We start from the raw sequence: 59,946 nt of genomic DNA on the forward strand, positions 1-59,946 counted from the left end.
ATTGTACAATGGCCATCACTGCATGCATGTGTGAGTGTGTGTGTGTGTGTGTGTGTGTGTGTGTGTGGCATATGTCCTTCACAACCTCCACCATTGACCACACAAAGACTGAAAGAAACGGGTGAGTCTTCCCCCTCCCCCTCCCAAACAACTGCCCCTGCCAATCCCCTTCAAGCTATAAACTCACTTATCAATAGTTCTCTGCCCTCGTGCCCCCTGACTCATATAAAGACAGGAGGACACCCTGCACCTTCCCCCTCCATACACCGTCTAAAGTCTACACACACAGCAGTGTCACCAGCTACCATCATGCCTGTAGACTTCAGTGGAAAATGGATACTGGAAACCAGTGACAACTTTGAGGAGTATTTAAAAGTGTTGGGTAAGAAACTTTTAATTTAGGTGGGTTTCATTTTGCTTGAGATGTTATGTGTTAAAGTAGTCTTTCAGGGTGATGTAACAGGTTGGACTAGCTGCACAAGTAACAAAACCATTAAGTTTCATGTTCTTTTAATCTTCAAAAGAGTGTTTGCGTCTTTATTATATTATTTAATTTAATCTGGAGCTAATGCAAAAATGTTTTTTCTGAGGCAGTTATTTCACCCCTGAATATTGGGTACACAACACCTACTAAAATTATTAAAATTTAAATACCGACCCTTATCAACTGCATCACTTTTCATGGACATGATGTCTTGTTTTTTGGCATCACAAACAGAAATAAAGACTTACTTTTCCAAAAAGTAATGAAGTATACTCTAAGATTAAACACAGGATTGAGTAAAACTTTCCACATTACCACATAATTTGCTGTGAAATATAATTTATGTACAATAATCTGGCTCTTGTATAAGCAAGTCTCTTTATTTTGGTTCTAGATATTGACTTTGCCACAAGGAAAATTGCCATCTCCCTGTCTCAGACCAAAGTGGTCACCCAACATGGAGACAAGTTTGAATTCAAAACGCTGAGCACCTTCAGGAATTATGAGCTCGCCTTCACTGTAGGGGTCGAGTTTGATGAGTACACCAAAGGACTAGACAACAGAAACATCAAGGTGGGTTGATGGCTCATATGGAGTCTTTGAAGGGATAAGAGTCTGTTTATCTACTGAGTCAATATTTCCCATTTCTTTGTTGCTTTTGTGATAAAGAGGGCACGTTATCTACATGTCTACGTGGTAAAGATTGGTCTGTGGTCAGTTTGTGTAACATCAGGGCTGCAGACGAAACCTACAGTAGTGTGTTGAATTGCCAGTGACAAGCAGAGATGAATTGTAACATTGAATTCCATGAGAGGGCACGCTTTCTGGGGCCCAGCTGCTACAGGGGGCCCATGGAAGCCAGCAATAATCATGTTCTCACTTTCACTTTTGTCGCTTTGGTAAAATGTAGCCTGTTTCATTATGAAAACTTCCTCTCCTGATTTTTTTTGTTAATGCAACAATTGCAAAAAAAAGAAAAACTGCAGGCGGTCAGCCACGAGATCTGATAAATGTACTGATCTAAACTAGGAGAGAAAGAGCATGTGCATGCTTTATTTATGAAAATAAAGTTGTTGTTGTGAGAGGCATGTGCACAATATCATACTGTGTTCATATTGTATCACAATTTGTGCAGTTTTTTCTCCATTAACCCTCAAACAAGGGAAACCTGACCCAGTTATTCTCTATACTTACATCTTAAGAAAACTTGTTTAATGTCTTTAGAGATTGTATGAAAAACCATAAATCACCAGAACACACCAGGAAAAAAAAAACAGACCAAAACAAACACAAACAAAAAAATAAGGCAAGGCATTTCTGTAGACTGGTCTGCCTTTAATTTTCTTACAAAATTCTACTTATCCTTAAATGAAATAATCTCTTAAAACCCCCTTTGGACCACCTGGAAAACAATTCAATCTCAAAGCTGGAAACACAGTTGTTTTTTCAACACCATAAAGTTGACTTTTTATGATTCTCACAGGAAAGCCACATGACCGACATATGCTGATCTTATAGAATATGATGCAGTTCTATAGATTAACCCTTTAAGAACCTTAATTCATATCAGTTGTTGATGCCTTTAATAACCATGTTAACCTCGGGGACCTGCGAAAATGTGTTTAATTTCTTCGAAAACATAGGAAAGATGCAATGAATAACTTGGCAAGAAATGTTCAGCAGATTGCAAGAAATTAGTGAAAGGTGACAAGAAACTGACTTGAAAATTTGCTGGGAGGTGATTATTAATTTTATTTATTAAAAATAGGGGAAAAGTGGGAAAATTACATTCATAATTCGAATGATTCTAAACTTAAAATTATGCCACAGACAAAAATATTTTATTTTATTTTATTTTTGGCACAATTTTCAGATATTTTTCTTGAAGCATTTTATTAATTTCCTGCTCATTTTTGGCCCATTTCTTGTTGCTCATTGCTCATTGCTGTTTCTCATTGTCATTCTGGTATTTTGGGAAGAAATAAACTCACATTTCAAAGGGTTTAGTAAGATTTTTGAATTCAGGCCTTCTACTTGTAATGTTATAATGCTGTATGTGTACTTTTACTTAAGTAAAGAATCTGAATACTTCTACCTCTGGTGGCAGGCTCATCTGAAGAGGAAATTCTTTGCTGCAGTGTTAGGTCAAAAATGTTTTAAATATGCATTAAAGAATGAAAAACGTTCATTGTTAATGTGTGCACTGTATGTTATCTTGTAGTGTCTGGTGACCTGGGAGGGGGACAAGCTGGTGTGTACTCAGAAAGGAGAGAAGGCCAACCGAGGCTGGAAACACTGGATCGAAGGAGGCAAACTGTGCCTGGTGGGTTGGCAATATCTGTCATGATAATTAGATTTTTGTTGAAATATTTGGACTCCGCTGATGTATGAAAGAGGAATGTGTTGGATTAGTTGTAAGTATTGCGCAGCAAAATGTGATTGTTGCGTATGATAAGAGTAGTTTCATCACAGTTATTGCTCTCTTTTATTCTCTAATTTTTGCTCTTTCCTCCCACAGGAGCTGACATGTGAAGGTATAGTCTGTGTTCAGGTGTTCAAGAGGAAAGAATAGAAGGCAAATATCTGTTTTAGTTTTCTTGGTAACATGGTATTTGTTTGCTCCTCACTAAACTGTTTTCCCAAATGTATGAATAAAGTAAATAAAAGTGATTTTCAGACTAAATGTCATGTTGTGTTTTAAAAGAGTCAGTTCATCCCAAAATCAAAAATGCATGTTTTTCTCCTTACCTGCAGTGTTATTTGTTTAATTTATCAGTCTAGGTGGTTCTGGTGTTAGTTAGCAAGTGTTTGTGATATAAATATCTATTAGGGGTATAAATGACAATAAAATAAAATAAAAATAGATAAAATAAAATAAAAGGCATTACAATAAAATCTTTGGATGTAGAGGTTACAACTTTGATCTGTGCTCACATTAGTTACATGAGAATAGAGGAGCGTGTATATTTCTGTGTCTGGAAAAGCTGATGCGACTGATGATAGGCCACTAGGCTACTATCAATGCTCTGACTGATAAACAAACCCAATAAACAAACTGTGATTAAGAGCAACACATTTAAGAATTGTATTTATTCTATAGTAAATCCATACCATGTGCATATTCCATGTTTAAAGTGCTTGTTTGTTCTCATTACATTTCTTGGTTAACTGGAAAAATTAGTTGGTAGATGATTTAGTGCTTTATTTGAATAATTCCCAACTCTCTTCACTTACTGGCATCAGTTTAACAGTTCTCTCGAGGGTGTGCATACACCTAGATGTTTAATAAAGGAATGAATAAAAGCTATTTGTAATCATAATGTGATGCTACACACTTATAAACCACACAGTTTGTAATATAATTGGTGCTTGTGAATACTGTTTTTTAAAAATGTATTCAACATATTCTTGTTACGACATAGCCTTCTTATAAGAATTACATTTCACTCAAGATTGACAAACCAATTATGCTAACAAGAAAGCTAAGATATGCTCATGCATACATTGCTATATTGAGAAAAAAAAAACCATCTTGCACAAATTTAAGGCCATGCCTCTGTTCTCTGTCACCTCTATTGTGTCAGGAATTAATAATACAAATAACTATAGAATTTTTTTTGCAAGATGAGACAATTACAAAAATAAGACAATAAAATATTTAAAAAGCAAAGAAAGCAACAAAGAAGATAATTTAAAGTCAATATAATCTAAATAAAATAAAGAAATAAAATAATAAAAAATAAGCAGCAGGAATAAAATTAAATTTAAAAAATTAAGACTTAAAAATAAGACTGTGATATTACTCTAAGTAATATTAGACTCAAATATCATGTATACTTATATGTAATTTATTTATTAAATATTCAACTCAGTAATGATGAATTATGAGATCATGTCATAGTAATGGGCCTCTCTGTGATGGTTAACTGCGAAATAGAGTAAATAGTAATATGAGGATTAATTGTTGTAATGGCATCTCAATTAAAACTACCGAAAACGATAAACAGTACAGTGTTTTGTTTCTGTCATCGTGTCACACATCACGGCCTGCAGCGGACCTTCATGTCACGTCACCACTTCCAGAGCAACTCACGCGAGACTGAGTTTCAGGAAGTTCCACGTCAGTATCAGTGTTCTGTTCACTGAAGTCGCAGAATTTGGACCCCGATTACAGCTGTTCGCTACTCATTTATCCGGCCTTATTGCGACAACACGGGGATAAAACATGGTAAGAGACATTTTAAACAGTCCACATGATGTGTTGTTTCCGCAGAGGTCATCCGAGTCTCCAAGATTATTTTAAAGGACAGTGAAACTGGCAAATAATAATGCATTATGGTGAATAGCTTAGCGGCTAACTAGCTTCAGCTAGCATGAAAGCCTATCGCTAACGGCTATTAACATTCATAAACACGGCTGTGTGAGAGCTTTATGTGTGCTTACAAATGATCTGAGTAAGTTTTAGAATCGATTATTATATGATGTATATCTATAGGACTGTTGGAACCACAGAAATATGCTAGGAGCAATTTTAGCATGCTAACGGTTTTCTCTTTACTACCTTGTCCTGTTATTCCGGGTCATGACGTTGACGCTGCCGAGTTTTTACCAAATCATTAAATCCCCACGTGAAGCCACTCAAATTGAGAGTTTGAATAGCACAGAAAAAATGACTCTATGTCCTCTGTCTTTTCAGCCTCTGAGGCTGGACATCAAGCGGAGGCTGACAGCTAGGTCAGACCGGGTGAAGAGTGTGGACCTTCACCCAACGGAGCCATGGATGCTGGCCAGCCTGTACAACGGCAGTGTCTGTGTGTGGAACCACGAAACACAGGTGTGATCACTAATCAATGGGCCATCTACGCACATCACACAATATAGAAACATAGATGACTAAACACCCTCACTTGAATATGTTATTTAATGATTCAAAAAGACTGACTTGACAGTCAAATATAAGCAGTGATGATGCTGAGGGCCAAAATGAATCAACATTGTTTTTCTTTTCCAGACTCTCGTCAAGACTTTTGAAGTCTGTGACCTTCCTGTCAGAGCCTCAAAGTTTGTGGCAAGGAAGAACTGGGTCATCACAGGAGCGGTGAGTAAAATCTGTTGTTTGTGTTGAGATCACAATGCTGACAGTTGTCATCCATAAAACCAGCAGTTTAATAAACTCTTAGTATAAAGAGAGTATGAGCTTATATCTGTTGGTGTCATGAGTTATGCAGGCTGTGGTGTTACATCAAAGTGTAAGCATTTCAGCTTTACCTCTGATTATCTTGTTATACATTTTTCTCATTGTGTCAACTCAACTCAACTTTATTTATACAGCACCTTTCATAAAAAGATGCAGCCCAAAGTGATTCACATAGTGACAAAATTTAAATATCAGACACAATTGAAAGGATAATACAGACAACTATACATAATGTTTTACAAGACCAGAAAATTACAACAATAACACATTTAAATATTAAAAAGCAAGCAAAACAAAATAGACAAAGAAACGAAAGATAAGCGAAAGTCACTATAATAAAAATAAAATAATTAAATAAAAGAGAATAAAAATAAGCAGCAGGGATAATATAAAGTAAAAAAAACAATGATTACAACTTAAAACTAAGACTGATATTACTCCACATAATATTAGACTCAAATAGCACGTACTAAGTTCTTATTTTGTAATGTGTTTGCTGTTTTATCTATTTTTTGTTATACCTCAACGTGCTGTGTATTGAGCTGATAATCACACATTTTTTCTACCTGCACAGGATGACATGCAGATCCGTGTGTTCAACTACAACACCTTGGAGCGTGTCCACATGTTTGAGGCCCACTCTGACTACATCCGTTGTATCGCTGTCCATCCGACTCAGCCCTATATCCTCACCAGCAGTGGTATGCTAGGAAACTTATGATGCCTTGATTGGTAACATATTGATTAACAGACTCAGAGGTTTCTTTATACCAGTGTCCTCAATTGCATGCACGCATGCATTAACATATTTTTATTTCTGCGCAGATGACATGTTGATCAAGCTGTGGGACTGGGAGAAGAAGTGGTCGTGCAGCCAGGTGTTTGAGGGTCACACTCACTATGTCATGCAGATTGTCATCAACCCCAAGGATAACAACCAGTTTGCCAGTGCCTCACTGGACAGGACGATTAAGGTAGGGACTGCTTGCTGTTGTCACCTTTACTGCTGCTAATTTTATCTTATTGTTGGGTGAGTCCCTGGGACACACATCTGTCTGCATTACGGCAGTATCTTTAAAGACTATAGATTAAACACATGCATGTGCATTCAGTGATTCTCTGCCATGTCCTCTGGGTTCTTTCAGGTTTGGCAGCTTGGCTCTTCGTCTCCCAATTTCACTTTAGAGGGTCACGAGAAAGGAGTCAATTGTATCGACTACTACAGTGGAGGTGACAAGCCTTACCTCATTTCAGGGGCCGATGACCGCCAAGTAAAGATCTGGGACTACCAGGTGAGAAAACTTTTCATTCACTATACATTCACAATACTGATCATGGAACTAATACTTATGAGGAGCACAGGCTCATTTTCTACTTTTGTTGCACAATGTTTAAAATGTCAATAATAATAAAGTACTTAAAGAGTTGATGGTTCTAAAAATAATGTATGTTTTACTCATTGATCTGCTACTTCCCTTCTGTGAGCATCCGTTAGCATCGTGTCTGTATAGTATAAATATTTAACTGTTTCTCTGTGTGTTGCAGAACAAGACCTGCGTTCAGACTCTGGAAGGCCACGCCCAGAATGTCTCTTGTGTCAGCTTCCATCCCGAGCTGCCCATCATCATCACTGGATCAGAGGACGGTGAGCAGGAATCCCAGTCATCCTCACCCCTGTGCCCAGAGTTAATCTCACCTCATGGTGTCACTGATCATTGCTTTATGCAACGTTGCCTCCTCTGTCCACAGGTACGGTGCGCATCTGGCATTCAAGCACTTACCGCCTGGAGAGCACTCTGAACTATGGCATGGAGAGAGTGTGGTGTGTGTGCGGCCTCAGGGGCTCCAACAATGTGGCGCTGGGCTACGATGAAGGCAGCATCATAATCAAGGTGAGCAGAAGAGAGAATGATACTTGAAAATGTATTTAACTCTTACCACATGCATTTCCATCCTGTTAAATATAGAGGTAAAATGAGTTATGCTGAAAAAATGGAATTTATCTATTAAAGACATTAAGATGAAATATATTATTGTTCTAATTAAATATCCAAAACAAATATCTCTCCGCTGTGTCTGCCTCTGCTGTGCAGGTGGGTCGAGAGGAGCCAGCAATGTCTATGGACACAAATGGAAAAATCATCTGGGCGAAACACAGTGAAATACAGCAAGCAAACCTGAAGGCCATGGGTGACGCTGAGATCAAGGATGGAGAGAGGCTGCCATTGGCTGTCAAAGACATGGGCAGCTGTGAGATTTACCCCCAAACCATCCAGCACAACCCTAATGGAAGGTATGCATTCAGGCCCTTTTACTGGTTACGAGTATTTCAAAAACAGGCAGACATGAGCACCTCATATGTTTTTGTTTGTTAGCCAGATTAGAGGTGACACTGGAAAATGTCCTCTGTCACTCATTTATGCCTTTTTGTGTGCACCAGGTTTGTTGTGGTGTGCGGAGATGGGGAATATATCATCTATACCGCCATGGCTTTGAGGAACAAGAGCTTTGGCTCAGCACAGGAGTTTGCATGGGCACATGACTCATCAGAGTAAGTATGCTGTTTATAAGAGGTGTGATAGTTCCCTGCCATATACCCCCTTTATCTGAAAGATAACTGCAACTCTTTTTTAACAACAGATATGCCATCAGAGAGAGCAACAGTATCGTCAAAATCTTCAAAAATTTTAAAGAAAAGAAATCTTTTAAGCCCGACTTTGGAGCTGAAGGTAATGTGAACATTGCTGTGTAGAAGACTCATGTTTTTTTTTTTAAGTAGATTGTTCCAACTGTCTTTCCTCATTGAATGTGTTCCCATTCTTCCCTGCAGGAATCTATGGAGGTTTCTTGCTTGGAGTGAGGTCAGTGAACGGTCTGGCATTTTATGACTGGGAGAACACAGAGCTGATCCGGCGCATCGAGATCCAGCCCAAACATGTAAGACTGACTTTTCATTTACCAAGGTGTCTGCAGGTCCTTATAATATCTTAAATTCAATGTTTTAAAAATATCTGACAGTAAAATTTGTTATTAAATTGTCTAATTTGATTAAATATAATTTAACTTATCCATCTTTTTTGGGCAGGGGTCAAAATTTGTTGAGCTCTTCTGCCTGAAAGTCGACATTTCTGATGTTACAAATCTTTGAACCAACCACTGAGCCTAATGTTGCCCTTTCATTTTACACATGCACTTACTTTCTGGCAAAATGTAGATTTAGTCTAATATTAAACTCACTCTAATAACAATATTCCTACATAAAAAACCTGCCTCTGTACTTACCGTTATATTTACCTGTAATGCTTGAATAAGAAAAAGATAATTTGTCCAATTGTCAGTCTTAAATTGGTTAAAAGTTATCTTGAAAAGGTCTTAAAAAACATTCAATTTAAGTGTCTGATACCTGTAGACACACTTTTTCCATTATTGTTTGAGGCCCTGGTCTTGTTTTGATAAAAATGTACTATGAAGCAGTTTTATGCTTCTATATCTCGATCTTTAACAGCAGTGTGTATATAGTATATTGACTGCTTAGAGAGGCTGTTGTCGAGTAATTTTAGTCACTCCCTGATTCTTGCTCATTTTCTTGTTCAACCTTTTTTCCTCTTTTTCCTAATTTGTCCAGATCTTCTGGTCAGACTCTGGTGAACTGGTCTGCATCGCTACAGAGGAGTCCTTCTTCATTCTGCGTTATATGTCAGATAAAGTAGCTGCTTCTCAAGAGAACAATGAAGGAGTGACTGAGGATGGTATTGAAGATGCCTTTGAGGTAAGCGCTTTCGTCTTTCTGTGCTTAAAGATACTTTTATTTATGTTTCAATGAATCTTGTTTTTACCCACAGAGTACAATTAAAGCTTCAACTCAAAACTTTTTGTGCTTATTTGATATGTGCAGGTCCAGGGAGAGATCCAGGAGATTGTGAAGACTGGACTCTGGGTAGGAGACTGCTTCATCTACACCAGCTCCGTGAACAGACTCAACTACTATGTAGGAGGCGAGATTGTCACTATTGCTCACCTGGACAGGTACAAATTTAGTATGTCGTTTAGCTTGAAAATAAGTGGGTATGAGGTTTGCTGAATAAAATGTAATACCTACCTCTTTAAAACCTGTGCACTGTGTATATTTCTCAAGAAAACTCCTATTTTTATGCTAAATAACACTGTGTACTCTATTAACAGTAAGTAAACAAATCTCAGAGTTTATTTGCTTTCTGTTAAGGATGCTGCATCTGTAACGCTTAATGTCGTCTCTTCCTGCAGGACCATGTACCTGCTGGGTTACATTCCAAAAGATGACCGTCTGTATTTGGGAGACAAGGAGCTCAACATTGTTAGCTACTCTCTGCTGGTCTCCGTCCTGGAGTACCAGACTGCCGTGATGAGGAGGGACTTTGGAATGGCTGACAAGGTTCTTCCCACAATTCCTAAAGAGCAGCGCACCAGGGTGGCCCATTTCCTGGAGAAACAGGTAAGGAAATACAGTACTTCTTTTTTTGTTATTAAATTGCAGTAATACCAGACGATATTCTAATTGATACCTATGTGATTTTTTAGAATTAATTTAGACGGGTTATGTTAATATTTAATTCAGACAGGGTGCTTGCAGAATGCTGATGGGTTATGTTTCTTTGTCTCCTCAGGGCTTCAAGCAGCAGGCGCTGGCTGTGTCCACAGACCCAGAGCACAGGTTTGAGCTGGCGTTGCAGCTGGGAGAGTTGAAGATCGCCTACCAGCTGGCTGTGGAGGCAGAGGTAAGCGCATACTAGTTGGCCTATCACATCTTCTAGCTTTGTAAAAACATTGTCAGACAATTCACAGTGGCTTACAAGAGTCCATTGTTTTCATTTCATCACTATTCAGGCTCCCGGCAGGTACATTTCTAATATATGTTATTCTGAACCCTACAGTCGGAGCAGAAGTGGAAGCAGTTAGCAGAGCTTGCTATCAGCAAGTGTCAATTCGGCCTGGCTCAGGAGTGCCTGCACCATGCGCAGGATTACGGCGGCCTGCTCCTCCTTGCCACAGCCTCCGGTAATGCCACTATGGTGGGAAAACTGGCTGAGGGGGCTGAAAGGGACGGCAAGAACAATGTGGCCTTCATGACCTACTTCCTGCAGGGGAAGTGAGTACCAGATGATTGTGACACTGGCGGGCAAATAAAGGGAACAGATTTATTCACAGAGTTATCACGTATAATATGTGAAAGCTAAATAGCATTTTTTCTTCAGTCTGGATCAGTGTTTGGAGCTTCTGATCAGAACAAACCGACTGCCTGAAGCTGCCTTCCTGGCTCGCACCTACTTGCCCAGTCAGGTGTCCCGTGTGGTCAAATTGTGGAGGGAGAACCTGGCCAAGGTCAACCAAAAGGTCAGTTCTTTTCATGATTATTGTTTAATTTAATTAAATATTGATAAAGCAAAGAAGTTTAAACTAAGATAAAGAAAACAACCATCACTAATCTAACTAGATCTTGGATTCTTAAAGGAATACTTCACCCATCATTTGGTTATCAACTACTTAGTGTTATGTTGAATTTGTGAAGAAAACTCTTGCATGTCAACATTGAACCAGTGAAGAATCCAAAAACTGAGAACATTTTTAATGAAGTCGTAGGAGTCCAAGTTTAACAACAGAAAAACTATATCTAAACATCTGTTTGCAAACTCAAACCTAACTCAAGCAGTATAATCCAAGTTTCATTTATCCAGTGTTATGCTCAGTACTTCCCAAACAGACAACCCTTAACAATGGAGATTTTAACTAAAAGTGAAATTTACCTATGCCCTCTACAAAGCCAGACTCCATTGTCAGACACCGTAATTTTACCTCTCTGAACACAGGAGCTGCCGGACTACCGGTGCCTCGATCAGTTGGTTATTTTGTGTTATTGTGTGACTTTGGTGAATCTGAACTAACCCTTTAAAACACTAAAGTCACACAGTAACACGAACAAATGAACTGACCAGCAGCTCTTGTCTTCAGTGAGGTAAAACTGCTGCTGGAGTCCAGCTTTGAAGAGAGCAGCTTTTGATAAGTTTCACTTGTCTGTTTGGGAAGTAGTGCCCATACAACTGGATAAATGAGACTTGGATTAAACTGCACAAGTTGTGTGAGAGGTTGTAAACGGAGGTTTTGATGATGTTTTGCTGTAGTTAAATGCAGACGTCTATGACTTTGACAAAAACTTTACTTTGTGGTCTTTGTTCACTGGGAGAAAATATGACGTCAGGATTTTTCTTCTTGACCATGACACACTGTATCAATCTCGGGGCCCCACAATCTACCTTACAGGCAGCTGAGTCTTTAGCAGACCCCACAGAGTATGAGAATCTGTTCCCTGGGCTGAAGGAAGCCTTTGCAGCTGAGCATTACCTCCGAGAGACCTGCGTCGGCACCTCTAGGCCCGCCAAAGATTATCCTCTTGTAACGGTGAGTTTAACAAATGAGGTAGTTGTGTTGCATGACAGTATTTCTGAAGTTGCATCTCGTTCTGCTCTTCTGTATTTTAATAAAGTCCAACATTTTTCAGCTCAACGAAGACAGGAATATTCTTGAGGAGGCTCAGGGATATGAGCCCAAAGGAACCTTCATTCCTGCTGGCTCCAAGGTTTGTCCGCAGTATCCAACATTTTCTTTGTAACCACCTTTTATGTAATCGTAACCTGATTGATATTACAGGAGGCTCAATAAAAAAATAGAGAAATTATTGCTCTGTTATCAGTCAAAGTTTATTTGAATGACTTTTTCCTGCAGACACAGGATAGTGAGGAGGCAGTGGCAGCAGCTCCCGTTGTCGCTGCAGCAGTTGCAGCTGTGGCGTCTTCTCAACCTGAACCTGCTGCTCCTACAGCAGTGGACACAAAAGAGGAAGAAGAGGAGGAGGAGGAGGAGGAGGAGTTCTCCAAGTCACAAAAAGAGGTTGGATTTCTTTTATTTCTGTTTAATTTTTGATTATAGGGTCTGTTTCCTAACATGAAAAAAATACACAAAGATTCTTATTGATCACACAAAGGTTGCTTTTACTCAGTCTCAATAAATTAAAAGTACCAACTGGTTCTCAGAAAATCTAAAGAAAAACATTTGGATCTAAAGCATACATAAATAAATTAAAAATTTAAAATGAGAATAATTCTTTTAAAAAAAACCCAAAAACTTCTCCTTTGTGCGTGTCTCTGTGCAGACTCTGGACGAGCTGGAAGTGGACCTGGACAACATGGAGCTGGATGACATCGACACCACAGATGTTAACCTCGATGATGACTTTCTAGATGACTGAAACCCGACCCCACTTTGCTCTCCAGCACTCTTCAGAGCTAATTTAAAAACAAAAAAAGAAGAAAGAGACCAAACCCCCTTTGCCCTTTTTTTGTATTTGTACGTAAAAATATTATATTGTCATGCCCTCCTACTGCAGTGGCAGGATTTTAGTAGATTATGGGGATGATGATGTTGGTGATGATGATATCAGTAATGTTTTATTCTCAGAAGAACAGTAGACATCTATTTCAGACTTATTTTGTACACCATTTATTGATTATTTGAGAAACTTTCACTAACTGTCCATTGAGCGATAAGGTATATTTACTCTTTGCTTTTTGTTGTCTGTAATGATAAACAAACTTCATTCAGTCCAATAAACTCCGGTTGCTGTACATATTCACATTTGACTTGAGAGTGTCTGGTACAAAATGCTAAAATAGTTTAATATCTTCAATATATATCCTGAACAGAGAAGCCTTTGATTGAAGAGGAGTGAACGTTGCATCTTCCATTACACAAGATGTTAACATGTTACTAGTTGTGTCATGCGATCCACATTTCAAAAATATGTAAATAAGATACGGCATATCGATGTGGGTACAACTCAAACAAGCTTGATGCTATATATACACAAAAACTTTTTAAATCAATCAGCACAGTTGTTTTAATTTACTAAGGCTGATTATACCTCTGCTTAGGTCGGCGGAGCTATAATGTGAATTATGAGAAATCACGCAATCCATATACTAAAGATGCAAAGGTTTTTTTTAAACTGGTGCGAGAAAACAGAAGACTGAGTTGGATGCTACCACACATGCATGTAGAGCATTGAAAACTGATCATAATAAGTCTATTCTAAATAATTTAAAAGTTCTATATGCAGCATTCATCCAGCCAGACTGTTTGTTTTTTCCCTGTGCTGTGTCCAGAAGGTGTTTTCCATCTGCTGTCTACTGTCTGCCTATTTTCATGTGAACGCAGCATAAGGGCCTTAGGTTTGCCTCAGAGTGACTCATAAAATGCATGAGGACATTTCCATTATTCTTGTCAGTTACTGCAAAAACGTTATTATTGTAAAGTAAGTCTGAATATCGAAATTGATAAAATATCAAGGACATCCAACTGAAAACCTGCAAGGCATAAACATGCTGATTTTCCAAGTGCATACTGAGATAAGACTCTGACAAGACTTTATTTTCCCAAAGGGCATTTTATGGGGCTCCAGGCAAATGCCTGTTTCGCCTAATGGTAAAGTCCACCTATGCTTCTAGTGGTGGTAATGCGACCAAAGTGCACGTCGTTTAAGCATAACAATAGCTCTTTACTTCTGGTGATTACACTTATGCTTCAAATTCCAAAGAGTGGTGTTCATTTGTGAAGATTATCTTGTAGTATCATAAACGATTGTTTACAACAGGGCTTATTTTCTGCAATAATCTAAAATCCAATGGAAAAATCCCATAAACTATTTGAAGGGGGAACCAGGGCGATGTCAGCTTCCAGGTTGGCCTTAAGGAAAAAAACATAATTCCCAGGGTTAATCTATCTGAAAATCTCTGAGCCTTTAAACCCAAATCATATAATTTCTTTGCCCCCCTGTGGCTGCAGGGGCCTGCTGCCCTTCTCTGTGTGACCGCCTCTGTTGACTCCTGCACTGCAGCAGAAGTAATGTCCACATGAAGCTGTCAGTCTCCTCCTCTCCTGTGGATGGCGCCCCTCCGAGACAGGCTTGGACGATTTTGTGCAGTTTCGTGTGCAACAAAGTGCCGAGCTTGGCAGCTAGCGAGAAGAGAAAACCGACCCTTCAGAGAGTGTTTATCGTTGCTTCGTTTTCAAACAGTTTTCCGGTTATTTAAAAGCCTTCAGCTGCATTTTGAAAGTTCAATACAAAAGGGAACTAACGCGATTCAGTCGTCGGGCGGTGTTAGGACGCTTTGTGGAGGAGCAAGGTGCTTTTTTTTGAAAAATAGAAAGGCAGGCGTAGAGCTCGCGAGCTGGCGTAGAGAAGAGAGAACCAGGGCTACGTAGCGACTAGGTCAGCCGGGGAGAGCCGGGAGGACTACGGCACAGCCGCCGCCAGCGCCACGGGGAGTCGGGGCCCGAGAGGGAGCCTGCCAGGCCCTCGGCTTGATGCACCCTGCCTGCCTCGCCTTAGCCGCAGTCCGAGATGGGGGAGACCAAAATTATCTACCACCTCGACGACCAGGAAACACCATATCTGGTGAAACTGTCGGTGCCGGCGGACAAAGTCACTCTGGCAGACTTCAAAAATGTCCTCAAGAAACCAAATTACAAATTCTTCTTCAAATCCATGGACGATGACTTCGGGTAACTGTTAAAGGGTTTATTCTGTTTAACGGATTCAGCCCAACACTCTTGGGTTTTCTGTACGTTATTGCAGCTGGTTTAATTTAGTCGTCACCTCTGTCAGCTGGCTTGTCATCAGTTTTAACGCTACCTGGCTGTCGATCACTAGCTAGCTACTTGTTCCTTTGTTAGCCGTTAGCTCGCAGCGTTAGCAGGTCTGTTTAGCGTCCCGACCCCGTTTGTTTACATTGCTTGTGTGGCTAGCTTATGCATTGACTTTGTCTGACCAAGTTTGGTATTTGTAAGTTTCATGAACACATGCCAAAGCCCTGAATGCCATTCTAACTTATCTTACGTTAAGTGGAAACTGTAGTAGTTGACAACACTATATCCAGTTAAAATGACACGGAGGTTAGCTTCCGATGGAGCATTTAAGGGAAGATTTCAGGGAAGAGTAACTTGCACTCCTTAGCGACAGATCCTCAGTTTTTGCAGCTTTTAGTGTTGTGAAAGCATGTTAGATATTTAAAGTAAAGCCCTGACGCAGTCTGAAACCCACTTTCACATCTGTAAAATCTTTATTCTTTTTGTTACAACGCAAACAGTGAAGAATTTACTTGTTTTTTTTTCACATGTTGACCTCATTAGACAAGGTCCGGATCAGAACCCACGATAGCAAGAGAAATCAACAACAGATTATCCCGGAGGCGCCTAAAACGTTTTAAAACACAGTTTAAGATTTGTTAATCCTTATTCTATTTATGAAAATGCAACATAATAATGATAATAATAATAATAATAATAATAATGATAAGTAGATTTCACTGCGTTTTTCACATCTAAACCACATTGGACCAGGTCTCTGTCAAAAGCCACTATACTGAGGTTGAAACTGGATTAGATTATCCCAGAGAGGCTAAAGACCATTTAAAATACAACTTCAAATTTGTGAAAACTTTTATTTTATTAGTGAAAATGCAAAAAAAAAGAAAAAAGGTAAGGTTTGGGTGTTTCGTTTTGTTGTTTTTTTTTCAGGTCCAGACCACACTGGATCAGATCTCTGTCAAAAACTGCTACACTAATACAGGTCAAACCTGGGCTAGATTATCCCAGAGAGGCTAACTATTGTTTAAAACACAATTTCTGTTTTTTGAAACCTCTATTCTATTTCCTCAAAATGCTACAAAGGTAGATTTCACTGCTTCTTTTCACATGTTCACCACATTAAACCAGGTCCAGGTCAAACAGAATACAGGTTTCACAAAACTGAAATTGTGTTTTAAGTTTTCTGTAGCCCTCTTGGATAATCTTGTCCAAATTGACCCATCTAGGTGTGGTGATCTGGACCTGGCGCAGTGTGGTCTACATGTGAGAAACACAGTGAAATCTCTTTATTGCATTTTTACAAATAGATTAAAAAATGTGCAAATGTGAAAGGGAGATTCACACAGCGTCTGGGTTTTATCTTAAGTGTTTAATATGCTTTCACAACAGTAAGAGGTGCAAAAAGCGTGCAAGTTACTTTTCCCTTAACTGCTGAAGGCAACTTCAGCATAGCTCAGTTACAGCTGTCAGTTGGTGTCCAATGTATGGTAAGGTTTGTGCTAACAGGCTAACGTCAGAGTGTAAATGGTTAGTTTCAGTCAGTCAGTACAGAGTCCTGCAGGCTCCTGCTGTTGTTGTCTATTAGCCCGAGGAATGCAGAGTTGGACACAGGAATGCCCTGTTCATCACTCTGGCAGCTTTATGAGCATGTCCTTTTGTGTTAAAACATGGCTGGAAAAGTAGACGTTTTATGTTCCTTCAGACTGTGACTTCTACAGAGTTTAAAAAGAGGGGAAATGTACTGTTTTTAAAAATTTCAGCCAGGTTTCCAGAGTTGTTTTTGGCTTAAGTCAAACTAGGGTGGGGCAACAACTTCTTAACATTCACAAGTGGCAAAGACATGTTTGAAAGGACCCACAGCTATTCATGTTCTGAAGAGTGGAGGGATGTTCTGTAAATAGACCATTGAAACTTTTACTCTAGGGGTGTACAAACTTTTTTTAATGAAAGGACAGAATAGATTATGTGAAATATCAGAGGTGGACAAAGTACACAACCCTCTTACTTGAGTCAAAGTATAGGTACTCCTGGTCAAATGTTACTCAAATACAAGTGAAAGTTGCTGAGTCAAGTTATTACTTGAAATAAAACACTGCTGTACTTGCTTTTAAAAAGGTATGTATTCAAGTACTTTAAAAAATGTATAGTTGCACTTTGTCACAATACATTCAGAGAACCTACTGACTGTAAAACAACCCACTAAATGCACTGACTTGTTTGTAGAACCCGTGAAATGCAAGCTTGTTGAATACGCTGCAAGGCCTATAGAAATGCCCACAGAAACACAAATTGATATTATTTCTCAGGTTGAATGGCGAATTCTTCTAGATTGTGATGAAGTTTGTATGTGGTAAATAGAGCAAACATTTAAAATGTAGCAAAGCTAATGTTACAAGTAATGAGAGCTTTCATAGAAATATAGTGGTACCAAAAGCACAATACTTGTCTTTTAAATGTAGTGGAGTCAAAGTAATACATTTCCAAAAAAGTAATAATAAAGTCAAGTACAGATTATTAAAAAAACTCTACCTAAGTACAGTACTTAACTAAATGTACTTTGTTACTGACCCCCAAGGGCAGCGTCCTGCGTCATGTAGGCTATTTGGAGAAAAAAAAATCCGCACAAATGAGAAAAAAACAACTGTTTCATCTTTCAGGGAAAAACAATTTGCCGCCAACTTACTTTGGAGCTCTGTATTGGCGATACAATACATACTAAGACAATGGTAATGATTTAATATATCGACAGTATACTGCAACATTGTAAGCAAGGCGATATATTGTTATCATTTTAATCTAATTTTAATGAAAACTGTCAGAAAAGCCACTCCACCATAAAAAAAAATACTTTTAAACACTAGGATCTGTATTTATCACAGTCCTGTAACTCGTTGGGAATATGTTGTCAAATTGAAATGGCACAATCACATGACTGAAGACAGATTACAACACTACTTTATAGCATTCGGGGGTTTGAGCACAACACATGTAAACAGTTAATTTAAAAACAGATTCAGTATTGATTTTCAAAATCACTGTATCGTGAAACATACAATAGCGATACTCGAATGTAAAAAAGCTTTCTTAGGCCCTGTACTTTGCTGTGGCTCTGTTTGCTACCTAGCTGGAAATGTCTGCTGTTGGGTAACCGTTTGTTTGCTTGGTTGTTGTCTGTTCTTGAAGACGCATTAATTCCACCTACATAGTTCCTACTCGGTCCATGTCTACAAACTATATTATATTCCTGCCATAGTGAGGTGAATGGACAAAATGCAAAATGATCTGGCTAGATTAACCAAAAATGTGGGGGCCACATATAGTATATTTTGAACTACAAGCCAAAGGCTGTTTAAAAGCAGAAGCCTGCTTTACTCCAAATGGTGCTATAGACTGAGCAACCTGTCAGACTGGAATAGTGTCTGTATTTACCAAGACTCTGAGAGAAATGTTCACTGACCATCACTATTCCTTCTTCTCTGAAAGGCACAGCTAATCGTTTCGTCGCCAGTAGTCTGAGGCACTTGCTCAATACATGCCTGATTTGTTCTTGATTCCTGCAAGTAGGCAGTAAGTTGAAGATTAATTTACTGGAAAGGTTTGCTGAAAATTTCTTACAGTTGAATTGGTTAAAAACACAGACAGAAGTGTGTTTGCATAGAAAATCCTAACATGCATGCCTGTTAATTTCAGAGCTAAGAGCTTTCCTTTTTAGCAGCCTTTGGTGTATAGACAGGCACTTCTTTATAGCTAATGCCTGAACACATTTATGTCAGACTTGCCCTCTTTTTGATTAGTTTCCCATGTCTGTGCTTGGAAGTCTCTGACATGCAGTGATGTTGGCCTCCCCTCTGAGATTTTGTTTTATCCTTTGAAACCTGAAAATTGATGCTATTTCTTTCAAACACATGGGAAGAAAACAATGAGCAGCAAAAGAAGAAATTACCCAAAAATTACCAAGAACTTAGTAAAAAGTGCAAAAAGAAAAATCCTGAAAATTCTAAGCAAAAACAAGGAAACTGCATGAGATCAAGTATCTACAAATCATAACAATTATGTGACATAATTTTAAATATTGCAATATGCACAAGAAAAGTGATGCCACTCTAGGTTTCAATGGGTTAATAGTGCTAAACTATATGAGAGCATACAGCAGTGTTGCCCCCACTCCTCTTTATATTTTCTTCAACTTGGTTATATTTCACCATCGCAGGCAACAAACCATGAAGAAGTAGATTTAGTTTTGCAGAAAGGTTTAGGGAATACATTTTACGTGCTCACCTGCCTCTGTTACACAATAATCAGCACTGAAAAAAATATATTGTCAATATAGCATATCTCTGTCTGGCAGTGTGTATCAACACTGTAGTAAGTGCACTCTTTCATCAGTATTGGTTGTCCCAGTTGTCAGTGTCTGCTTTTATGGAAGTATTGCCCATCTCAAGCCTCATGTTTATTGCCTAAGTGCTTTTGTGTAAGTTAAGGTTGACTGAAACAAAGCTTTGTTCTCTTTACAGGGTGGTAAAGGAGGAAATATCTGATGACAACGCTAAACTGCCCTGTTTTAATGGACGCGTGGTGTCGTGGGTAGGTTCAAAATACCCCCCGGATTGATTTTCTTGTTTGTTTATTGTCTTTTTTTGTTGTTGTGTGTTGTTTTTTGCTTGTCTGTGTTCACATATTTGTGTGGGTAAGTAAGTGACTGTGTAGCAACTGCGTGTGTGTACAACAGTGATTCCCATCTGTTGGCCTGCGACCACAATCATACTCCATCTCTAGGGAGCTGCCCTATGCATCTGTGTGATAATTTCATTATCACATAATGATCTTAGGAGAAACAGACACATGCAAACACGCTGCTCCTCTTCTATCATCTTGTGTTTTTAAGCCCTTTTAGGAAAATGAGCAGCAGTGGTTTTCAATTCCCTGCACATGCTAGTCACCACACGCAGCACATACATACATACATGTACTTGCATGCAGTGTCTCATTTCGAGGCTCTGAGCAATAATTCTCCCTGACTCCACAATACAAGAGACATCTGGTGCTCCCTTCCTCTCCCCTCGACATTGAAATTGGGTTAAGAGCAAGTGAAATCACAGGATAGGAGGAAAATACCCCGTAACAAAGAGCCTCACTGCGTGTCCTCTAACAGGAAGATTGAATCTCACAGGGTGGGGAAAGTAAAGTTGTGAGAAAGAGTGCTCTGTTTCTTGATGTGAAAGGCCGATGCAGTCGGTTAATTTACTACAATGTGGTTAGAATTATAGGTTTTATTTCAGAATCATCAACAGTGTTATCGCTGGATTTTTGAATTTAAAAGCCAGCGTGCTCGTCTTGATGTGTCTCTCTGCCGTGGTCATTTTCATTAGACTGTGGAGGTTTTGTTGGCGGTAGTTCAAAGCCAGTTCTTGTCTTTATGTGTTTGTTTGTGCGGTTGAAAGTTTTCTAATCTCTCGGGGGTTGTTGAAATGTTCCGTTTACAATGAAACGTTATCTCTGTTACAGTGTGTCCATTTGTTTGTCTCCACTGTTCATCTGTTGTTTCAATGTTGTGATTGATTGTTCTCTGGGGGCCTGGCTCGCTATCAGCACATCATCACAACAGGCCAGCACGCTCAGTCTGGCCTGTTGTACTTCACTGTCAGCTGACAGGTAGATTTTCAAATTATTTTTTACACCTTAGTGCACCTTAACTGTGCTTTTGTTAATTTTTTTCTCCCCTTTTAAAGTGTTGTCACTGTAAACTAAAAATAAAACAGTAAAAGAAACCATGTAGAGATATTGCCTGGATAAAAGGCTGAACAAAATGAGTAGCAGGGCACATGGTCATTATTTTTTAATCTGTATATCTCTATTATGTCCGTACAGGTGTCTGTACAAGTTGAGTTTTTCAATGATGCATGGTAGAACTGAAATGGTTTATTGATTAAAACACAAAAAAGCCAAACATTTCATGGCTCCAGCTTCTCAAATGTGATTTGTTTTACCACTTTCCTCTGACATAGACTCTAGTAAACTGTTTCTAAAGAACACAGGGTCATAAAGTTTACGTAATCATTTCTCTGGCAATACACCCGAGTGACAAATGACCAGGTAAACCTTTTTGTATGTCACACCTCTTGAGTTTGATCAGGCCCAATAATGCAATATTATCACAACAGCTATGCCATGATATTATTGCCATAAAAAAGTTTTGCGATGCGCTTGGTATTTCATTAACATATATCAAGATATATTATCATTTATTAACTGTTTTTAACACAGACAGTTGCAGCCCTACAGACAGTCAAGTAAAGTGAACATCTTTGTGTTTTGGACTCGTGGTCAGATATAGTAGGGCAAAACACTATGTATAATAATATACAATGTCATAATACCTTGATGGGTGTGGTGATGTTAACATGATACAATCTGGGCCTGTTGTCTATAAAATCAAATTGAACCAGATCTTTTTGTGCTGGACTGCATTTCAAACAGCTGTATTTCATATCATTACACAACAGACAAAGGATACTTTTTAAATAGTGAATGATTATAAACAGCAGGCAAATTTCAGCTTCTAAGCCAACCATCGGCTGCTAATAGTGGAGACATTTCCACACCGATCTAATGTTAGCCTTTAAGCTTGTTTTTGCTTGCACATCCTGCAAGTACGTGTTTCTTTTCTGATATGGACAACGTCCAAGATGCCACAGAACTCCAGATCTATGGCAGAACGTCAAAAATAAGATCTTGAGTGAGCAGGACTAATGTTCGCTGGAATGTTTTGAAAGTAAAAGAAAAAGGGGGAAAAGAAAAACTGTTGGAAATGTTGACAGCTAAATATATTAATGTTAAAATTTACCAGTCATATGCTTTCCCCTGAAAACTCAGTTATGGTCCTTTGCATTCCACTTTTTTTCCCACGTGTTTATAACTTGGGCAACACTGTCAGGTAGACAATCACAACTTGGCACAGACTCCTTCTTTCACAACTCTTTGAATCCACAGCTGCCTTTTGGACAGCCTTGCTCTTCCAGCAGGAAATTAGCAGAAGACAAATTGATTTTTACATTTAATCAAACACTGTAGTCTAACAGCTCCTCAACTCTGCCAAGCCTTTAGGCAGTGACAATTAAACAGGATATACCACCCAGGCCTTGAATATGGTGTAGTGTAAACACAGAGGAGCTCTGACGTGGCTCTGCTGCCCACTTGCTCCTTGTCTTTCAGTGTATTCTTCCCTCTGAGTGTTTGTCTCATCCCTCTGACCTGACTCTTCGTCTGTTGACAGTTGGTCTCTGGAGATGGGGCCCACACAGATGCAGGCTCAGTGGCAGACAGTATAGAGCCGGCACCCCCTTTGGAGAGGACTGGGGGCATCGGAGACTCAAGACCACCGTCCTATCAGTCAGTATATTCATAGAAGACTTTGTAGCATATTTAATTTAATGTGCAACAGAGAGATTTTGTGTGTGTGTGTGTGTGTGTGTGTGTGTGTGTGTGAGCGCGTGCATGTGTGCCAAGACTGATGCCATGACTACTCTGTGTTTGTCTCGGTGTGTGTGCCTTGAATGAGTCCTGTGTTTCCTAATAACCGTGGTTACAGAGGAAATGGAAAATTGAATGTGAAAAGTATGACACCTTGTGACTGCCTAGGAGGAAATAAAATCTACCTTTTTAACCATTAGATTATCTTCATCCTGGAAGTTAATCAGAGTACTGATTTTTCTCATTCATGCTTCATGCTGACAGTCTTTTAGTTCAGACTGAAGCTGTGGGGGGCATTCCTGTTGTGCATGACAGTTTCCTCATCAGATCATTGGTTTGCAGAGGGCAGGAACACACAGTAGCTACTGTTGTTGTTTATTTGTTTCTTTTCCTAGCAGCTTTGCTGACTGACAACCAAATACATAGCAACTGATTTCATGAAAGTCAATACAGCAGTGTTATTCAAATAACTTTTTTAAAAAATTCTTATATAACCTTACCGTTATTTGTGACATTGATGAATCAGTTGGGCAAATGATCAATGGTTTGGTGTTGCATTAAAGGGTAACTTTGGTATTTTTGAACCTGGACCCTATTTTTCCACATCTTTGTGTCCAGGTGACTGATGGAGACAATAATTTTTAAATTGGTCAAGTATTGACCGCAGTTGCAAATCAGGCTGCAGTCGTAGTCCCTGCGGACAATTGGCCACCCCCAATTTACATCCATCAAAAGTGCTTGTGCTTGTCACTGACAGGCTCAAATGGTTATAGAATATAACATGGTAATAATAATATAATATATAAATAATATAATAATACGGTTTAGAAGTGTCTCATAACATTACAGAAAAGGTCCTACAGAGAAATTGAATGTTTTTCTGTACCTTTCACTGGTCTGTTTGTTATTATGAACAAATATTGCTCAAGGAGAAGTCCCGTTCAGAAATCTTGCAATATGTGACTTGTTGCAGGAGTGACTACAATGGAAACATTAGTGAGAGATTTTCAGTGTCATAGCTGAATATTTGATTGATTTTGATGATGCAGAAAAATCTTGGTTACACACACTAACAAACGGACAGAATCATCGAAAGGTGAAGAAAAACATTTCAGTTCTCTGAAGGATCCTTTCCATAATGTTATCAGACGCTCATGATAACAGTCTTAGCCTTTTAGTGGAAAAACAAGCACTTTAAGTGGAACTAAATTGACGCTTCACAAATGCCCTGAGTGGTTACATTCCAGCAGTGTTGCTTCACTGCTGCGGATGGAGCACTATTTCTCAATGCTGGATCAATGTAAAGAATTGTTGTTTCTGTTAGTCACTTAGCACAAAAACGTGGGAAAATAGGGCCTTTAATAGAGGCAATCTATATCAACTCAGTCCTAACAAAGTTAGCTTAAGAGTTACATAGTTAGTTGATGCTAATAATGTAATGCTTAAAGTGAAATATTTATTGCTAGCTTGTTAGTGAACATACAGGCTGTTCCCTTCAAAAGGATGATTCGTTTTTATCAGTAGACATGGAATGGTGCTTTAACAGCAGCAACGCTTTTGTTTAGACTCTCAGCCCGGCTTTTTCTAATTGTAGGACAACCCATCATGCTTTTTAAATTTTTTGTATATATGTGCTTGGACCACCACCATAAGCGGATGCCTCTAAATAATTGTTCTTTTGCCCCACGATACATTCATAACAGTGGGTGTTCTGTTCTTCTTAAATCAATGATCTACGTTGGCGTTCCTGTCATACATGATTGAAACGCTCTGCCGCAGCTGCAATCTGAACCTATGAAAAAGTAGATGGTGTTGTCATTGCTAGTTTTAACATTTGTTAGGTGCAGTCTAATTCATGTGCAAGTTCAAATACACTTCTTACACAACACCGTTTGTAATGTGATAATGACAAGAATCATTTAATAAACACATTTGTTTTGTGGCTGAATGAGCTGAACTGCCTTGATAATCCAGAGTGTCATTCTGTCTCTTTTCAACACCAGCTATGATTTCTGTTCATCGTTTCTGTCTGCAGTGGGAAAGCAGCAAGCGGTCGGGACAGTTTGGACAATGACACAGAGACTGGCTCCATGGTGTCACAAAGGAGAGAGAGGGACAGGCCGCGACGGAAACATGCCAACGACCACGGTCAGAAAGACGTTTGCTAAATAGTGTTGTTGTTTTTCTCATAGTACTGTATGTATCTCACAACTGGCCAATGCCATTAATCTGGTAGGTGAAAATAACTTTAGGAGGATGTTGCAGAAAAAACATTTGAGTCAAAGTAACATGTAGGTGCTGTGCAGTTCTTTAGACGTATTGATCTTTATGAATATGCTACGATGATTGTTAAGAGTTGTCTTGCAACATTTTTGCGACAGTATCCAGATTTATCTGTTGTGGAATTGTGACAATAGTAGAACTGTAATTGCTATGTATTCATTACTGATCAATTAAGTACAAGAATGGTTTGAAGTGAGTCATTTTGTAAACTGTGATAGGATAAGAAAAGAATAAAGACAATACTCGACACCTGGCAGACTAACTCTAAGCTTTTGTCTTTTTGTAACACAATATCTTAATTTTCATGTGCCTCATGTGTACATGTGTCATCCTGATCATAATGCTGTTCTGCTGCAGGCGGAAGGCAGAACGGCTACTCATCGCGTTCAATGGGACGCGGGGGCCCTGAGTACGACAGCTGCTCATCCTTCATGAGCAGCGAGCTGGAGTCGACTTCCTGTTTTGATTCAGAGGATGATGACGCAACCAGCAGGTCAGATATTCTGTGTAGCTGTTCAGCTTGTTGTTAGTAAGTGCATTTCCCAGTGAGAAAATGGCGTTTTGGCTTGAGGAATGCATCTGGAATTACAGATGATGGTTTCTGGCAGAGATTAGCACAGACTAATTGTCTGGTGGTTTTTGTGGTTACCCCCCAGGGTCTCCTCCAGGGGTCGTAAAAATATGTGCAACCCACTTAAGAGACTGCTGTTCTCAGTCTTTAGGAATCTCCCTGGATGATTTTCCTGTTGATGCAGATCTCTGCGTAACAGCTTCATCAGTGCACGAATTTCCCTCCACCAGAGAAAGAAATGCCTGAACAAAATTTTAATATAATTGGTGCCAACAAATGATTTGTCAGTCAGGTCATAACTTTTAAATCAAGTGAGTTGGATGCTGTTTTACATACGGTTAAAGCTGGTCCTGACTCCTGGCAAGCACCACTTTCATTGTGGAAACAGTGTTTATTCGGGCTTTTTATTGTGTAGGTAACATTAAGGCTTTAATTTGATGTTTAGACAAGTTAAATGGGGGAAAAAGCTTTTATTTCTGTGCAGGTATTTTTTATGCATATTATAATGGTTTTCTTTTTGTTTAGGTAGGATTTATTTTCTAGTAACTGAATTAATCTAATTTAATTTAATAATTTCTTTAGTTCAGTAGTCAAGGGCTGCAACTAACGATTATTAGTTAAATAATTTGCAGATTATTTTCACCATTATTCAAATAATTGTTTAGTATATAAAATGTCAAAAAAAGTGAAAAGTGCTCATCACAGTTTTCCAGAGCCCAGATTGCTTCTTTTGTTTAACCAACAGTTCAAAACTCTAAGGTTTTTAAATAACCATTGTGAAGGACATAGAAAAGCAGCAGTGTCTCACATTTCAAAGGCTGGAAGCAGCAAATGTTTTAATTTTTTGCTTGAAAAATGACATAAACAATAAAACAATATCAAAATAGTTTGTGATTAATTTTACTTTCTCTTGACTAATTGATTAATCGACTAATCGTTGCAGTTTTAAAGTAGTCATGTACAATGCTAAGATATGTATTATAGCCTTTCTGTATGTGTGTATAGTCCCTAAAAAGATAGTTTTTCTTCTTTTCTTGTATTCAGATTTAGCAGCTCCACTGAGCAGAGCTCCTCTCGTCTGATGAGACGACACCGCCGTCGCCGACGGAAACCTAAGGCCTCCAATATGGATAGGGTGAGCAGACACAGTTAGATACAGGACTACAAATCAACCCCCAGACTCCTTATTAAAAACTGTGCTCCAGTTTTTGACTTTCGATTGTTCTTCTCGTATTTATTTTCTTTCCCCCCAGTCTTCGTCATTCAGCAGCATCACAGACTCCACCATGTCTCTGAACATCATCACTGTCACTCTCAACATGGGTAAGTGACTTGGAAGCTGCACAGATGCAGTTAGATTTGTTTGGATAAATATTTTGCTCTTATTTAGACACCCCTCCCCCTTTCACGCTTATACTGTCACGCTTATACTGGCCCCCCAAAAAATTCCTTTTACAACACAAATGTAACCAATTTACTCCACATTGATGCTGACGATGATGTCATTTCTGCTTTTACTTACTGCACTGCTGCTTCACGTCTCTTGTGTGTTCCTCTCCTTTTCACAGAGAAATACAACTTCTTAGGCATCAGTATTGTGGGTCAGAGTAACGAGAGGGGAGATGGAGGAATCTACATCGGCTCTATCATGAAGGGAGGAGCTGTGGCTGCAGACGGACGCATTGAGCCTGGGGACATGCTGCTGCAGGTGTGTGTCTGTATGTGTGTGTATGACTGAGGGAGAGAGACACACATGCAGAGGAGTAGATGCATGTTTTGTTTGTGTGCCAGCCTCTGCAGTGAAGTGAAAGGACTTAGTAATGTTAGAGCAATTTCAAAGGTTTTTCATTCAGATGCAAATGTATAAAGGATTGAAAAAAAAAGCATTTCTTGAGTGTGATCAGTGCTGTTAATGTATGTGGCAATATATATTATAGAACATGTAGTAGTTTAAGATTTTTAAGAAATACTTTTACTACTTTTTTAATATACTGTGTAAGTGTTTTTTCGTTTATGACTCTAATGATCATTTTTATTATTGCAAAGCCACTTTTTATGTTGCACAGCATGTTGAAACTCTGCTAGTTCACTAAAGGCTTTGTGTCGTGGGATTTATTGATATAACTGTAACTCAGTCAAGGTGTTTTGTTAGTTATATAGGAATATAGCAATTTAATGTAAGGCTTTCATTCATTCTTATAATGAATCATGTTTTTTTGTGCAATTGTATGTTTACAACCTGACACATTTTTTTTTCTTTCATTTTCACCTCTGTAGGTGAACGACATAAACTTTGAGAACATGAGCAATGACGATGCAGTTCGAGTACTGAGAGACATAGTGCACAAGCCTGGGTAAGTAGCAGCAGGCACAAGTTAATTTATGCAATGATATTCTTTCACAGCAATAGATAGAAATATCCATCCATAAAACACAGATGCAAAACAAGGGCATGACTGAATTTAAAGTTGAAGCTGACTCAGTTCTTTTGTCTCTGTGTTTATAAACAGGCCCATTACTCTGACTGTGGCCAAGTGCTGGGACCCAAACCCTCGGAGCTGCTTTGCTCTGCCCAGGAGTGAGTTTTTCTCTCACTCTTCCTTGTTATTTTAGTAAAGTTAATTCCAGAACCATCTGTTTTGGTAACTGCTTGTCCTGCATTTTATTTAACAGGTGAGCCAATCCGGCCCATCGACCCGGCTGCGTGGGTGTCCCACACGGCGGCTATGACTGGGGTATACCCTGCGTATGGCATGAGCCCTTCTATGAGCACCGTCACCTCCACCAGCTCCTCCATCAGCAGCTCCATCCCAGAGACTGAACGTGAGTCACACGTTCCTGCAGCACTTTAATTCAAAACAACTTCCTACCATAACTCTTAGTCACAGTTTTCCATTCACTTTCCTTTTGTCTCTACAAATTGATTTTTTGCTTACATGCCTCCCTCTTTTTGAATTTACAATGTACTTATTTGTTTTATTGTCCTTTTTTAAAAATGTTTTACAGTGTGTACCAATTTTTTTTGTTTGCTTTTTAGATAACCTACTCGTAAAGGCACTTCATAGATAACTTTGTCTGTCCACACTCTTATGGCAGGAGTCATAAAGTCATCCAGGATTGTTGATATTTCAGGGTATCACTTTTTTGAACATTGAGCCCCTGCACTGAGACCTCCAAAAATGCAGTGATGTCTTGCTCAGCCACGTTTGTATATCTCAGTGTAAAGTGTGGCCCTGCCCTCTCACTGCATTCTTGTGACTACTGTCTGTTCCAGCTATTACTGTCTTCAGCCTCACAGCTTCCATCTGCTCAGTAACTCTTGTCAAAACTGTGCCATAACTCACAACTTTCATCTTCCCTGTAATCTTTGGAGGAACAGGGATGTTCTCTTTTTCTTTTTTTCAGAAGGAAAATATTTCCTCTCTTGACAAACTTTCTTGACCAAATTGATATAATTTATGGAGGTTTCCCCTCTCAGACAGAACACATATTTAACATGATAATCACATGCCTAAACTGTGCATTTCTGGGTACAATTTATGGTTTATTGGTACAGTTTTCTTATATTTTGGATAATTGATCTACTGTATTGCCGACAGGCTTGATTTGTTTAATGACCTTCGCCACATTTAACTACATTTACATAAACCCCTTTGCTGAATAAGTTCTGACGTAGCGAACATATAACTCACGACTTATCTCATGACTGTTGTTTCCGTTTATTGCATCTCCCCGTGCATTACAGCCATTGCATTAATTTGTCTTCGTCTCCAGACAACAGGAATCATGGCCCATACCAGCTGACATAAAATAATTTTTAAATCTTGCCCAATTAAAAGAAATTCCTTAAGTCCTCTCTAAGTTTTTCTCTCATAGATGGGTTAGAAGGCCCTACTTTTTCTACTCTATTCACTGGCAGATTACAGCCATCTGTAAAACATCCACTATGCTGCCAACTTCTGGCAAAACTGCACTTTGTGTAACCTAGTTTATTCTTTCCATACAAGCTGATAGAGAAGCACCTAATTCATTTTTCTTTTTTGCAAAATTTCAAATATTTGCTTAAAAAATTGCTTGACAATCTAACGGAAATATGGCCAGTGATGTTTTAAAAGAGAAAAATCTGTCTGCAGTCTTAGATACGAGTGTTCAGTTGGTGCCTCTAAGGCAGATCAATGGTTTCTTTCTGCACTACTTTTCTCTGTTGTCCAACAATCATACAGGGAAAAATATGTCACAGGTAAGAAAGCTTCAACAGTACATAATGCAGTGCAGCCACATAAAAGGTCGAGTTTTGCATAAAGGATGTGGCTGTTGTTAATGTGCACTGACAGCAGATAGCACTACCCTGAAACATCAAAGGGAAGTCGGGATAATGTGGACATTTTCAACCAAGAAGAGCAAAAGTGTTAGTGTATTTCCTGGAAGCTTTTATCCTAGAAGTATGAAAAATTACTTGGGATTTACTAAATACATTTTTAATAATCTCTTCCTTTTGAGGATTTAGAAATCATTTACTTGTGCTTGTTAACAAGTTGTTAAAAATTATGAATTTATTTGAACTTAATGTCAAATTTTATCATGTACAATAATCCCAAAAGACGATGTTCACGCTCTACTTATTGGGGATAGTCACAAAGCATTCTGGGAAATAAAGGAAATCACTACTTGAGATAGTGGTAGATTAGAAAGATTGAAGTGGGAACACCAAAAGGTAAATTATAGCACTTCTTATCTTATCTTGAAATTAACTGAGTCCTCTAGGGAGGACATTTTATACATATCATCAGGCTTTTGTTGTTTGTTTTTTTTGTGAAGACCAGCTCAACCGTAGTCCAATGCAAACAAAGATCCAGCTTAATCGGTCTGATTCATGACCAAGACAGAACTGGGGTCACATTACAGTCCAGACCACAGGAAACCAAATATTATTTGAGGCAAATTCCAAAACAGACCAACATTTTTGGAGTTGTCAGAGATGCAGTAACAGCACACAGCTGTGCTTTCATTAAATTTGTAGGAAACAAAACAAAATACAGCAACAGTTCTGACGTGTGTGTGAGATTAATGTCTTTCTCTGTCAAACAGGTTCTGTCCTGCTAAACATAAACATCACTTGAGACAGATCACATTCAAACAGTTTCAGCTGTGACAGAAGGATGTGGTTCAGCTCCCATGATAACATGTCCTCTGCACTTTCCCAGGATTCGATGACTTCCATCTCTCCATCCACAGCGACATGGCAACAGTTGCTAAGGCCATGGCATGCCCAGAGTCTGGTCTGGAGGTGCGGGACAGGATGTGGCTCAAGATAACCATCGCTAACGCTTTTATCGGTATGTGTCAAAGCAGACGGCGTGATCCAGCATTTATTCTCTCCTTCATCAGTATGCACAGCCGTCTCTACTCTTTATTTACACAGTTCAGCTTGTAGATTCCTGTCTGTCTCAGTGAAAGCCTATTGTATTACTTCAGAAAGAATAATAATAATCATCCCATATAGTTTTCCTTTACTGCTCCAAGTTTCATATCATAGCAGCTGTATTTCCTTTGTTTCGTCCAGTAAAGATTTGGCTTTGTTGCTGAACACAGCAAAATCAGCTCTGGACAGATAAACGTCTCATAAATCATCACCTTGGATATTGCGTCTTTATGTCCTCAGGTTCTGATGTGGTGGACTGGCTCTTCCATCATGTGGAAGGGTTCTCAGATCGCCGAGAAGCCCGTAAATACGCCAGCAACCTGCTGAAGGCCGGCTACATCCGACACACCGTAAACAAGATCACCTTCTCTGAACAGTGCTACTATGTCTTTGGAGACCTCTGTGGCAGTAAGTGGACGCTCAGCTCTTTGGTTAGATCTGCATCGAGTGTTGGCAATAAAATCAAGTCTCCACAAACTGTTCATGTCGTGTCTGGATCTAAATTAGTTGTTTCTTCTGTCTCCCTCAGATATGACCCATCTGTCTCTCCATGATCACGATGGTTCCAGTGGGGGTGCTTCGGATCAGGACACTCTCCCCCCTCTGCCACATCCCGGGGCGGCCCCCTGGCCCATGACCATGCCCTACCAGTTCCCCATACCACACCCATATGACCTGCAGCAGCCCTTCCACGGTGGACCAGGCACTGGGAGTGCAGGAAGCCAGCACAGTGGTGAGTGCAGCATGAACAGACATACTTTATGTGTTCATCACCAGTAAATTCAAGACATATTGAAGAACAATCAGAAGATTACTGGTAGAAAGAAAATTTAATGTTGTAACACTCCATCTCAAATCTTAACTTAAAAAAACACCAGACTCCCAGAGGGTTGAAGTGTGCCCGTTTCAGTGTGACGGTTCCTCCTTCACAAAGAACAGCAGCAGCAGTGAGCTTGAAATCACATCAGTAACCACAGATTTTGATGAGGAAAAGTTTTCATGATGCAAGAAGTTTTAAAATGTCTGCAGGAACTTCTCCAAAGCCCAGAGGAGCACAATTCTGTCTGAGCAAATCTATCATCCATCATCTGTATGTATGACACAGACAATATGTTGCACAATATGTTGCCAAAACATATCTTAAATATGACACTTTAAACAGAGCTTACAGGCTGTAACACAGAAACAGCAATAAGTTGTTACAGTCACTGTAACTGACATGAATTCATGCAAGCTACAGTTGCATTTCCCTAGAGGAGCAAATCTTTAACATTCACTCTTTTAAGCCCACAGAGACAGAGCTTTTGGTAGAACTCTCACTTTGCACAGAAAGATTTAAAGGGAATGCTCCAACATCTTGCTGGGTTGAACATCTTGTTTGCTGTCTTATCCAGAGCCACATGAGAAAATCCACATACATTTTTTCTCCATATTTTCTATACAGCTGGGGGTCCAGTGCATGTTTAAATTAGCTTACTTCAAAGACTTGAAGGGGAAAGCCTGGCTCTTTCAAGAGTGCAAAATATTCCTTCCAGCAGCTCCACAGCTGCCTTATTGACATGTTTTATTTTGTATATTTTACATGTGTAGAAATAGAAAACCAGACATTGTGGTTTTAGGAACAGTTTTCTTACGCAATGGAGATATTTACTGACCAACAACAGCTGAGCTCACTGACTGCACAAAATATCTCAGATGTCCTGTACTCAATTTGTGGTTGCACACCACTATTGAATGCACTGAACTCAAAATGTCAGAATATTCCTTTAAGGGTAGAAACTGTGATGGTTTTAAATTCATCAGTCTGAAGAACTTGCCTCTAAAGGAAGCTGTGGTAATAAAATGAAAACATGTAATTGCCATCAGTAATGGCTGTGCTGTTTGGCCTGTGAGAGGCAGTAAATGCTCCGTAAGCATGTCTGCATTAGTCATGCAGTTCCCCTGAGAGTTTCCCACAAACTGCTTCATTGCTTCCTGCGTCACTTCTGCTGGCACCCAGATGGGAGTGAATGGTTCATGTATCAAATCAGACTTTTTTTATATAGCACCTTTCATACAATCATGCAACCCAAAGTACTTGACGGAGTAAGCACGGAAAATGAGGTAAAAAAAAAAAAAAAGACAAAAAATTATAACAATAAGATGAGATCTTAAAATAAATAGAAGACAAAAGAAAACATGAGACAAAATAGTGCAAAAGACCAAATATAAGACTTAAATACAGAGGCAACAGCAATTTAAAAAAAAAAAATGTCCACTGAGGTGGAGACCCTTAGGGAGAGAGAGACTGTTTCATGTAGGTCACTCAGATTTAGTAAACAAACATGTGTTTATATATTGCACTTTGGTTTAATATTTTTCTCTTCTGCTCTGTCTATAGGAAGCAGTGGTTCCAACTGCAGTAAGAACGAGGGGAGGAAGTCCGGTGGCAGCGGCAGCGAAACTGAGATCAGGAGCCACCGAGCTCCGAGCGAGCGCTCAGTGGCTCCCCCTAGTGAGCGAAGCGTCCGTAGCTCCGTCAGCCACCGCAGTGCAAACTCCCACTCGATAGCCTACGGTCCTGGCCTCGTCTATGGCCCCCCTGGCCTGCCCCCCCAGCCCCAACATCTGTCTACAGCTGCACCTGGCGCCCCACCAGGCAGAGAGCTTGCCTCTGTGCCCCCTGAGCTCACTGCCTCACGCCAGTCTCTGCGCATGGCGGTGGGCAATGCCGGAGAGTTCTTTGTAGATGTGATGTAACGCAGGTTGTAGGCCGATAACAAAGTAGCAGATTGGGCTTTCTCGTGTTGTTATGAGACTGAGAAGGACAGCATGACAGGACAGGAGGGAGGGAAGATTGCAGAAGCTGTAACCCAAGACCTTGACTCCACTCTCCAAATAGCAGAAATGGAACCAACCGTGGTGTGTATGTCAAGAGAAAATGTTCCTCCTCCCTTGTGCTTTTCTTCCTAGTAGTAGTGGCCATACTTTCTTCAGTGAAGAAACCCCCTCGCTCAAGATGGAACCAAAGCGCCTCTCTCAGTTTCCGCTCCTCAGTGGGGAAGAGTTTGCGTGAGGACAAAGAGCAAGAGAGGGAGGGAGACGGTAGAAGCAGACAGCTGGGGAAGATGACTCAGCGCTTTTCTACATGGATGTTTTTCATTTGTTCTTCTCTTCATTCTTCGCTCTGCCTCCCTTATCTATCACCCTCTGTCCTCCCCGCCCCTGTTCACATCCAAACTGAGAGAAAAAAAAGCCTCTTCCCTCCTTCCATTTTTTCAATTCACACTCGCTGACCTAACAAGAAAAGAAAAACCCTGAAAGAAAGCTGAAACGAACACTAACTGTTAACCTTATTCAGACGTTTTAAATGTTTGCTTGACTTAAGAGAGAAAGAAATGGAAAATGTGTATGTAGTGCAAGAGAACCGCAGTCCTTCTTACTGTAAGAATGCATTTGTTTTATTATATACGTAGTTGGTCACAACTAGTTTCATTTTTCAACACTAAACCTGAGCATCCAGCTTCAAGAGTCATTTTTACACTACACAACTGCATTTTCATCTGTTAACCAGAGCATTTTCCGACTCTGTCTTGTGATAATGTATAGTGGAAAAAAATTTCTTACCATGACTTTCACACTACTCTTTTATCAAGGAAAAAATTTCTTTTTATTTATAAATATAGTTTTATGACTTAACTTTGCTGCTTTGTGTTATGTTTTTGTTCGAATGTATGTGCATATGTTTGTGAAGACAATTTTCAGCCCAGTGTTTTGTTTTTTTTTTTTATGCTACCTGGGGTCGTGTTTGCATTTAAAGACTGCGGATTCCAGACTGTCCGAGATCAGGAATGTGAAGGTTAGGCAATCTGGTGCACAGATGTGTGTGTGTGGGCTGTGGGTGTGTGCAAGAGATCAGCCTGAGTACATTTAGACTTGCTTCAGAGCTGAATGACCCTATGCAAAATGTTCCCTGTGGTTAGAGGGAGGAAAAACTCCTGTGGAGAGGTGATTTGATTCAACTTGGACAAAAAAAGTAGAGTTGAATCAGATGGACTCTGCAGGATGAAAAAATAAGACCACCCACACAACCATCAGTTTAAAAGTACAACCATGTTTCCAGTGTCCTCATAGAAAAATTTGTTTTTTTCTTTTTGCTCCCATTCACTGGAAGTGGGAATCTAGAGCAGTTTAGGAACTGTTATTTATGAGAGGGGAGGAGAAGGTGCAAAATAGGGTTGGCACTTTAAATATTTTTTTTAACACTGGAGAGGGAGTTATGTTCTTGTTTTGTCTTAGGGGAGGGACATTCTACTTTAAATCATCATATTTAGTATTATTTTAGATAGCAACGGAATCCCAAAAGCCACAAGTGGGTCTGAAAAGCATATTTTCTTTGAAAAAAAAAACAACTACCAAATCACACCACTTTCCATTGCCAAAACTGTGAAATATGTTTACTGATGAGGGAGGGAGGCTCATGCATTTTCCCTCAGTAACTCAGGAAAGCTCAAGGAAAAAGTATGTGTAGGTCTGTCAAGAATCAAAAAACAAAGTTGCACCCCAGCCACCCCCTACTCTGATAAATAAAGTACAGTCCCTCATCCACCTCTGGAGCAAGAGAAGAATATCACCATTACTCAAAAAAATTCAGTCCTGTAAGACCTAGATCAAAATCAGTTTTCCTGTGCTGTGTACAGACGCCTTTCACAAGCTATTAAACGTCTGGTTCTTTTGAAAACATTAGTAACTGAAGCAGCAACTTGGCAAGATATGTCACATAAATTGCAAAAAGTAGTAAAAAGGTAAAAGGAGATTACCTGAAAATAAGTCTTAAATATTTATCATTATATTAACAAAAAAAAAAAAAAACACTCTTGGAGACATTGTGTTCCTTGCTTTTGTTTTTCATTTATTTTTTCTATTTTTAATTGCTTATTTACAGGTAATTTTCTTATACTTCTTGACGGATTTCTCTATACATTTTTTGGACATTTCTTGTTAAGTTACTTCTTCTTTGCACGCTTTTAAAAGAATGAAGCCTATCTGCTCAGGTTTTAAAGGGTTAATTAACCAAGCTGGATACGTGCCAACATGGTCCCAAGTCCATTGTAAAAAGAGAACTAGCCCACCGTGCTGCCTTGTAGTCATCACAAATAATAACCACTAATGAAGAAGAAAATAGGCAGTAGTTTATGTAGCTTATCATAACAAGGCCTGGGTGCGGTTTACACATCGCTCCAGCCGCGCCTTTTCCTGTCACAACGGAACGGCTGTGCGTCAGGACGGCGGGTCAGCTGACAGCTATCTGAGGACCAGGAGGAAGGAGCGGAATTAGCGGGTGTGTGAACTGGGAAGCTACTGGATCCTGACTTAATATCCGAGGCCGACCGGGGAGCGAAAGATTGGTGGCGAGAGAACTAGGGTAAGTTCATCGAAGTCGAGACGGATACACATTTGTCGTCAAAGTGATCATCTGTAGCCCCGTAACCGTTGAGGAAAGCCGGTGAAACGGTTTCATTCGGGGGCGACGTTAGCATTAGCAACGTTAGCTGCCGCTCCGTTAGCTAACGTCAAGCTAGCAGCGGCAAGTAGCACGGTAACGGAATCGAGGCGGGTTTTCTCCTGAAAGTAAAAGCACACAGCGTGGCATTTCTGCAGTTTAGTAACGATGTAATGCGATTGGAAACAGTCGGTGCTATGCTTGCCAAATTGTTAATTTTAACATTTCCGCTAATTAATAGTATTGCACGTTAAATGGTCGTCAAACGGTCAGATTTTCTTTTCACCGGAAGTCCATTTAAAATTCCGCACGGCTCGACGCGGTTTCGCACCGCCAGCTAGCCTGCTATCGTAAGCTAAATTAGCTAGCTACCTCTCACTCGGTCTATTCTCCATCACTTTGATCTTAGCTGAAGGTCAAGCCTCTATCAGTGTTGTAGCCACTTAAGAAAGCTTAAATTACATCGTTTCAAGCAAAAGTGTGCCTCACTGGCGGAGGTACAAATGAGAAAATATGAAAAATTTATGAACGTTAGGAAATGGCCCGAGTGAGCAGACATCTTGACTTCGGCCAATAAAAGGGCGAATAAACGCGATCGGGTCTTGTGCACGGTTTATTCGGTCACGACCCGACAATGTCCAAACGGGTTGATTAGTTTAATGATATTGGGCATAGGCATAGGATTGTATTGTGCACTTCCTCTGGGCACCGCGTATGTAAATTGTCTGGCCTCTGTCTTCGAGGAATTTCAAGCATGTCCTTCATCCCCTGGTTTCCAGAAGCTTCATTCATGAATGAGAGCAAACTGCTAGTATTTGTTGGTCACAGCCATAAAATAAGCAACACTAACACCTGCACTGCCTCTAAATGAATTTATATGTCTTAAGGATTTACTCTTGCTTTGGATTTCATGCTTAGTCTATTTATATCCAGACTGCACCTGGCAGGAAAATTGCACCCAAGAAAGAGCAACAGACTTGTAGCTGACTATTTGGTGGCATCCTGCTTCAAACTGCTAATCTGCTGTTAATCTTACTTTGGAAGGAAACAAGGATTTGACTGTGGTGTAAGTGTGGAAGAGCAGTGATACTTGATTTATGGCCTGCAGGCCAAATCTGGTCCCCAATAGAGTGCCGTTTGGCCCCCCAGCCATTTTCAATATCACACTAAAAATAAAGAGATTCACTCTGGGAATTGTTTTTGTACCTTTATTACACATAAGTGCTTAAAATGGCTTTGAAGTAGTGCTTTTTATCAAAAAAGTGTCAGTAAAGGAGCCCCAACCCCCTTACCAGAGGTCCTAGATAAACCTCTAATGTCCTAAAATCCAAGAAATGTCCTGAAACCCAAGAAATGTGCTAAAATCCCAGAAACATCCTGAAATTTGAGAAGTGTTCTAAAATCCAAGAAATGTCCAGAAACCTTAGAAACGTTCTTAAATCCTAGAAACGTCCTAAAATACTAGATACATGTATGGGACTGCTGTGACTGGCCCCTGGCCTCCTGTCGTTTTGCAAAAGTGGCCCCCAAGCAAAGCACTTTGAGTTCCCCTGGTGTGGAGCCTTTTCAGCCTGTATTAGAGTGATGTTTGTTGTGTGTATGCACATGCACGTAACAAAAATGAGTCACCACAGTGGGGCAGCTGCAGGATATGTTCAATTGGCTGTGTGTGTGTGTGTGTGTGTGTGTGTGTGTGTGTGACACAGACAGAGAAAGCGGATGTGAGGGACAAGTGCTTCCCTGTACTGTTGGTCACTCCCTCACTTTTCAGTGCTTTCACTTCTCTGTCACCCCTTTTTCCTTTCCCCCGTTTCCTTCCTGCAATCTCTCGCTTCATTTCTATCTCTTCTCAGGCGGGGTTTGGTTTCACCATGGCCAGTTGGGACTGAGAAGCAGCCAAAATGATTGGAGGATTGTTCATCTACAACCACAAGGGGGAGGTCCTCATCTCCCGGGTCTACCGAGATGACATCGGGTACGTTTCACAGGAGCAAAGCTGCTGTAACATTCTTAAATTTTGGGGGACTTCATGTCAGTGACAAGGGCCTGATCCAGCGGGGTGGACAGGTTGGTATTGGTACCGAAGGGATAAGAGAGGATTATGTCCCTCCTCCTAGCTTAGGAGTTTACATTTGACTGTTGTGTTATCTCTTTTAAAAATGTGTTTAAAAAACAGCTAAGCCAGGATTACATTCAGGACAACCCTTTGACAAAGAACACAGTTTGATGCAATTACAAAATGACAATAAAATGTAATAATCTAATAATACAAAAATATGACCAACATGTGGTTATTTTCTCAGTAAATGAATTATAAAACACAAAGGACTATAATAAAAAAAATCCTTATTCAGCTTTGTTCATGTTGTATGAGATAATGAATCTGTTCACTCCAAACCACACCCTTGTAAAAGATTAGTTTCAGCGTTGTCCAGCTCTTCCAAAATGATCTCAATGTTTATACAAGACACAAGTTCTTTATTTGTACCATATGGAAATGAGATACTGATAGCTAGCACCATTTTGCTCTCTGTACTGAAAATACCTTTTTTTTTTTTTGGTTTGGCATGGAGGGATGGGGAAAGTAATAATTGCCTCGATGGAAAAAAAAGAGTAGATAGTGGCTCACTTTAAATGTGGAAGTAAAAAGAGGTTTTAAACTCACAACTGAACAGCTGAGACAGGAAGATCCAGTGTTTGTTAAAATGAAATTGTTCCTGCTGCCTAGGATGGACGACTAAAAACATGTCCTAGTCATTTCCAGTGTAGACTTGGAGTAGTAGGCTAAAAAACTCAGCCACATGTCGCTTAACCACATTGCAAACAAAGTGGGTCAAGGATTGCTTCTTTACATGTGTCAGATGAGAAGTCCATATATCGGCAGGTATGTTATTAACAGATACTCGACTGTGTGGTCAGAAGAATGCACTATACATTATGAAGGTCTGACTTGTATGCTGTCCATCTTTCTTCCTTTCCTATTTCGTATTTGTGTTTGTTTGTGACACATTGTAGATGTGAGTCATTGGAATGAACATACCAGGTCTCCATGATAACACCCAATAATCACTGTCTGTTTTGTGCAAACCCAGCCACGTTCAGTGATTGAGTGGAAGGCAGGCATCTCTCCAGAACGGACTCTAGTCCAGTGCCTTGCAGATTTACACATTGAGGGTTGGCAAGGTACAGAGAGGGCGCAAAGGTAGAAATTGATTTTCCTAGTGTACATGATGTGGGTAAACAGCAGCAGTGCTGGGTCAGTGGGTTATTTTTTTATGTGTAGACTTTTAAGGCATTTTGAAGTATTTTATCACTTGGAACAGTTTTGCTGTAGTTGTAGGGTTAGAGGCACATAGGAGACAGTGGATTTGGGCAGAAATAGAAGAGTATATGCTACATTTCAGAGCTGTTCAGTGAATCAGTGACTGACAGACGGCACCATTATCCCTTTGAAACCTCAGCAAGTTGGTTTGATAGTTTTCAAAAACATGGGACTGGGCAACGAGCAACTTGGTAATATATTTTTCATAAATTTCAAGAAATTAGTAGATTTAGAAAATTATTTTTGAAAACCTAGGAAAAAAAGAAAAATCCAGGGAAAATGTCAAAGTAAAATTAGCCAGGGGAAAACTATATAAACATTGTAATTACATATTTAAGGTTGTGTTACAAAATTCTTATAATATAATAATAATAATATTTCAAACTCCCTTTCCAGGTCAGTTTAGTGTTTTTATTATGATTTTTCATTTACTTTTTTACTAATTTCTTGCTAATTTTGGGGTCATTCCTTCTTTTGGCGTTAATTGCCTTCTTCCTGTGTTTTAGAAAGAAATCAAGCCAATTTGTTCCGGTTTCAAAGGGTTAAATAGCTGGTTTAAACTAGATTAATGCAAGGCCTGCAGGTTTGTGACATACAGAGTTTTGAGCGTGAGGATCCCTTCCAACTTTTGTCCAGTTTCAAGGCAATAATCGGCAATGTAATTGTGTTTGATTAGTTCTACATCTTTGTCCAGCAGTAGCACAAATAATGTATGGCTGCTCGCCTCTGCCTCCTCAGACACAACACAATGTGTACTATGAATAGCATAGAAAGGAAACAAAAATATAATTCATGCCCTCATAACCACAGTTCTTTTTGGTATTAGAGTTTTCTTATTATGTTCATTCGAAAACCAGAAAATCCATTGGTTTTGTATGCACATCTCCACTGTGGTCCTGCCATCAGTTCCTTTTGGTGATCCTCCGAGTTGCTGCAACAGCGCAGAGTAATCCAGACTTACGTGTTGCTCTAATGGCTGCAGTGTATGAGCTGTAATGTTGTGTTGACATCTATGGTGGCACTGTATTGCAACAGGGCTTTTAATTGTAGCTGAAATAGAAATTGATCCACTTGAAATAATTAAGCTGTTACATAGTGATACAAATAATCAATATGCTCTTGTCATGCTGCCTTGATGATATCATAGATTAAAGAGTAATATAGTGCTGCTGGCTTGTTGCAGACATATTTATTTACAGTTATTAGGGCAGGATATCAGTACTCGATACTTTTTAAGGTACCAAACGAAATAACCCAGTAAGTAGTGTTGTAAATTTTCCAGTCAAAACATGCCTGCATTTGATCCTTTTTGTACCTAGATCTAGAAAAAGCCAATCACAGCTGTTCTTTGATTTAATGCATTATGATTGGCGCACAACCGCAGCAGCTACAGCTGTGGTTAGGCGAAGTTGAGCGTGGTGCATTTGACGGAGTTTGCAGTTCAGCACGCTGAGAAGCCACCATATGTTCGAGAGTATGGCCCCTGTGGCATCTGGTGGCATTTTATTGAACCGAAATTTTATATAACCTGGTATTGGTATCGCTTTAAGGGAAGTAGTATTGGTAGTAATTTGGTTTCACTATTTTTTTAACCATACCAAGCGCTAGTCTTAAGAAACACCATGTTACTCACTCTGTCTGTGTACATGATGCACGAAAATGTCTCTTGTGCATTTTTGTCTCCTCTCCTTTTACTTCATCCTTTTTTCCTCTCTATCCTCTGTATCACCATTTTCCTCCATCTGTCCATCTTGGCCCCTGTAGGAATAGGTAAGAGATGCTCCAGCCTATCAAGCATGACCCCTCCCCTCTCATGGCCACCGATCAGTGACCCCCCTGAAACCCCTTACTGCATGCCCATTGATTCCACAGTCAACTTCCTGATACTTCCTCTAAGCATGAGTCACCTGTCATGACATTACAGTGGTGAATAAACCACCAGATACTGAGATAAAACAGCTAATCTTATTAAAGCCACCAAATGCAGACACTACTGGAGCCCTTCAATGAGTGTTGATGCTCACATGCAGCGGTACTTAAGCATGTAGTCTGAGCATGGGATATGATGGTTAAGTTAGTCCTCTCATTCTTTGACTCTGCTCTTTCACAAAAAAAAACCCAACAATTGTTTGGATCATTTTAGATTAATTTTATGGTGTCTCATTTGTGAAAGTGGGTAGGTACATTTTCAATCTTAACACAATTATTTTTCTATGTATTCTCACATTTTATTGTCTAAGTGACTAATGGGAGTAACAATTTTTTATATTGGGTGCATTATTGAGAGAGAGGGCCACAGCTAGCAGCTGCAAAACAGACTAGTATAACCACTGGGCATTTGGCACTTTTTTTTGGAACTGACAGGCTCATATTGTTATTTTAGGTGTCTGAAACCATAATGGAAACGAATGTGGACTCTCCAGAGATAGACCTATTTGTTAAAGCATAAGATCCTTTTTTTCTTTTTTGAACAAAAACAGCCCCAAAATTGCCATTGCCAAACTCTCTAGACTCCATTGAAATAAACATAAAACACTTAATTCAAAGTCATCAGAAACAAAATAAAATTAAAAAACTGTCTTAGTTTGCCTTTTCACTGTTCCAACTATTACCATCTCTGTTTTGGATTAATTAAACCGTTAATTCACCCAGAGAAATGTGAAAAGTTGCTGACTCCGTACACACCAAATGTACTGTTTATTTAAATGAACTCTGGTGGGTTTGCGATGAAGATTTCTGTGCTGTTTCTGGTTAAAACAAAAAGGAGCTAACTCTTTAACAAAAAAGTTGATCTCTGTAGGGATCCTTTCTGAAATGTTGTCAGATGCATACAATAATAACAGCAATCTGAGCGTGTTGGTTGCAAAAACAAGCACTTTAAGTGGACATACTCTGATGGTGCTTGTTTTGTCGCTGCCAGCTGCTCTCACTTGATACTGGACCAATTAAAAAAATGTTGAACCAATATAAAAAAAATTTAAAAGACACTAAAAATAGGGTCCAGGTTGAAAAATACCAAAGTTACCCTTTAAATGCAGTCATACATATCAAGGAAAAAGATGTTTCACTTTCTTTTTGGCGGTGTTAGTTGTGATAAAGAAACCGTTTCATGGACAAGGCAGACATCATGGCAGCCTCCTACGAGACTGGCATGTTGTACTTTTGTCTTCATTTAACAATGGTCACATTCAATTTGTAAACTTTTAAACACAAATGTTGACATTTTAATGCTTTGCAGACATAGTAGAAATTGTATCTGTACGTAACATCGACCAAAAATGCCGCTACCTGTATGTCTCTATGGCCATTTGTCCTTCATGGTGCCACTCAAAAATAGAAGCAGTCAGCCAGAGAGTGGTTAAATCTTTTACCCGCAGGCTTGGTTCTTCTAAAATGTATTTGGTATTCCATTTTTTGATGAAGTCTTGAAAATCAGTAAGGTTGACAGTTCGTGTTAGTTTAGACCTTTAGAAGTCGTCAGGTGTTTCTCAGTAAGATTTGGTATTCCTGTGAGAACATGCTGCATCCTCTGCTCTTAGCCCTGTTATTTATATATCCACATTAATCAGGGCTGCTTTTCCCCAAAACATCATGCTGCTAAGGTATACCATAAGGTAAACATAATCTTGCTGACTTTTCAGCATCAGTAGAACTGAATTTAAATGTAGTCTGGTCATATTAAAAACTAAAAATAAAAAATCGTTGTAGTCAAACTGTAGTCAAATTTGGATCATACATGGTCAGAAATTTTTTTTACCCATTGAGATCAGGTTACTATAACACTCTTGCCTGGGTGTCAGTCTAAACTCTCAGAGCGTTCCCTCTCCCTCCTGGTAATTATCACCATTTACACAAAACAAAACTCCTTTTCTCTAAATGCACCAACTTAAGATGTCCTTTTCCAGTTGGCTGGGCAATGTTTTGATTATTGCTCATTCCTTGAAATGGGTGGATTTGCCGTTGTGGTCTGGAGGGATTATTCATTTGTAGTCTAGCGCAGGACTGGTTACATGCAACATTTCACAGGATGTCACAGGGTGGGATAGTGTTAACCACAGTCTCACTGTTATGTAAATGCATGAAACAAATTTCTCAATTCCTGGCTCATACGTCTCTCTCTCTTTCTCCCCCTCTGTGTCTCTCTCTCTCTGTTTGTTTTGTCCGATCTCAGGCGTAACGCAGTGGATGCGTTCCGTGTGAACGTGATCCATGCCAGGCAGCAGGTTCGATCCCCGGTGACCAACATAGCCCGCACCAGCTTCTTCCATGTCAAGCGCTCCAACATCTGGTTGGCGGCCGTCACCAAGCAGAATGTCAACGCTGCCATGGTGTTCGAGTTCCTGTACAAGATGTGTGACGTCATGACGGCCTACTTTGGCAAGATCAGCGAGGAGAACATCAAGAACAACTTTGTGCTCATCTACGAGCTGCTGGATGGTAGGAGGCCATAACTGCATGCAAAATATAATGAGATACAATTGAGAAGCGGGCTTATAAAATCAAATAATTAATTATTGTAGTTAAGTAGATATTAGTCGTGCCTTTTTTTTGTATTTGTCCTCCCAGTGAAAGTTCTGGTCGCGTAATGTCTCGTTCAGTCTGGTTCTTTCCATTACTACATGTCTGGGTTATTTCTTATCTCTGACACACTGTTATCTGTTTGTGTTCATACAGAGATCCTGGACTTTGGATACCCCCAGAACTCAGAGACCGGAGCTCTGAAGACCTTCATCACCCAGCAGGGCATTAAGGGACAGGTCAGTTAGACAAATTAAGTCTCACATTGAACTAAGAGAACGAGGATGTATAGTCAGTTTCCACTTTTGATAGAATTTGCCTCAACTTTATGGTCATTGTGGTGCTGTTGAATTGAATTGCATCATACTGTGATTTATATACCCCTTTTATATCAGTGAGGGTAGACTGTATATTAGAAAGACCTCTCAGTATAAGTCAGGACCTGCAGAATCGCGAGTGACAGACAGGTGATAAATTCTTTGTTTTATGCAAATGAACTGAGCCAGTTTGGTTGATCTAAATCAGGAGGAACGAAACGTTGTTATTAGAGTGCTGTCAAAGATATTAAGCTATAACTGATGGAGTGATGTAATGATATCTACACTGGCAGTGAGTTAGAGTGACACTTGTGTCTTTATTGAAACTTTGCAAAGCGATTTTTAGCTGAAAGCTGTCACGCTAGTGTTTTTGGCGGACGATTTAACCGCCAATCATCTAAACTGAAGTGTTAAAATTGCATTGATCTTATATCTCTCTGGTTCTCTCTCCCTGTTTCTCCTCAACTGCGGTCTTGGACACTTCATAATTCAGCACCAGGTAATAACACTGAGAGATTCTAGCTCAGGAAATTCATTTCATATATGTATGGAACCATGTCACATTTGTTTCTCCATCTTCCTGTAGTGCTAATGATCCCTTTTCATCGCCGTCTTTCATTTGTCAGTCTGTCAGCCTTCTCCTTTTATTAGTGGTGATATGGTTACTCTCCCTGTCTCCCAGACAAAAGAGGAGCAGTCTCAGATCACCAGCCAGGTGACGGGGCAGATCGGCTGGCGTCGTGAAGGCATCAAGTATCGCCGCAATGAGCTTTTCCTGGACGTACTGGAGAGCGTCAACCTGCTTATGTCACCACAAGGTCTGTTTGTAAAGCCTTGCAAAACTGGATGGGGACTGCTGACATGAATGATTTATTGAAATGCTATCATACAGAACAGTTAGTGACAGTAGTTCAAAACTTCAGAATTTTGTATTTTGGTCTGGCCTTGTTAATATTCATCTTCAGCTGACAAGACAGTAACTTTTTTTACTAGCTTATATGATGCTTTCCATTGTAACTTCATCAGCAGATGAAGTTGGAGTGAGTTTACTATTTCAGCTACAGATGGAGAAAATGATGTGCTTCTGAGTAATGGATAATTCGAAATACAGGCCTTTTTTGTTTTGTTCCTAAAGGAGTTTTACAAAACACTCAGAGCAATAATGCAGCTGCAAACCACTATTTGCTATGTAAAGACACAGTGGAGTAATGGCGTCCCATGCAGAGAATGAAGTCACGCTCCCTCTGTGTGTGTCGTAATCTTCTCTGTTCTTTGTTGTGGTAGACAGTCTGGCTGTGTGTGCATGTTAGTGCATGCAAGTCCCTGTGTGTGTATCCCACTGGCTAACTAAACGCTGCACTCTGCACTGTGCACTTATGATGGTTACTGCTGATAATTGGACGGTGCTGTTGCGGTGTAGCACCCACCCTCTGGGTGAACACCACAGTCATTGATAAGTTCTGAAAAATGCATAGAGCTCCTTTAAAAAAAAAAAAAAAAACTGCTCATTAATTTTTGAGTATTATTGTTTTTATGTAAAGACTTAACATTGACAACAAATTACAGTCTTGTGTTGGGATTATTGAGAGCATTTTTACCCTTTTGGTTATATTTAGGTCTTAGATTTTAACTTAAAAGAGAGTTTTCAGAAGAAGTTAAGTGCCTGGTGCCTGGTTCTGGCTGGTTTTAACTAAAAAGTCACGTTAGCTCCTGTCCTGTCCAGGCCAGGTCCTGAGCGCCCACGTGTCGGGCCGAGTAGTGATGAAGAGCTACCTGAGCGGAATGCCCGAGTGCAAATTTGGCATGAACGACAAGATTGTCATCGACAAGCAGGGCAAAGGAGGAGCATCTGATGACGCAGGGAAGAGGTGAGTGACACATTTTGACAAGCGAGGCTGAAAAACATTAGAAAAAGTGAAATTCAGTGTCTTTGAGAATGGTGCTTTTACATTATTTCTATTTTGAAAACCCTGACAAGGAAATTTATTGTCCAAATTTCCAAATTTAAGAGACCACCTTGTCTGTTAGCCCCGTGTCTTTGTTATGAGTGTTGTCTTGCTGTTTACAACAAGACAGGCTTTACAATTTATTTTTAATTTTTTCTTTCCTTTGGATGCATCTCTCCTTTCTTTCCCTCTCTTTCTTTTCTATGTGCTGTACCTCAGTGATTTAGGGGGAGGAAGGTACTGTACTGACAAGTGTCCTCACCTTCTGCCACCTCAACACACAAACACACACACACACACACCTGTCTTGTCGAAGCCCTTTAGCACATTAAGAATCATCTCATGCACTGCTGCTCCCCACACACTCAACACACCTCAGTATAACTCTTCAGTGTACATCCCGGTGGTTGTTTCCCTATTTTGTGGAATGGCTGGTTTGTTTTATTATCCCACCTAACATCTAACAGGGACTGTGATGTGTTTTATTGCACAATAGTGTCATTAACCTCCACCAGACCTTTTTGTCTTGATACTAGCAGTTTTGTTCCTCTGTGTACCTCTTTTTTTATAACTATGGACATTAATTGAGGGAGAGTAGTAGTTTTATCTTTTGCTGAATCTGCATAATGATTATTAGATATAATTAGTGAAGACAAATAGGTGAACTAATTTTCTTTTGTCTCTTCTTTTGTGTGTCTGATGTGTTTTTTCTCCCGGCAGTGGGAAGCAGTCCATAGCCATCGACGACTGCACTTTCCACCAGTGTGTGCGCCTCAGTAAATTTGACTCGGAGCGCAGCATCAGCTTCATCCCCCCAGACGGAGAGTATGAGCTCATGAGGTCAGTAGATAGGTTAAATCTTTTAAAGCTTTTGCTTATTTGTAGTGTAGAGTAAATCGTCCGCAATTTAAAGCCAAAGCTCACCATTAATATGATGACACTGTGCGGTCCGATCACAAAGCCACAACCTGAGTGATCACACTTTACGTTTAAAGTAGATGATATATTGGCCCGTATGTCCCTGCGGACCTTTCTGGCTACAATTATTAATCAAGATTTGATTGAAAGCTCTTAGATTGGAAAAGTTGAGGTTTGTTTGCTAGTGAAGATAGGTTCACAATCGTGTCGAAACAGACATCCCGAAAAGAGCTGAAAAGAACATTTCTGCAGTCCAAGATTTGATTCCCTCTCTTCCTCTCTCTCTTAGCGGCACCACTAACTAGCTAAATATACACTGTACAATCGATTGAGTGAGAAAAAAGGCACTGACCTTCGAGAACTGACTTGTTGCTTTGCTTTAACAAGTCAGAAATTTGTCCAACGGTGAGTTGGGAGCAGTCAATCAAGCCGTAATCGGTATTCGCTTCCTCCAGTACACTGCATGGCAAACAGTGTCCGACGAAGCTGACATTCAGTCTTATCTTTAAATTGACTTGTGCGGCCAGAAAACCAGGTCAGAAATGTGCTCAAATGGTACAGTGTTTGCTCAGCTTGATGAGAGGCATGGAAGAACATTGAAATAACCTGAGGACATTCTCATTTCTGATTTATGAAATTACATTATTTTGTAAAATGAACCACTTTGTCTCCTCCTCCTCGCAGGTATCGCACCACTAAAGACATCATCCTGCCGTTCCGTGTTATTCCTCTGGTCAGGGAGGTTGGCCGCACTAAACTGGAGGTTAAGGTGGTCATCAAGTCCAACTTCAAACCCTCGCTGCTGGCCCAAAAGATCGAGGTGAGCAAAGTCATGATGCTGATAAATGCCACTGGCAGCACACGCAGATCCTAGTTTACACATTTTTCTCCGCATCTCGAACAAATGTAATCTGAGACAATTTGGGTCCATTTTGAATGATGTGTATGAAGTTTGATTTCTTTGTTATTAAAAGTTTTGTGTTTCTTTATTATCACCACCTCAGGTGCGTATCCCAACGCCCCTCAACACCAGCGGCGTGCAGGTGATTTGTATGAAGGGAAAAGCCAAGTACAAGGCCAGTGAGAACGCCATTGTCTGGAAGTGAGTAGCTTAGCCTGTATGTTCATGAGATACAACCAGCTCACTGTTTTATGCTCTCTGTGTCAAGTTAATGATTTAACAGCTTCTCTTTGGTGTCTTTGTTTAACCTCTCACTCAGTTCTCTTTTGTAAACCCTTTTTTAACGTATCTGTCATTCAGAGGTTTTAGAAATTAGGTTCTTTGCTGAAACCTGTGCGACAGTTACTAAGCTCACCGCTGGTTTATGTGTGTGCAGGATCAAACGCATGGCTGGGATGAAGGAGTCTCAGATCAGTGCTGAGATTGAGTTGCTGCCGACCAACGATAAGAAGAAATGGGCCAGGCCTCCCATCTCTATGAACTTTGAGGTCAGAACACATTAATAATCTCAATTCAGCCACCGCCTTCCTCTCAGTCGCACATAACGTTTGTGTAATCTGAAACAGTTGCTCTTGATTAGGCTCCACTGCCTGATTAAATATGAGATGTTCAGTGTGCTCTGTGCCTCTGTGCATTCAGCACAGCTGACAAGCGAACAAATAGACGGTGGGTTTAATGTGATCCCAGTATCAGTCATGCAAATCACAATCTGTTTGCTGTCACCTCATAAACAAACACTTCCTGCTCAGAGCTCCCTTGATTTTCACACTCACCGTTACAGCCAGCGGCCTGTGTGGCCTACAGCTCCCAGCATGCCCTGGCAGGCCTTAACCTGCTCTACTAAGTTTAAAACTGGTTGTAAATGCTCAGAAAACAAAGTTTTTGGACTTCTCAGAAGCTTGCTTACATTTGCTTGATGAATTTAGCATTGTCACATCCCATGGTAAATTTACTGAGTGTCCTCATTCAAGTGCTCGGGTATATGAATAGAAAAGCTTTTATTTATTGTATATATAAATAATCTAGTTAGGAAGCTCAAAGGTTGGCTTTTATTTTAGACCTAAATGTTGCTCTATCTACTTTTATGCGAACGAAAACTCGAAAGCTACTTTTGTGTCTGCGATTGATCACAGTGACATTTTTTGCATGCATGTACCTTGAATCACATTTTATTACAAATACAAAGTCCCTTTCTAACAACTGTATTTTAAATGCTTTGAAGGGGTTGGACATCATTGGTCACTCACAGACAACAACATTGGTATATTTTTTATGTACAAAGTGGTACTAGGCACACCCGGTGTTAAAGGAGCTATATATAAGATCATAATTTTAGTTTAAAACATTCAAAAAATAAACTAACCCTATCAACAGAGTGTGAAGAAATCAAACCTTCACATCTTTGAGGTTTTGTCCGAGATGCCTGTATTGTACTGCAAAGATCTCCTCTGCCAAATTACCAGGGATCCCTCTGTAATAATACATCCTGACCTGAGAGGCGATAGTGAGTCACTGTGGCCACTAGTGTGCCGCAGGAGAGGACGAAGATGTTGAGCCGGTCGGTGTTGTGTCGAAGTGTGTTCCCCCGTTGAATAGTGCCGCCCCCGTTAATGTGTAGTGCCCCCCTTAGTGGTCATGGTTAGGGCTAAGGGTTTGGGTCAGGTTTAGGTAAGAGAAACACATATCGACAGGGAAACAGTCCTTGACACAACACCGGAGTCAGTAGACACAGCATAGAAGTTATTGTCTCTGTGATTTAGCGTGTAAGAAACAAAGCGATGGCAGAAGCTTCAGGATAACGACCGTTATCGCCATCGCGAGCAGCAGAATTACAGTAGATATCTGTGCGGCTTTCCAATGCTGGAGACAGCTCTTGAAGCGTTGAAAAGATGCGATTTGATGCTGAACTCGCAACATTTCTTTTAGACTGGTTAAGTAAAATCTAACATTGGCTGTATACTGAACCATATCTTTAGTGTAGCTAATGACAACACAACGTTTAGGCTTACAGTTTGTGATAAACTTTTCAGAGGGCGTGATGTGACTGTTTTCTTGTTACTGTCGTGTTGCTAAACCTGAGCTAAGTAAGCTATAAAGTAAACTATTCACAAACGCCACACGTGAAGATCATAAGATAGCAGCCTTATTTTGACCGGCTGCATTCGTGCCTTTATTTATGACTGATGACTGTAAATTGCAATTGTATGGACACAGTATTAGACCAACAATTAATGGGTGCAATACTGTCCCCAAATTGGTTGGACTGTGGCTGGAAATTACAAATAGCTCCTTTAACAGATCTCGGGAAAACTGTAATTTCTCACTATGCACCATTGGATTGGATTTATCTTCAAAATAATCTAAAATTAGAAACTTTTGTATCCATTGATAAATTTAAAGGGAAAATTCACCCCCAAAACAAAAAGACATACTTGTCCTCTTACCTGTAGTGCTATTTATCAATCTAGATTGTTTTGGTGTGAGTTGCAGAGTGTTGTAGATATCAGTGGAAAGAGATGTCTTGGCTAGGTGTCTTGTCATGTAAAATAAAATGAAACCTTTCTCTTCATGCTCCGCAGGTTCCATTTGCTCCCTCTGGTCTGAAGGTGCGCTACTTGAAGGTGTTTGAGTCCAAGCTCAACTACAGTGACCACGACGTCATCAAATGGGTGCGGTACATCGGCCGCTCCGGCATCTACGAAACGCGCTGCTAAAGTTCAACCCTTTCCAGGCAGCGAACTGACCACTCTCCTCCCATCTATCCTGTTAAGATTTTTTTCTTCTGCCCCCTCCTTCTTTGTCTCTCTCTTCCCCCTCGACTCTTATAGATTCTCTCATACACCCCCACCCGCTCTCCCACCGCCACCCTCACCCCTTCCTAACTAGGTGTTGGAGATTGAATTTACATCGTAAAAACAAAAAAAGTAAATATGATATAATGCACAGATATATGCAAAATGTGAACCATTGTATCGTATATATCTCGTAGTGATGAGTAAACCTGTAAACCAACTGGTGTCCGAAAGGAAAAGACAAGTGATGCAGATGGGGACCAGGGGGAGAGGATTGGAGACACCTTTGGGTGTCTTTAAGGGTGCTGTCTTGTGTTTATTCAGTGTTGTTATCTGCTCTACAATTAGAAGTCCCACAAGTACTAGAGGTAATCCCTGGTGAGATGATTTGTAGCTGTTGTGGTTAAAATGAATCCTGATATCGTTCCTGTATATGAACTTCTGTCTCAGTGAAGTCTGTCTTTCAAATTGAGATGCATGGTCTGATTCTGTATTGTGGACTGATGGATATTTGATCTGTGTTTTTCTTCTTTTAAGAGCAGTCATTCAGATCAACAGTCTCTTATTGGGGTAGTTAAAAAAGATGATCATGGCTGAGCTGTTTTTGTACCTTCTGGAGAGTGTATTCTTTCCCTCGCTATTTTTCCACGATTAGTTTTCAGTGCGTACAGCTAAAGCAGAGGGTAACATTCCAGACAGTTCTGAAGGTTTGACCGTCATCTCGATGAGCTCGCGTGTAACTTGTGACCCAAAATTCCTGTTTCTTAAGATCAACTTTGTCACACTATTTTTGAATCAAAGACGATTTGGGGAAATGTGGCACTGGGAGTGTGTGCAGTGAGGTGAGGTCTCCCCCTGGTGTTCGCCTCGTCACTGTCTGCTTCTTCATGTTTGTAGCCCTGGTGACCGTTCTGTCCAATAAAATCTGACTATGTAACCAAACACGCCTACGTTGTGTGTGTTCTGTTTGATATTGTTTTAGGTTTTTCTAACTCTGTCTTATAGATGATGTTGTCTGAGATGAGGGAGGGACATGGTGTAGAAACAATGGCTTTGGGGCAACGTTGCTTGCAGCAAGTCCATAGCTGTACTTTTGTATTTTTAGTTTGTTTTTTTTTCATTGAAGCGTGCATTTGCTCCTTACAGTTTATTTAAGGATTTTTTTCTGATACAGGACAAAAATTCTCCACACCAGACTCAACAATACATCAACACAGCACAACCAGAGAATATGAAAATGTACAAGTGAGTTTATGTTTCATGAAAATGTTTCATTTCAGCTTTATGTCATTTTCACGACATGTCAAAATTTGATATTTTTCAACATACTATACTATAGCTTCATTGGCAATTTTTTGGGCATGTTTTTGGACAAATTATTACGTTTTGAGCCTTTTTTTGGCCATTATTTCCACTTTGTATAGTATGATGTGTCTCTACAAGCTATATCATGTCATTTTCAGCCATTTTAATGATGGGTCAAAATTTGACATTTCTCGACATACTATGGTGTTTTTTGGCAATTTTTTGGACATGCTAAAATATGATGTTTTTGAACATTTTTAGCCATTATTTCCACTTTGTGTAGTATGACAACTGTCTACAGGCTATACCATGTCATTTTCAGACATTTTTATGATGGGTCAAAATTTGACATTTTTCGACATACTATACTATGGCGTTTTTTGGCCATTTTTTGGACATGCTAAAATATGATGTTTTTGGACTTTTTTGACGTTTATTTCCACTTTTAGTAGTATGACATATCTCTACAAGCGCAAATAAGTTGGTTTCATCCATTTTTATGGCATGTCAAAATTTGACATTTTTCGACATACTATACTATGGCGTTTTTTGGCCATTTTTTGGACATGCTAAAATATGATGTTTTTGGACTTGACTTTATTTCCACATTGTAGTAGTATGACGAGTTCTCTACAAGCTAAATAAGTTGATTTCATCCATTTTTATGACATGTCAAAATTTGACATTTTTCGACATACTATACTATGGCGTTTTTGGCCATTTTTTGGACATGCTAAAATATGATGTTTTTTGGACTTTTTGGACCTTTATTTCCACTTTGTATAGTATGATGCGTCTCTACAAGCTATTTCATGTCATTTTCAGCCATTTTTATGACATGCCAAAATTTGACATTTTTTTCGACATACTATACTATGGCGTTTTTTGGCCATTTTTTGGATATGCTAAAATATGATGTATTTTGACTTTTTTGGCCTTAACTTCAACATTGTATAACATGAGGTGTCTCTACAAGCTAAAATAAGTTGGTTTCATCCATTTTTATGACATGTCAAAATTTGACATTTTTCGACATACTATACTATGGCGTTTTTTGGCCATTTTTTGGACATGCTAAAATATGATGTTTTTGGACTTTTTTGGCCATTATTTTCACATTGTGTGTCATGATATGTCTTTACAAGCGCAAATAAGTTGGTTTCATCCATTTTTATGACATGTCAAAATTTGACATTTTTCGACATACTATACTATGGCGTTTTTTGGCCATTTTTTGGATATGCTAAAATATGATGTATTTTTACTTTTTTGGCCTTAACTTCCACATTGTATGACATGAGGTGTCTCTACAAGCTAAAATAAGTTGATTTTATCCATTTTTATGACAGGTCAAAATTTGACATTTTTCGACATACTATACTATGGCGTTTTTTGGCCATTTTTTGGACATGCTAAAATATGATGTTTTTGGACTTTTTTGACGTTTATTTCCACTTCGTATAGTATGATGCGTCTCTACAAGCTATTTCATGTCATATTCAGCCATTTTTATGACATGCCAAAATTTTACATTTTTCGACATACTATACTATGGCGTTTTGGGCCATTTTTTGGACATGCTAAAATATGATGTTTTTGGACTTTTTTGGCCATTATTTCCACTTTGTGTAATATGACATATCTCTACAAGCTAAAATAAGTTGGTTTCATCCATTTTTATGGCATGTCAAAATTTGACATTTTTCGACATACTATACTATGGCGTTTTTTGGCCATTTTTTGGACATGCTAAAATATGAAGTTTTTTTGACTTTTTGGGCCATTATTTCCACTTTTAGTAGTATGACATATCTCTACAAGCGCAAATAAGTTGGTTTCATCCATTGTTATGACAGGTCAAAATTTGACATTTTTCGACATACTATACTATGGCGTTTTTTTGGCCATTTTTTTGGACATGCTAAAATATGATGTTTTTGGACTTTTTTGACGTTTATTTCCACTTAATGTAGTATGACGTATCTCTACAAGCTATTTCATGTTGGTTTCATCCATTTTTATGACATGCCAAAATTTGACATTTTTCGACATACTATACTATGGCGTTTTTTGGCCATTTTTTGGATATGCTAAAATATGATGTATTTTTACTTTTTTGGCCTTAACTTCCACATGGTATAACATGAGGTGTCTCTACAAGCTAAAATAAGTTGGTTTCATCCATTTTTATGACATGTCAAAATTTGACATTTTTCGACATACTATACTATGGCTTTTTTGGCCATTTTTTGGATATGCTAAAATATGATGTTTTTGGACTTTTTGGGCCATTATTTGCACTTTGTGTGTCATGATATGTCTTTACAAGCGCAAATAAGTTGGTTTCATCCATTGTTATGACATGTCAAAATTTGACATTTTTCGACATACTATACTATGGCGTTTTTTGGCCATTTTTTGGACATGCTAAAATATGATGTTTTTGGACTTTTTTGACGTTTATTTCCACTTTGTATAGTATGATGCGTCTCTACAAGCTATTTCATGTCATTTTCAGCCATTTTTATGACATGCCAAAATTTGCCATTTTTCGACATACTATACTATGGCGTTTTTTGGCCATTTTTTGGATATGCTAAAATATGATGCATTTTTACTTTTTTGGCCTTAACTTCCACATTGTATGACATGAGGTGTCTCTACAAGCTAAAATAAGTTGGTTTCATCCATTTTTATGACATGTCAAAATTTGAAATTTTTCGACATACTATACTATGGCGCTTTTTGGCCATTTTTTGGACATGCTAAAATATGCTGTTTTTTGACTTTTTGGCCATTATTTCCACTTTGTGTAGTATGACGTATCTCTACAAGCGCAAATAAGTTGGTTTCATCCATTTTTATGACATGTCAAAATTTGACATTTTTCGACATACTATACTATGGCGTTTTTTGGCCATTTTTTGGATATGCTAAAATATGATGTATTTTTACTTTTTTGGCCTTAACTTCCACATTGTATAACATGAGGTGTCTCTACAAGCTAAAATAAGTTGGTTTCATCCATTTTTATGACATGTCAAAATTTGACATTTTTCGACATACTATACTATGGCGTTTTTTGGCCATTTTTTGGACATGCTAAAATATGATGTTTTTGGACTTTTTTGGCCATTATTTTCACTTTGTGTGTCATGATATGTCTTTACAAGCGCAAATAAGTTGGTTTCATCCATTTTTATGACATGTCAAAATTTGACATTTTTCGACATACTATACTATGGCGTTTTTTGGCCATTTTTTGGACATGCTAAAATATGAAGTTTTTTGGACTTTTTGGACCTTTATTTCCACTTTGTATAGTATGATGCGTCTCTACAAGCAATTTCATGTCATTTTCATCCATTTTTATGGCATGTCAAAATTTGAATTTTTTCAACATACTATACTATGGCGTTTTTTGGCCATTTTTTGGATATGCTAAAATATGATGTATTTTTATTTTTTTGGCCTTAACTTCCACATTGTATGACATGAGGTGTCTCTACAAGCTAAAATAAGTTGATTTCATCCATTTTTATGACATGTCAAAATTTGACATTTTTCGACATACTATACTATGGCGTTTTTGGCCATTTTTTGGACATGCTAAAATATGAAGTTTTTTGGACTTTTTGGACCTTTATTTCTACTTTGTATAGTATGACGAGTTCCTACAAGCTATATCATGTCATTTTCAGCCATTTTTATGACATGTCAAAATTTGACATTTTTCGACATACTATACTATGGCGTTTTGGGCCATTTTTTGGACATGCTAAAATATTATGTTTTTGGACTTTTTGGGCCATTATTTCCACTTTATGTAGTATGACGTATCTCTACAAGAGCAAATAAGTTGGTTTCATCCATTTTTATGACATGTCAAAATTTGACATTTTTCGACATACTATACTATGGCGTTTTTTGGCCATTTTTTGGACATGCTAAAATATGATGTTTTTGGACTTTTTGGGCCATTATTTTCACTTTGTGTGTCATAATATGTCTTTACAAGCGCAAATAAGTTGGTTTCATCCATTGTTATGACAGGTCAAAATTTGACATTTTTCGACATACTATACTATGGCGTTTTTGGCCATTTTTTGGACATGCTAAAATATGAAGTTTTTTGGACTTTTTGGACCTTTATTTCCACTTTGTATAGTATGATGCGTCTCTACAAGCTATTTCATGTCATTTTCAGCCATTTTTATGACATGCCAAAATTTGACATTTTTCAACATACTATACTATGGCGTTTTTTGGCCATTTTTTGGATATGCTAAAATATGATGTATTTTGACTTTTTGGGCCTTAACTTCAACATTGTATAACATGAGGTGTCTCTACAAGCTAAAATAAGTTGGTTTCATCCATTTTTATGACATGTCAAAATTTGACATTTTTCGACATACTATACTATGGCGTTTTTTGGCCATTTTTTGGACATGCTAAAATATGATGTTTTTGGACTTTTTTGGCCATTATTTTCACTTTGTGTGTCATGATATGTCTTTACAAGCGCAAATAAGTTGGTTTCATCCATTGTTATGACATGTCAAAATTTGACATTTTTCGACATACTATACTATGGCGTTTTTGGCCATTTTTTGGACATGCAAAAATATGATGTTTTTGGACTTTTTTGACGTTTATTTCCACATTGTATGACATGAGGTGTCTCTACAAGCTAAAATAAGTTGGTTTCATCCATTTTTATGACATGTCAAAATTTGACATTTTTCGACATACTATACTATGGCGTTTTGGGCCATTTTTTGGACATGCTAAAATATGAAGTTTTTGGACTTTTTGGGCCATTATTTGCACTTTATGTAGTATGACGTATCTCTACAAAAACAAATAAGTTGGTTTCATCCATTTTTATGACATGTCAAAATTTGACATTTTTCGACATACTATACTATGGCGTTTTTGGCCATTTTTTGGACATGCTAAAATATGATGTTTTTGGACTTTTTGGGCCATTATTTTCACTTTATGTAGTATGACGTATCTCTACAAGAGCAAATAAGTTGGTTTCATCCATTTTTATGACATGTCAAAATTTGACATTTTTCGACATACTATACTATGGCGTTTTTGGCCATTTTTTGGACATGCTAAAATATGCTGTTTTTGGACTTTTTTTGGCCATTATTTTCACTTTGTGTGTCATGATATGTCTTTACAAGTGCAAATAAGTTGGTTTCATCCATTGTTATGACACGTCAAAATTTGACATTTTTCGACATACTATACTATGGCGTTTTTTGGCCATTTTTTGGACATGCTAAAATATGAAGTTTTTTGGACTTTTTGGACCTTTATTTCCACTTTGTATAGTATGATGCGTCTCTACAAGCTATTTCATGTCATTTTCAGCCAGTTTTATGACATGCCAAAATTTGACATTTTTCAACATACTATACTATGGCGTTTTTTGGCCATTTTTTGGATATGCTAAAATATGATGTATTTTTACTTTTTGGGCCTTAACTTCAACATTGTATAACATGAGGTGTCTCTACAAGCTAAAATAAGTTGGTTTCATCCATTTTTATGACATGTCAAAATTTGACATTTTTCGACATACTATACTATGGCGTTTTTTGGCCATTTTTTGGACATGCTAAAATATGATGTTTTTGGACTTTTTTGGCCATTATTTTCACTTTGTGTCATGATATGTCTTTACAAGCGCAAATAAGTTGGTTTCATCCATTGTTATGACATGTCAAAATCTGACATTTTTCGACATACTATACTATGGCGTTTATGTCCATTTTTTGGACATGCTAAAATATGATGTTTTTGGACTTTTTTGACGTTTATTTCCACATTGTATGACATGAGGTGTCTCTACAAGCTAAAATAAGTTGATTTTATCCATTTTTATGACATGTCAAAATTTGACATTTTTCGACATACTATACTATGGCGTTTTTGGCCATTTTTTGGACATGCTAAAATATGATGTTTTTTGACTTTTTGGGCCATTATTTTCACTTTATGTAGTATGACGTATCTCTACAAGAGCAAATAAGTTGGTTTCATCCATTTTTATGACATGTCAAAATTTGACATTTTTCGACATACTATACTATGGCGTTTTTGGCCATTTTTTGGACATGCTAAAATATGCTGTTTTTGGACTTTTTTTGGCCATTATTTTCACTTTGTGTGTCATGATATGTCTTTACAAGTGCAAATAAGTTGGTTTCATCCATTGTTATGACACGTCAAAATTTGACATTTTTCGACATACTATACTATGGCGTTTTTGGCCATTTTTTGGACATGCTAAAATATGAAGTTTTTTGGACTTTTTGGACCTTTATTTCCACTTTGTATAGTATGATGCGTCTCTACAAGCTATTTCATGTCATTTTCAGCCAGTTTTATGACATGCCAAAATTTGACATTTTTCAACATACTATACTATGGCGTTTTTTGGCCATTTTTTGGATATGCTAAAATATGATGTATTTTTACTTTTTTGGCCTTAACTTCCACATTGTATAACATGAGGTGTCTCTACAAGCTAAAATAAGTTGGTTTCATCCATTTTTATGACATGTCAAAATTTGACATTTTTTGACATACTATACTATGGCGTTTTGGGCCATATTTTGGACATGCTAAAATATGCTATTTTTTTTACTTTTTTGGCCATTATTTCCACTTTGTGTAGTATGACATATCTCTACAAGCGCAAATAAGTTGGTTTCATCCATTTTTATGACATGTCAAAATTTGACATTTTTCGACATACTATACTATGGCGTTTTTGGCCATTTTTTGGACATGCTAAAATATGAAGTTTTTGGACTTTTTGGGCCATTATTTGCACTTTATGTAGTATGACGTATCTCTACAAGAGCAAATAAGTTGGTTTCATCCATTTTTATGACATGTCAAAATTTGACATTTTTCGACATACTATACTATGGCGTTTTTGGCCATTTTTTGGACATGCTAAAATATGCTGTTTTTGGACTTTTTTTGGCCATTATTTTCACTTTGTGTGTCATGATATGTCTTTACAAGTGCAAATAAGTTGGTTTCATCCATTGTTATGACACGTCAAAATTTGACATTTTTCGACATACTATACTATGGCGTTTTTTGGCCATTTTTTGGACATGCTAAAATATGAAGTTTTTTGGACTTTTTGGACCTTTATTTCCACTTTGTATGGTATGATGCGTCTCTACAAGCTATTTCATGTAATTTTCAGCCATTTTTATGACATGCCAAAATTTGACATTTTTCAACAT

At 38.8% G+C, this 59,946-nt stretch overlaps 4 protein-coding genes across 4 annotated transcripts; all 4 read left to right on the forward strand.

Annotated features, from left to right (window-relative positions):
* The first annotated feature begins 226 nt into the window (after window positions 1–226).
* On the forward strand, window positions 227–3,167 carry rbp2b (retinol binding protein 2b, cellular). The gene is made up of 4 exons (XM_042497530.2): window positions 227–382; window positions 879–1,057; window positions 2,706–2,807; window positions 3,003–3,167. Exons 1-4 carry the CDS (start codon window positions 310–312, stop codon window positions 3,054–3,056), a joined length of 408 nt encoding a protein of 135 aa, XP_042353464.2. The 5' UTR covers window positions 227–309; the 3' UTR covers window positions 3,057–3,167.
* Window positions 3,168–4,554: 1,387 nt separating this feature from the next.
* Window positions 4,555–13,344, forward strand: copb2 (COPI coat complex subunit beta 2). Its single transcript, XM_042498252.2, has 22 exons — window positions 4,555–4,712; window positions 5,181–5,318; window positions 5,496–5,582; window positions 6,256–6,382; window positions 6,507–6,655; window positions 6,827–6,973; window positions 7,227–7,326; window positions 7,431–7,573; window positions 7,775–7,974; window positions 8,122–8,232; window positions 8,322–8,410; window positions 8,512–8,618; window positions 9,307–9,450; window positions 9,577–9,707; window positions 9,945–10,152; window positions 10,325–10,435; window positions 10,592–10,806; window positions 10,913–11,051; window positions 11,976–12,113; window positions 12,214–12,291; window positions 12,438–12,602; window positions 12,865–13,344. Exons 1-22 carry the CDS (start codon window positions 4,710–4,712, stop codon window positions 12,958–12,960), a joined length of 2,826 nt encoding a protein of 941 aa, XP_042354186.2. The 5' UTR covers window positions 4,555–4,709; the 3' UTR covers window positions 12,961–13,344.
* A 1,314-nt stretch (window positions 13,345–14,658) lies between these two features.
* On the forward strand, window positions 14,659–34,780 carry LOC121951106 (segment polarity protein dishevelled homolog DVL-3). Its single transcript, XM_042497330.2, has 15 exons — window positions 14,659–15,272; window positions 19,871–19,940; window positions 22,630–22,745; window positions 24,862–24,974; window positions 25,467–25,602; window positions 26,725–26,815; window positions 26,934–27,003; window positions 27,249–27,388; window positions 27,958–28,034; window positions 28,191–28,258; window positions 28,354–28,503; window positions 30,885–31,016; window positions 31,343–31,510; window positions 31,632–31,835; window positions 33,483–34,780. The coding sequence occupies exons 1-15, from the start codon at window positions 15,112–15,114 to the stop codon at window positions 33,839–33,841; spliced, it is 2,055 nt and encodes a 684-aa protein (XP_042353264.1). The 5' UTR covers window positions 14,659–15,111; the 3' UTR covers window positions 33,842–34,780.
* A 1,493-nt stretch (window positions 34,781–36,273) lies between these two features.
* LOC121951307 (AP-2 complex subunit mu-A) lies at window positions 36,274–52,300 on the forward strand. The gene is made up of 13 exons (XM_042497577.2): window positions 36,274–36,506; window positions 38,438–38,559; window positions 44,078–44,343; window positions 44,581–44,663; window positions 45,235–45,240; window positions 45,424–45,559; window positions 46,465–46,609; window positions 46,907–46,924; window positions 47,408–47,527; window positions 48,290–48,425; window positions 48,610–48,707; window positions 48,943–49,054; window positions 51,146–52,300. The coding sequence occupies exons 2-13, from the start codon at window positions 38,486–38,488 to the stop codon at window positions 51,278–51,280; spliced, it is 1,329 nt and encodes a 442-aa protein (XP_042353511.1). The 5' UTR covers window positions 36,274–36,506; window positions 38,438–38,485; the 3' UTR covers window positions 51,281–52,300.
* The last annotated feature ends 7,646 nt before the right edge of the window (window positions 52,301–59,946 follow it).

This window comes from Plectropomus leopardus, chromosome 12 (genome assembly GCF_026936395.1).
Source record: "Plectropomus leopardus strain MGB_pleo_1.0 chromosome 12, ASM2693639v1, whole genome shotgun sequence".
Classification (NCBI taxonomy): Eukaryota; Metazoa; Chordata; class Actinopteri; order Perciformes; family Serranidae; genus Plectropomus; species Plectropomus leopardus.

What these genes read in the sequence shown, in the direction of transcription:
- copb2 (XM_042498252.2), top strand. An exon ending in CATCACTGGATCAGAGGACG is followed by an intron (nt 7,327 to 7,430) that starts GTGAGCAGGAAT and finishes CTCTGTCCACAG; the next exon opens with GTACGGTGCGCATCTGGCAT. An exon ending in GTATTGAAGATGCCTTTGAG is followed by an intron (nt 9,451 to 9,576) that starts GTAAGCGCTTTC and finishes TGATATGTGCAG; the next exon opens with GTCCAGGGAGAGATCCAGGA.
- LOC121951106 (XM_042497330.2), top strand. Translation starts at nt 15,112, where the DNA reads ATGGGGGAGACCAAAATTATCTACCACCTCGACGACCAGGAAACACCA. An exon ending in GACATAGTGCACAAGCCTGG is followed by an intron (nt 28,035 to 28,190) that starts GTAAGTAGCAGC and finishes GTTTATAAACAG; the next exon opens with GCCCATTACTCTGACTGTGG. An exon ending in CTGCTTTGCTCTGCCCAGGA is followed by an intron (nt 28,259 to 28,353) that starts GTGAGTTTTTCT and finishes TTTATTTAACAG; the next exon opens with GTGAGCCAATCCGGCCCATC.
- rbp2b (XM_042497530.2), top strand. Translation starts at nt 310, where the DNA reads ATGCCTGTAGACTTCAGTGGAAAATGGATACTGGAAACCAGTGACAAC. An exon ending in GGAGTATTTAAAAGTGTTGG is followed by an intron (nt 383 to 878) that starts GTAAGAAACTTT and finishes TTTTGGTTCTAG; the next exon opens with ATATTGACTTTGCCACAAGG. An exon ending in AAGGAGGCAAACTGTGCCTG is followed by an intron (nt 2,808 to 3,002) that starts GTGGGTTGGCAA and finishes TTCCTCCCACAG; the next exon opens with GAGCTGACATGTGAAGGTAT.
- LOC121951307 (XM_042497577.2), top strand. Translation starts at nt 38,486, where the DNA reads ATGATTGGAGGATTGTTCATCTACAACCACAAGGGGGAGGTCCTCATC. An exon ending in CATCTACGAGCTGCTGGATG is followed by an intron (nt 44,344 to 44,580) that starts GTAGGAGGCCAT and finishes GTGTTCATACAG; the next exon opens with AGATCCTGGACTTTGGATAC. An exon ending in CCTGCTTATGTCACCACAAG is followed by an intron (nt 45,560 to 46,464) that starts GTCTGTTTGTAA and finishes TGTCCTGTCCAG; the next exon opens with GCCAGGTCCTGAGCGCCCAC.